Source organism: Rhyacophila brunnea, unplaced genomic scaffold, assembly GCF_057557595.1.
Source record: "Rhyacophila brunnea isolate RB1 unplaced genomic scaffold, BYU_Rbru_1.0 scaffold_17, whole genome shotgun sequence".
NCBI classification, from domain to species: domain Eukaryota; kingdom Metazoa; phylum Arthropoda; class Insecta; order Trichoptera; family Rhyacophilidae; genus Rhyacophila; species Rhyacophila brunnea.
The window spans coordinates 13,831,957-13,904,045 of record NW_028232827.1 but is presented as its reverse complement, the minus strand read 5'-3'; the positions used below and the strand labels follow the sequence as shown (position 1 = coordinate 13,904,045).

Sequence of the window (72,089 nt, the reverse complement as noted above, 5' to 3'; positions counted from 1 at the left end):
AATTACAAGACATGAAATGTAAAAAAACACGTACATTCAATTATTGTGATATAATAATATGATTTCATTAAGATTTTGAAGGGAAGTATTAATAATTCCTATTATTATTTCCCTAAGCAGATAAAGTTAAAATCATTTCTAAATTAACCACGAGGAAGCACACGTGATTACTTAGATACTGCAACATCCACGGCCTGTCGTAAGAGTGAAAGAAAGAGAAAATACAAATCCTTGTGCTTTAAACTGAAGCGTTATTTTCTCTTACCGTCACGTAATACCTAGGTGAATAGTTTGACAATTACTGACCAAAATAAGACCAAAACAAATTTTACTATAAATGGAGCATTGACTATCTCTTTGTAAAGACGAGTGTTGTTGTTTAATTTGTGACGCTTCCTTTGAAAAGAATTGAGCTTAAGCTGATACTAAGGCTTAGAACAGGTCACACAATGGGTAAAAGATTTGATGTCTTCATGGGAAGAAGCGATTCGCAGCGCGATGAATGTGATGTTTTGGATGACATTGTACGTGTAGCAGTACAATGCCTTAAATATGAACGACACAGAATACAGCTGTGAATTGCGGATATCTTTGAGAATGTCGACGAATTGAAAGGTGCCCTGTTGGTGGCTAAGATAGAAAAGCTTGGTAAAATTGTAAAGTTTTTTTAGCAGCATTGGAGTGAGGACCTGATCGGCGGATCCTCTTCTAGAAGAGAAGAAGCGATATGACAGCGAGTCACTGTCAAAGCTTCGATAAATTTATAAAAAAATGTAACGCTACAGAGTCTTCAGTCAACTATATTACATTTCTATTACTATATAAGTTAAAGCATGATAATGGGAGAGTATAATTTAGATCACTGCCAGTTTACCTACTGGATAGTCGATCAAAGCTTTCTTTTAAGTATAGACATGCCAGCGCAGCGCTAAAGTACGCAAGGATTTCGGTCAGTCGTATTGTGCCGTTTATCTGAGAATAAAGAATAAATTCTCACCTAGTTTTGCACTCTAAAGTGAGACGTCTATTTTCGTACTAACAATGTCTGTCACTTCTCGCGCGTACGTTTGTCACATTTTTCGAGGTGCGCCTATATACAAATATATTTATTATTTTAGACTTTTCAATGAGTATTTAGCATAGTTCGAAACCTACAAAAAATATTTTACGTACTTGGCGTCTCACGAAAAAAACCATTAAATTTGTGCTCCATTAATTATTGTTATACACGAAAGAATATACTCATAACACAAGAAGTCATTTGTAAATGATAGCTAGACATTATTTTTTCAATAGTCTTCTAGTTTCCTGTCACTGATTACATGTCGCCCTAATTTCCAATTGATCTGAATGAGCTTAGGGAGTAATACCTACATTCTTTCCACTCCAGACAGACCATAATGAACCACAGACAATAATATTGTATATTATATATTATATTATACGTTTTACGAGAGATAAATTAATATGAGAGATAGAAAGAGAATATATAAGACGTGTTAATTTAAATAACGAATGCCTCTTCTTCCTGGTGTCATATTTTTATTTGAATCTTGGTCTTCTCTAGTATTTGTCTCCCTTCAGGTCTATCCAAAGACACTTTCTTCGAGTCTTAGGCCTAAAAAGGGTAAATTCAACGCTACACTTTTTTTTTATTTGACCATATTTTATTTGCGGCGTCTTATTGCGGACGTGAAGATCTCTTCACATAGTTTTGTTTGTCCGTATTGTTTTAGCTTTGTTTCTGTATCTTATATATCATTAAATTTATTTATTTTTGTTAAGTCTCCATGCCTTTCTCTTCCATGGCAATTTTTATTTAATTATGTCTTTCAGTAAACTCAGTCAAAGCTTACTTTGAAATTGACTCACTAAAATTTGGGTATTTGATCCTCAGGCGTAAACAACTGCTGATGCTTCACATCAAATGTGGGGCGTCGTGATAAGCTCGATTAAGACCGAGTGTATTATGGGGTGGGTTGGTTTGGAGGGTCCATATTTGTGTTAACCATGTATGCTCCTCAGTTAGAACACGTGGATATGACGTGAAATCCCTTTCACTCGCCAGGTCATGCCAGTATTCCGTAGCTCCACCGTATACACTAAGTTAATGGTATTTAGAGGCCTTCCAGGATGCCAGAATCCAGTTAGCAAAAAGAATATAAAAGCTGAATACGCTGCTCTACGATTTAAAAGGCATTGTGTTACGGAGAATTGAGGCTTTTGAGTTGAGGCGTACCCTCAAAATCCTTTGGACTGACTGGATGACAAATTTTTCTAAAGAAGTTCTGCGTAGTATAAAAACCAAAAAACTACAGTGCGTCGGCCATATTATGAGATGAAAAAAGAAAGATGGCGCCAAGCGGGGGTGTTAAGGGGTGCACCTAGGCGGCAGTATTTAGGGAGCGGCAAAAGTTCAACAATATTTGTGATTTGTGAAAAATAATGATTTTATTAAAAAAACTTTATTCTAAGAATTTAGTTACATAAATTGAATCATACAATAAAATATATGAATAATCTATGATTTTTGCCTAATGCAAATTATACAATTATTACGAATATTTTTCTTTAGGACTAAAATCTCTGATCCATGACTAATACATCACAGTTGTATATAAAAATACCACCGAAAAGTATTCTTTCAAAGTCACAAAAAGGAGCGACAATTTTAGAATGTCATCCAGGAGGAGGCAGCAACCATTCGCGTGACCCTGGACAAAAGCACAGTTGTTATTCGAGGAATGATGAGCGTAGTTATGCACAAAGCAGCCAAGCCACAATTTTGAAAAAAATGAGTTATTGTGATTTCCATAATCACACACGTTTGTTTTACGTTCTGCACAAATCAGCCAAGCTGCTGTCATACAAACATCTCATATAAATGCGTTTTAAAGATTTTGCATATCGCAGAATATGACATTTTCGATTTGTATAAAGCAACCAAGCTGCTGTCATACAAAAATGTCATATAAATGCGTTCTAAAAATATGCAATATTCTTTCTGCAAAAAGCAGCCAAATGATAATATTATGTACCTAATTGCGTAAATTTTTAAAATCGTGACTGTAAGGTGTGTTTTTCTACATTCAATTAATAAACATTATTTTCTCAATTACATTATATGTTTTTCATTTTATTATATATAATATAATATACAGATTTTTCATATAAGAAATAGTGCCAGGCAGCTAAATATTGATGTATAATTTACAAGTTTTTCGAATTATTTTCAGAATTTTGAAATTCCCATAATAATTTAGTAACTTAGAAGGCTATTTTTAAAGAAAATAATCAAAAATAAAGAGTTTTCTTACAAAAATAAGAGATGGCTGCATTCTGCAGAATGCACATTCTAAAAAAAATCATTTTACTCAAAACACCTGGACTGCTAAAACACTAAAATTTCGTAGATTATATGCTTTTTTCTCTTCAAAATTTATACAAAATCATATATAAATAATATCTATCATTCAAAAAATATACACAGTATACAGAGGCTTTGCTGATTTAAAGAAACACAATTTACATAAAAGTGCTTCTATCTCTGTTTGAGGTTTGTGTGGCTCGGCTGCACGTAGCAGAGGACGATGTCGCATTTTGTGGCTTAAAAACCTCCGTGATGGCCACGAGTGCGGTTATTCTGGGTAGCAGATGATAAATCACCCTGATGGTGGACGACCTCCATTATGAAGAAGAAAGGGGTATCTCTTGTCTTGGTGAAACGTACGTCTATTATTAATTATAAACCGTGTACCTGTTAGGTATAAAGTCAAGGTACCAAAAAACTATTATATTAGTAAGATTATTTCGAGGGCTTAGTGTCAAACAACACTATCTACAAAAGTGCAACATTGCAGGAGAGCCAAAAATCGTTATTTTAGATTCTTGTTACTCAACAAGGGACATGTTTATTTAAAATCTAATGTTAATATTTTATAATTTATTGTGTATTGTACATTTATCTTGCTTATGATGATGTTAAAATTTATAGGGATAGTTTTAAAAAAATATGAAAACAAGGGTTACTTATGTAGTTAGCGTTAACATTTACTGACGATTTAATAAGAAATTAGAAAAAAATTACATAACGTTGTTTGACTATCATGTAGCCGTAAATGTAAAATAACGTTATCTCAAAAAAAAAAAAACACTTTTTTGTAGATAACGTTGTCTGACTTTAAGCACTCGATTTATAGTAGCCAGTAGGTATATTAGTCCAACTTTTTGGATCCCGTGGGTTATATCGAGTGCAGAGGAATTTTATTGAGCCGCTCATGAATTATATAAGAATATATTTAATAGTGTACATACATAATAATATTTATAAGTAATGAAACTTTTAAATATATTGACGATTTTTCAGGAAATTTTGAAACCCTTACCTAAATTCCAATATTAAAACGGAAAGCAAGGTTGCATCTTTTCTTTTATTTTGCTATTCACTTACTTTGTTTGTAAGCTGCTTTAGAACTTAGGTAATAGTATTTTTATACGAGTTTCATTTTTACATAAGAATAATTAATTTATTTGAGTACTATTTATAGTATACCTATTTAAAATCGCCATACCTATTTTAACGCTCACAATTTTCGAGCGGCTTAAGTATTGGTTTGTAACGTCGTGGGTCCCAGGTTCGAATCCTGGGTCTGGCAAATACACATATTGTTTTTCAATTTGTGTTTGGAGTCAGAGTATTGACCTAATAGGTTGAGTAAGTAGCTGACATCCATTTCTCGTAAAAAAAAAACAAAAATCTGTTAATACAAACCTGCACTCTGTGGAGGCCCATATGATCATATTAGACTCCGATTTCTATAAGCTAGCGTACACGTCATGGCGTCGCTAGCGTCACATTGACGATGGAGTTGGAGGGGGCTGAAGTAATGCAGTGTTAAGATGCTGGAGCGGGGTAATTCAGTAATTTAGTTCCACTAGTTCATAAAAAAATCGTGATTATGAGTACGCCAGCTTATAGAAATCGGACTCTAGGATCGGACATGGTCAAAAGAAAGAAAAGAAATTTAAAATGTTTGAATGATGCACGTTTTTGCCAGGACAGTGAATAAATGGATGAATCATTTGTATATTTTCTAAATGTGATAAGAATAAAAAATATTGACAGGTGCCGAGAAAAAGCTTTCTTCGCATATAAATGCGGAGTTGTCAATTGTTGCGACGTGCTGCGTCGCAATGGTTGAGAATCGCTGCTCTACCGAAAAAATAGTATTTCAATCTTCAAGTTATTTTATCCAACTGGAGTTTGACAATTATATAGCCGTTTGTTAAGATTATTTTAATATTTAACATGCTGCATTATTAATTATAAAAGAATTATACTTTATGCACAAAATTCGAATCAAGGTTCAATTATTATCATTGTCCGTGGAGTCGTATCGGCGAGTCTGCCGCACCAGTTAACGATATAGTATTTCAGCGTCGTCTGATATAGACGTCGGCGTCGCTTTTCCGACGCCCTGCCTGCCAACAGTAGTTGTAGGTACGTCCAGTGCTTGAAATAGAGAAGCATAATGAACGGCCCGTGTTTTTCTGCCGGCCGCCCGATCGTGGACAAATTGTTTCACCGAAGGATTCTTCTCATTAATAAATTCACTTTCATCTCTGACCAATAAAAATAAACAAATGCACCCACAATTTTATATAACCTATCAAATGTCATATAATATAATAATCATTGTATTTAAAAATAGTGTTTAAAATATTTTAATATGCCTGTTTTAGATGAATCTTGTAATGAGTTAAAGAATTATTGTGTGAAACTGAGTACACTTCTCAGAGGCGCCGTGAATGCTTTACGAATCTAATTCGGAACGAGAAAAGAATTCGAAAAATAATATAACCACTGAATATTCCGATATTGACCGTAGCGAAACAACTTGTTGAATTATTATAATACATTGAATAGATTTACAAAACAATTTGAAGCGAATATATACCTAACTTAATATAGTGATACGAGAGTTATGATTTTTATATATTACAAATCCAGATCTTTTTAGTATGATTGAATTGAGTATGTTAGAAGCAAAGTGGTTTTTTTTTCAATTCTTTAATGCACAGTAGGCTATTCTTTGTAATGTTAAAATGAACACATTTTGGTACTGTTCGGTTATACGGAATACAGCGGAAAACACATTTTGAAAATACCCGATATACTGGATTATTTGTTAGTTTGGGTTAGTTTAGGTTAGGTTGGGTTAGATTAGGTTGGGTTAGGTTAGGTTAAGTTAGGTTAAGTTAGATTAGGTTAGGTTAAACTAACAAATAATCCAGTTTATCGGCTATTTTCAAAATGCGTTTTCCGCATCAGAGAAATCCATTTGCTTCTAATCTTCTCAGTTGGTAGCCACAGATAAAATATTTTTTTATTCGTTGGCGCAATGAAAAATCGCGACTATAACGCCCTGTTTACAACCGCCATATTCGGCAGATTTTTAACGTTTCGTAGTTATTTCGTATAACATAAGCGATTTAGTTTCATTTCCTAAAGATTAAAAATAATTATGGTCGTGGGTCGACTATCTATGAGTTTGGACTTCCCATGGGGTCGTCCAATTTAGTCACCACGAAGGCCATCTTTATTACTTTCAGTAAAGTGACCTATGAGCTCCAAGATATATTGTATATGATCATCTTCAAAAGATCTATATTTAGCCACATATATTTTTTTATGATTTATCTGTAATATTGACTTCTTCCTGATAATTATTTTAAAAATAGGGAGCATCCATTGTTTGTTTTCCCAAAATGCAGAAATAACCTGCCATTAGTAATGCTAATTGGGAGGGCAATAACTGTGTTCAATCAAATCGCTCAGGTTTTAAAAATAGGGTCTACTTAGTTCACTCGCTGTGTTTCCATGTTCTTTTTATTGTTTACTCATATTATCCTGTATTTTTATTTAGATATTGTTAACACTAATTTTTTACATTATATAATTTAGAAAAACACTTTCTGAGAGAGTATATTATTATAACCAATAGAAAAAATCTTTTTTTGAAAAAAGTAAGCCACCCGGCCGGGAATCGAACCCTGCATCTCTACGGGTAAACGCCCCAATCATCGCATTTATCCAATATGCTACGGTGTGACATACTAATAGCTTTTTTAGATTTTTAGATTAAAAAGATTTTTTCTATTGGTTATAATATACTCTCTCAGAAAGTGTTTTTCTAAATTATATAATGTTCAATAATCAGAATGAAATATTATTAAATCTTGTGAATTATTCGTTTGAATAAAAGAAATAGTTAATTACTAATTTTTTATGTCATGTCATGAACGATTTAAATTTTGACATGGTCATGTAAAATAAATAAAATGAATTTTGAATAATGAAATATTGATTTCTATGAGAAAACATGACATAAGTAATAATTTTAAATTGTTCATCTGTCTTACAAAATTTACAGATTTTCTATACTTAGCTTCTAAAGATACACCAGTCTCAATTTTAGACCTTTACAAGGACACGTGAGAATGATAACTAAAAAAAAATACAAAAAACTTCACTTAAATAAGAGTTTCCACTCTAAAAAAGTAGAAACTTTGCGTTTAACTCAAGTTTCTTTCTGAATAATTACTTATATCATATTATTTGAGACTTTTATAGTTGATCGTTATTTCTATTAGGTAAGGAGGTCATTGTAATGAATGTGACCCCCTGACAATATTTAATAGGGATGATGGGAAATATTTAAAACACCATCACATGCGGGTGTTAGGGAAAAATCCTAAAACCAATCTGGTAGAGATCATATTATTATGTACGAGTAGATAGGTCATTGCAACTGATACAGTACTTTTCACCTCCTTTTTATTCGCAGCAATATTAATTGCTTTACAGACACCTAAATCGACACAATTAGACATGCGCTTGAGTTCATAACCTAACAGTACACTTCAATAATATTATAATATGGCCTTTTCAACTAGTCCAAAACTTCACGGGAAGAATGATGCAGAACACACAATGACAGTGTTGTATGACATATGAAAACATGGTTTTTCAATAGGCATTGGAATAAAAATAGTACATTCATCATAAATGTTAAAAAATAAGTCAATGCCTTAATAGGATAAGCGAGAATTTGATTATTTTAAACATGAATTTATTTTTATCCTGCCTGTTTAGTTTCACCTTGCATGTCATAATTAATAAAATATGAACTTATAAACAATGGAATACTTAATTTTATAATATACTAGCTGAAGTACCCAGCTTCGCACAGGGTCGCTTCGTGGTTATATTCATTTAAGATATTTAAAAAATAATAAGAGGTAATTATTTTTTTAATATTGAAATATCTGTGTAATATAATATGGCAATATGAAATTAATTCTAATAGGAGTAAAGGTCAAACAAAAGAACACTAAATTAAACTCGAATCCAAAATATGCAAACGTTAGTAATGTCATTAACATGCAGTAAAAAAAACAAAATTGGATGGAACAAACAAACAACAAACTGTGTATTTTATATAATACTAATTTAGAAACCATCGCAGGTGTGCGCACAACAACTGACAAAAGTTTCATCGCAATCGGATGAATGGTATAGGAACGCATAGGAATAGAAGAAGATGATGATTTTCTAATTCAGAAATCTTCGTGGACATGCGCACGACAACTCACCAAAGTTTTATTGCAAACGGATGAACGGTATAGGAATGCATACGAATAGAAGAAGAAGAAGATGGTTGTACTAGTTCAGAAACCTTCGCGGGCGTGCGCACAACAACTTGTCAAAATTTCATCGCAATCAGATAAATGGTATAAGAATGCATACGAATAGAAGAAGATAGAATAGAAGAAAAAGAAGAAGAAAATAGTTGTATCAAATCATCAATCAAATAAGTTGACAAAGTTTTATCGCAATCGGATGAACGGTATGGCAGCGCATAAAATACGAACAAACAAACAAATATTGATGTTTATATACTAGATTAAGATAATATTATTATGTATCGTACAAAATTTTATTTTAAAAATAGCCATTATAATAATATAATATTATGTAGCCTGGACTTCTTCCTGATTTTTTTAATTTCTGATGTAGTTTCATATTTTGTGTAGAAAATGAAAAAGGTCTCATTTTTAAATCTTGTGTAGTATTAAACATTGAACGGAAAATGATCTTATATTATTATAATTTATTAGAATTCCGCAATGTCGCAAAGTAAAAGTTTAAATATAAATGTCTCGAAGACAACAGTAATGATAGACTGTTTGGCAGAACCAAAAGCAATCAAATTGAGCAAGTCAACAGCTACATCTATCATAAACAACAAATAATGTCAACTAATAATGGTATTTATAACGAGATTGTTAACAGAACTAAACTGACAAAGAGTGCACTTGGGCGCCTGAATAGTATCTTCAAAAGTGACCATAGGTACGTGTTGTAAGTATAAAGTGTTCAACTAAAGTGTGTTACCCACAGAACAAATTAATAAGATAGAAATGTAAAACCTATCGCCATGGACCAAGGTTTTGAAACAGACTACTTTATGACTGTCAGGCCATAAAACCCAAGTAAAATAAAGCATGCCAATTGTCCTCAAATCATCATCATTATCAGCCTGAATCTATCCACTGCTGGATGAAGGCCTCTTCAAGCTGCTTCCACTTCTCTCGGTCCTGTGCGTTGCATTGCCACGTACTTTCGCAGAACTTTATCATTTCATCGATCCAGCGGCCTCTAGGTCTACCTTGCGGACCTTTTTTACCTCTTGGATACCACTGGATGACTCAATTTGTCCAACGATTGTCTCTTCTTTGAGCTATGTGTCCAGCCCATCTCCATTTGAGGCTTTTAATGAAATATATCACATCGCAAACCCTTGTCTGGTTCCTTATCCACTCATTCATCTTTTTGTTCTTTCGCGTTATGTCCAGCATGCACCTCTCCATACCACGTTGTGCTACTTTAAGTTTCTGGATCTCTCTTTTACTTAGGGTCCATGTTTCACACGCATATATGATTACGGGAAGCTTTATTATATTGAATGCTTACTACACTTATGTCACAAACTTTAATGCATACTATTATGATACAGACGTAGCTATTTAAAATAACACATTCTTTAACACGTGTTTAAGTTTACCCACACTTTTCCACACTCTGATGAAAAGATATACCTAGAAGGCGGGGTAAATGCGGAAGTCAGTGCCACTTACTAGATTTCCGCCCCCTTCGGACGTCTTAAAACAATAATAAATAATTATTATGACTATTTTTTTAAATGCACCCCCCATACCGTTTTTATGTATGTCCGCCTGCATACCTCCCTTTTAAAGAATGCTATAATATACTTTGTATAATGTAGACAAAGCGTTTGTACTCAGTTTTCTAAGGCGCTGACTTTTACATTCTAATAGAATTTCCACCTGTGTCAGAATGTTGCGACGTGAGTCACCCAGTAAAGATCAAGCGTCGCATCTGTGCTGTAATGAGGATACTAAATATACAGAGAGAGAGAGATAGAGAGTTGAATGTGCAGGGCAGACTCGCTATTAAGGCAAGCATATCTCCTCTGATATATAATTGTCTAACGTATTTATTTAGTATAAATATTAGATATTTTATATTCAGTTAACACTAAACCAAAATATTAACGCAATTAATCTTTTATAGTATATTTTTTAAACTAAATTTCAAGTATTTTTTTAAATTATGACTGTTTTATTAATGTAAATAAATCATTATAAAAAATATTTCTACTATGTATTAGGTACTTAAATTCATTGGCTATGGTTGATTTTAATTTATACTCTGTATATTATGACATTTTAAGGGCAAGGGTTAATTGAATTTTAAGCACTTACAAACGCAATCTATATATTGTAGTCTTAGTTCAATGAAAACAAATACGTTTGACTGACATAGTTTAGAATCCACTATTTATGTCGAATCTTAATAGCCTACCTCCACCCTTCACCACTGTCTCTACGTATATATACATATATCATTATTTAAACCATGGTTTCCCAAACCGATGTTATTAATTTATTATACCACCACCTTATTATAACACGCTTTCACATTTATATTCTCGTTTTTTGCGACCTGGCTTTCGCCTATCGGGATCTTCAAGCACTATACACACCCACCAATGGGAAGATGCGCACTGACACAAAATATAGTAAGTTTTCGTCTATATACCAAATTATTACATTAAGGGCTAAATTTCTTTGTGAAGGTCAAAAATGAAGAGTTTAGGGTATATTATTGCAAGCTTACTCTAAATATAATGTATATTTTATAGGACAGCTGTATATGATGATGATATAAAGATGATTCCCCCCTATTTTATATTACTCTTAGAAATAACATTTCTTGATCTCATGAAATATATCAATACTATAAAAGAGTATATATTATTGCAAATGTAATAGTATTCAAATTAAGAATAGAGCCATATTTGGGTACATCAGATGTCTGTGTGTAACATTTTTTTTTCTATTAATAACTATTATTTTATGACTTTAGGAGCAACGAGGAGATAAGAGAACGCACCAAGCAGCCACTAGTTACGCTGAGAGTGAAGAGGCGACGTTGGACCTGGTTGGGCCACGTACTGCGGATGCCAGAAGAGAACCTCAACCTGGCTTGCCTGTTCTATCAGGATTCCGACGTCCTGGAAGGCTATTAAATACTATCTATAGAGTGTATACTGCGGAGCTACGGGATGCTGGTTTTACCTGGAATGACGCAAGAAGACTGGTAAGCGACAGGAATTTTTGGAAAAATTATATTATAAAAGATTATATAGGCTTTCACAGATTGAAGGTTTGTATTAACAGATTTTTTGTTTTTTTTTTACGAGAAATCGATGTTAGCCACTATTTCAGCCTATTAGGTACTCATACTCTGACTCCAAACACAAATTGAAAAACAATATGTGTATTTTCCAGACCCAAGATTCGAACCTGGGACTCACTTCATTATAAGCCGACGCGTAAACCGCTCGACCATTTTTTATTGGAGTCTATAATTATTGATTCGCATTTCTAGAGAACAGTTTGCGTTCTGCAATGAAAACAAATATGTATGACTGACATTGGCAGTGTGATAAAGTTTAGTGTACACTGTCTTCACAACTGCTATAAAAGAAGATCTGTTAAACATCTTTGGCTAAAGCAGTAAAAATCTGTTGTCTTGTATTTAACTATCGACGGCTGAAGCTAATGCATCAAGTTTTATTTAGGTTCATCGCCATCAAAGTGCACCTTGCCAAGACTTCATCACATATAAGTTAACTACAAATCGGATAATATACTTTGATACCTATCCTGCTTTACTAAAATAACGAAAAGGCTGAAGAAAATAGGTGTAGGAAGAAAACTATTACTACTCGTCTATGAATAGTCTTTTGCTTGAAGAGATGTATTGGTTTATTACCTGCAATGTTTGTTGAGTCGTTTTGTTCATTGAATGCCAGACGAATTCCTTTAAGTTGTTTTGGCAGAGTGTTGCAAAGTTAATATTGAACAATGCTACGTGAACACTTTCAGATCTATTAAAATAATTTACTTATGTATAACGGGAAGGTTTCAGTATACATTAATAATATAACATAGTTGCGATAAATGTAGGTATACACCACATACAGAATAACTGCCGTTAATTAAAAATATCATTTATAATAATATACTTTAACCAAAAATAATATACTCAGCATTATTTGCTTCACTGCAAGGTGCTAAATGTAATCTATTTACGTCCGCATAGTTAATTATGTTGGGTTACGTAAAAAAAATGTAGAAATATTATAAGTTTGTTTATAAAATAGTATTCAAGGCAAAAGTTAATTAATTCAAAAGTATATTTTAATGATAAAGAAAAACTTTTTTATGTCTGCTACCGTATTATCATAATGATCATGATATTCATTTATTTATATATAACTAAAATGTTGTGGGTTAAGTCATGTAAAATATTGTAATGTGTAAAATACTCTGGTATCGATCGGGTTAGCTCTCTACTAGCAGCAAGTATATTTCAACATCTAGAAACAGAAGACATAAAGTTTGTAAATCTGGGATTAGTGGAAAATGCGATGATACGTCTTGGAAGAATTGGGGAATTTAAATTGTCATGAAAATGATGCTTGTAGAAACATTAGTGCTCTCCATATTTTTGTACGTTGCCGAGTCATGGATTCTGAGGGCAAAGGATTGTAAAGCAATTTTATTGATGCCTTCTAAATATCGTGTTGGCGCAGAATGCTTTGTATTTCTTTAACAGAGCATAGGACAAACTAGTTAATCATCCAGAAACTACGTATAAAGGACGGCTCTCCACAATATGTTTGAGACGCATTCTGCAGTTTTATGGCATTTTGCATCGTTCGGACTGGATAATCTGGAGAAACTAGTGGTTTTGCACTTTGGAGCGATCAAGCGAAGAAGCTTACTGCGGGCAGCCTTCATTCTACACTGAGAGAATCAGAGAATCGAGAAGGGTGGAAAGTCTTGGTCACTCAGAGGATAATGGAACATCAAGGTGGTCACATCCTCACTTACGAGGGAACGAGCAAGAAAATACCCTAAATTTAATTCCATCCAAATATAAATTATAAACAATTAATTGGTGAATTTATTTTGTTCCTCACTTGACAGACATACATACAATCGATTTACTGAGTACCACAAACATTTAACTAACAATAAAATTGTTTTTTTATCAAGTATACACTACCTATTTATTATATTTCCAATAATTTTACTAAATTTAAGAATTCCTTTTGACTATTAGAGACATAATAGTATTATAATATTAATAATGGAAGACAATTATATAATAAACTTACATGAAAAATGATCATGTACACAAAGTCTTATATAATTATCTGAGCTAAAGTTGTCAGAGTTTTGGATTATAATTTGGAGTAAATTAGCGAATTCAGTCAGTAAATCTTTGTGACTGTTTTAATCGTCATGTCTTTGCGAGTTATTTTTCTCAGCATTCATTAAGGGGGGTGGTGGGCCGCGTAGGTCAAAATGGAGATTTTATGCTATTTTCATGATCCTGGACATTCCTTAAACATTGTAGATAATCTATTTATATAATTTCGAAGCCTTATTATCCTATATATTTATTTTAAACATTTGATGACTGCATAAAGTATTTTTATTACATAAAATAGTATTCTTTTAAACCTCTCACTCTAATGTTTTAGAATATAGTCATATTTTGGTACATCGATGTGCAATGGTGTTAATATTTTTTAGATTAATTAATTTTTAAACGCATTTACAAAATCATTAGTAAAATTAATGTTAACATTATAAAGTGACATATTTACGATAAAAAAATATATTTTATAATCTTTGTGATCCCAAATTTGATAAGAATTAGGCATTTTATTATTCAAAAAATGGGCACGATTAACACATTTGAAGATAATGCTAAAGATATTGATTATAAGCTATGTCTTTGACCATTCAAATGTGATAAACATCCTACGAATAATTTTTGCGTTATAATAATTATTAACCTAAGAATAAGGTAGTATTTTTTTGAAATACGCCATTTCTATTGGAATTTCCCAGTGGCTAAGGTACAGCATACAAAGTTAAAATGAATTATAAATAATAATAATTGCATTGTCATGCATATATCAAACTTTTAAATCTTATTTATTTAGTTAGTAGTAATTGAGTTTTTATTGTAATTATATAATTCATATTTTTATTAACAATAATAATTAAGAGTTTCTTTTATAATGACCATTAATTGCCCTCCAATTCATCATCTATCTGCATACTTATTGAATTCCTAATTACGTTTGCTTATATTACCTTTTGCAACGTAGGTACCTAAATGCAATTATAATAATTTTCTGATAAGCAAGGAAAATTTATTTGGCTTATTTTTAAATAAAGAATTTCCTAGTTTTTTTTTGTATAAATATCTTTAGTGATGAGTATTGTATATTCCACATAATAGATTAATAAAATATAAATGTAAAAGCCATCGCCATGGACCAAAGTTGTGAAGCAGGGTAGTTTACGGCCTGGCCGCCATAAAACCCAAGTAAAAAAAGGTGTCGACTGTTCCCAAAGATTGAAAGCACGTTACATTAACGTAACAAACTGAAGTTCAAATCATTAACTATTAAAAATAACATAATATTTAACACGTGATTAAGGTTATCCTATTTTTTTCCACCCTCAAGATATTTAGTCTGTCATTCCACACCCAGTAGGGTAAGCCATTTCCCATTGATTTTGTGTTCCCTGGTATATTCTTTGCCAGTTAATAATATCTCTTTGAAGCTAACGATATCGGTCCTGAGTAATATTAAAATAAGTGGTACTATTACTATATAATATTGTATTTTATTTATACAATGCATTTCCAGCAAGAATTTACATTTGACAGCACAACACGAAATAAATTTTCCTTCCCCAGTATGCCGTCAGGTAAAAAATTTGCCAGACACTGGTCTAAAGTATGACAAATATATTATTTTTAAGTAAATTTAATGTGCACCCCTAGTGAACCAATAGTTTAAATTGGTCATGCAAAAATGTCCGCCCTGTCCCAATGCGATCGCGTTCTATTTTTAGACGCAAGTGAACTCATAATCGAGATAATACAAGCTTTGCGATTAGACAAGACGATGAAGCCACTTCTGGCAGGTTAAGATATTTAAAAAATAATTGTACTACACGTAACACAATAAATCTTAATATTACATACCTTAGGTATTCATTCATCTTTCGTCAATATATTATCAGTAGATATTTGAACATTTAATTAATTGATACGCCTTGGCTTAAGCTATATGTAATTGACTATGGCATTATGTATTTAAAGAAAAGCGTTGTGGTGTAACAGTGATGTGTCAAAGTATGTGGATAAGTTATAAAGACAAAGCACCCTTAGACAATATTTAAAAAAAATCCATTCTGCCAGCATCATGTCTGGTGCTCAGGTTTGTTAAGTCGAATCTGAGAAGAAATAAAATATTCATGTTGACAGCTGTTTTGGACTAACAATTACTATAAACCAATCTAAAAATAACGAAAGTTAAAATTTAAGCAGAAAACTTTCACGGTTTGCAATGTCAGGAAAAAAGGGAAAAAGTAAGTGTATATTATTATGTGATATAATTATTAGGTTATGTTTTCGCTGCACTTATGGAGATGCCATTACAAAATGAAAATCATATTTTGTACAACTTAAATTTAGGCTTTTCTGCATTATAATACAACCTCATTGGTTGCATAATATTTAATACCAAAACGCTGTGTACGTATACATCAAATTTGTGTGAATTGGACTAAAAATATATCTTATATATCTCGCCTCTTCATATTATTACAGAGTAGAGAAGACTATTTTGTGTTAAGATTCAGATAAAACACCTTCAGAATATGCCGACGTACCTACTTAATCAATTGTAAAAAAAAATAATAGCATATTTATATAAGTACATATATATATCGTCACTGTTCTGGCAGAAGACACTAATTCGAAAAAATTACATATTGAGTTAGTTATACCAAAATGTTCCTTATTTCAAACTTTACCGTCTGGAAACCTTCTTAATAAATAAACAGTCTTTATTTTAAAGTCATCCTTTTTACGATTACTTAATAAACTCACATAATAGACCATTTCAAACATTTTAACAACTTCAAAGTCAAATTACTCAAAACTAGTATTCTCCAGTTAGTGTGTTCTGCCAGAACAAAGACGATATTATAGTATATAGATTATATGTACACATGGTAGAAAACATAAAAATATCTAAGTGAGAGCAAGTTAGTGTGAATTGTAAACTTGAAAAATTAGAGGAATCGTTTATTTTAATCGGGGCGTGAAAGAAAACAAATTTATGTTACTATCATAATAGTTTGGTAAATGATTACATTACAGTGCGGTAATAGCGTATCAAGTAATAGGAGTAGCTTGCTTAATATTTTGTTCATATTGAAGAACTGCAATTTTATTAAATATTTTTCTTCTAAACTAGTATTTTTGTTAGTCACTGGACCTAATTAAAAAAATGTATATGTATTTATAAGCAAAGTAAAGTTCTACCCTGACTTACGCGAATTCGACTTAAGCGATTTTCGCATATCGGGTAACTTCGGGGTATAACTGCTGTATTTATAACAGTTTTAAGTTGTAATACCACCTGGTAATATTTACTAGTTTATAACATTGTATTTGACTGTGTATTTAATTTATAGGGGATGTTTTTGTAAAGTAGCTTAAATCTGTGGTGGAGACCTGCAACGTATGTAAATTTGATTGCATGAAAGTGCTATGCGATAATAACTCAGGCGTAATATATTTTTTATACTGTCGCATGTAATATCCTGGCACTCTCGCGGTATGTGATGCGTCGCACGATCATATCTGAGCCTCAGGTATTTGTACACCTTTCCAAAGTCAAGTTCTGGCTACGAATGTATTTTTAATAAGTATCGCTTGGAGTCGGGCACGTCTCACGTGGGTGGAAATTGAAAGTGAAAAGAGATTTAAGCTTGTTTTGATCGGACGCCGTTTTGCGTCAATCCCTATTGCCCGATGTCTCAATAAATGACTCAAAGCTATGGCGTTTTGTATGTTTATTTTTGGGATGCTGTTATTCTGTGGAATCAGAGCAAAAGTTGTTATGTTCGTTTTGTTCAAATTTTAAATATATTGCAGTTTTAAAAGTGGCGTGGCTTAGACATTCATAAACTAGTTTTACATTCATTAACTATAGCATCTCTATAAGTTATTCATTTAATCAAAGATGTGTCGGAGTCACTTTGCCCGTATAAATTTAATATTGTCTTCAATGGTGATCTCCCACTGTACATAAAACGAAAAAGTGTCCAACTAGTGCACACTCTCAGTATTATTTATAACATGTAAAGAGTTATCAAATTAGTATTATAGATTCTTAAAACGTCACAGCAGCCATTTTTTTGATTCCCACTGAAATTGAGATTTGTGTTCAGTAGTGTTTGGCAAATCATCATGAAATATACACAGTTGTTCAGCGTACCTATACAAATTGTTAAAATTTATTACAACAATAATGAATCTATTCGAGCTACGTTTCGGACATTACGTGAAATTTATGGTGAAAATAATCGACCTACAGAGCTTACTATTCGTAATTTAATTAGAAAAATCGAGTCAAATTATTATAATGGTTGCAACGAACCGATTCACTGCGGAGCATTTAATTACTTTTTAATTACCTACCACATTTAAATAACATGCTAATTATATCTAAGGCTCCCTAATCAGGACACAACAGCTGTGGCGTTTGCGCTGTAAAGATTTAAAGAATCCATCCTGACAAAAAGGTAAAAGTACTGCTGAAAATATCGATGTTGTGAATCAAAGTGTGGATGAAAACCTGATCTCTATGTAAATCAATAGCAAGCTTGGACTTTATTATGGCACAACATATAATATTCTTCATAAAGCTTTACATTTTACGACGTATAAAATAGAGTTAACACAATTACTTAAACCGAACGACTATTTAGTACGTCGAAATTTTGCTGATTTGGATTTACAGCAATTCGAAACAGACCTGTAATTTCATGCAAAAATCATCTTCAGCGATGAAGCCTATTTTTGGTTAAATGGCTTCGTAAATAAGCACTATTGTCGCATTTGGAGGAATAAAAACTCACATCCTATTCTTGAAACACATTTACATCTACAAACATTAGCAGTTTGGTATGTTTTATGATCTGGATGTGTAATTGTACTGTATTTTTTTAAAACAAAAATGGCAATGCAGTTACTGCCAATGGAAAACGCTACAGAAACATGATTACTGATTTTTTTCGGCATAAATTAGATGATTTTGATCTGGAAGATATGTGGTTCCAACAAGATGGTGCAACATGTCATACAGATTGTGACACAATTAACTTATTGAGAGAAAAGTTCAATATATATCTCTTATTTGATAACTCTATATATTATAAAATTTCGGTTAAGGGAGTTGTAGAAAGAATGTGTTACCGAACAGCTCATGGAAACAATTGAATAAACTTTTAAACAATAACAAACAAAGTTGTGAATTATAGTTTGGTAAACATATAATTAACACTAATATAAGAACTCATAGACCGGGAATAGATAATTGCTGGATATTACGTGTTATCCAAGATATATAAAACATCGGAAGGATAAACATAGTTACTATTGAATAGTCGAGATCTCAGAGTAATAATATAAAGAGAGTGGCTATTGTTCGTCAAAATGAAGCCATGTTTATTGCGTATATATACATATTAGAAGCTTAATTTTATTATAATTAACGTAACTATGAAACGTTATACTATGATGTTGTTTCTCAGTACGGCTACCAAAATTAAACACAACATAGTTAATCATATTTTCTACTAAATTAACTAAAAATAATTACCATTAACATTATATTTAAGACGAAAACAATAAATTTCAACGCGTGCTCGCAGTTTTTAAATGAATGTAATCATTATAATCAACGTGTATCGGTGAGGTTTACAAAAATATTTAATTCAGCCGTAGAAATTCTACCTTACTCTAACGCAATGATACTCAACCTTTTTTTTCTTCGGGCCAAATACATATATTTGTAAAGTAACGCGGGCCGCATCACTACTGGTGTGACGAAAAAAATCATGAAACCCCCCTTTTTTATAAAACATTTTTGATATTTTAAAAATTATGCGTGTTTTTTAAATTAATCGCGTGCAATAGCAACACTCTTATACAAGATTTGATGTGGACCATAATGACAATCCTCTTTGGGTGTCACTATCTGTGCGTCAAAGTCGAAACGAATCTCAAGAAATACGAAATTCCTGATAATAAATGTGTTTCGGGCCGCACATGAAAGCTTAAAGGGCCGCATGTAGCCCCGGGCTGCAGGTTGAGTATCGCTGCTCTAACGCATACTGCGGAGATATAAGCGTGCCGAATGCTTTCTCACTCGCTCTTATGGTTCGTTTTTGTTCAGGCCTTGGTCGCGACAGTTAAGTCAATGGAGTTTAGAAAGTTTTCCATCCAGCAGTGAATTAATTTAGCCTGATAATAAAGATAAACTAACGTCATTTAGATTTTTCAAAAACGTCTGTGATACGTACAATTAATTTCCTTAAAAAGAAAATATTTTAAATCAAAATAAAGGATTTTAAAATCGAATCCTTATAAAAAATTATTAAATAGGTATTATGTGTAAAATATAGATAATATATTAAACTTATTTTTTTAATTAGTGTAACTTAGTTATTAGCTGTAGTCTGTAGTATAGTGAATTTTCGAGTTAATGAGTCTCAAGAATTATTATCGAATTCAAGAATATTTGTTCGTATAATGCTTCAAAACCTTGTTAACATATCGAACTACGATATTAATTTTTAAGTGCGTATTTTCACGCACCTACGCCGAGATCAAAGGGAAACAGTTCCTCAAAGAAACTTAATCTGAATGAAAATGAGTGACGGTTTTAAATAATAATATATGAAAAACAGGCGGTATATATAATGCTATACTCTATACACGTGAATAGTGAGGTGCGAGTGATCTCCTGGAAGTTGTATACATACAAAAAATGACTGATATGATCGCCTGTGTAGCTTGATGGGGCCGGGCCGTCAATTAGGAAAATGGAAAATCGGTTGGCAACATATTTTTTTTTGTTTTTTAGTGCAGTGACTTTTTAGTTACTATTTTTTTCGTAGAAAATAAATTATCACTTTCAGCATGCATTAAAGATACATTACAGAAAGTTTATGCGCTAAAAAAACTGTTAGCTATAATTTATGTTTTGACAAATAGTATCAATTTTAAAATGGTCACATGTCGAAAGCCTCAACTCTCCGTGACATCTCTAGGTTAAGTATCCATGACTCCATACCCAATGCACACTATAGTCAGGCCGTGACACGAAACTGTAAACTTCGATGGCAGTGATAGTTATTGCTCATACATAAAATACAATAGAAAATTGTGTGAAAACTGGTGTGAAGTAACAGGCCACTGATCTCGAGTGTGTATATGGGATCAACTTAAACACGTTTTATAAAATCTTAAAATAGGGTCTGCTTAACTCATCCGGTGTACTTCCTTGTACCTATCTAATTCATCTACTGATATATCTCTTTTTTTATGTAATACTGTTATATTTATATATCTTTGTTTCTAAGTGTCATGTTGTGAACGTCTTAAACTTATAATTTGTAATGTCCACAATATGTTAAAAAATAAATGAATTGAATTGAATTGAATTGAACGTATCAAGAATACGTTTGTACTTCGTTCTGACAAGTGCTCTCGGTTTATGCACTGACGCTCATTCAATATTGGCGTATTTGAAAGTTGCAACACACATTATTGCACGTCTGTAATATGTGGTTCATTTTAGTAGAACACTCACACATTCAAAACCCTGCTTCATGCAGCATCAAATGTAGCATCCATGACTCCATACCCAATGCATACTATAGTCAGGCCGTGACACGAAACTATAAACTTCGATGGCAGTTATAGTTATTGTTCATACTTAAAATACAATAGACAATTATGATTGATGCATATTGAAATAAATGGTAATAATCTGAACGACATATGCATCCGAAAATCTTAATTTATTGCGAAATAATCAATCATCGATTTAGTGCTAAAGCCTGAATACAGTCGGCCTTGCTCCATGTCATAGAAAACGACTGAGAGAACATAACAGAGATACGTAGGTTAATAGGGCTCGATCAGGAAACACAGATTTAATGGTAACTGAAATACCTAACGGGTATGGAGTAACAGGCAATTGACCTCGGGTGTGGAAGAATATGGGATAAACTTAAACACGTGTGAATAATACGTAATTCTAAGCTTTTTATTCGTTCTGATAACTGCTCTCGGTTTATACACTGACGCTCATTCAATATTGGTGTATTTGAAGGTTACAAAACACGCTATTGCACGTATAGGTATAATATGTACCTACTTCATTTTCGTAGGACACTCACACATTCAAAACGATGCTTCAAAATGTAGTGTATTGGGGTATAGGTTATCTGAATTATATTTATTAATCTGTTCTGTGGGTTTGATTGCAAAGCAGGTATCTCAGTTTACACTGACTTTAGTATTTTTTTTAATACAATCTCGCATTAGTTAGAAGCGAAATTAGCAAAGTGGTTTGATAACTTATTTATAGATTCGTCAGTGGCTTGTTTTGCTTATCCACTTATAAAATGCTGTAAAATATATAGAATTAAAAATCATGAGATTTATTTGTGATGCACAATAATAATTTAGAATTTTATTTTTACACAATCGCTGTGTGCTTCTTGGCAAGTGATTTCATAAGCAACGGCAGCAATTTTAAACATTATGTAAATGATCTCACGAATGGGAGTAAAATTATGTTATTTGATTAAAATAATTTAAGCATACTAAAGCTATAATATATATTTTTATTGAACATATCTGAAGTGTTTTCATATTATGTAGGTATGTTCAGTATATGGAATGTCACATTCTCAAATGAAATAAAAGAAATGGTTAATTAAAAATTGTTAGCAAGTTCACTGAAATATTTGGCGAGAGTCGGGTGTCGGTTAGTAATTAAGGTGATTATTAATATTCTTTGGTTTAATACACATAAACCGAAATTCAATAATAACGCAATTTGATAAGCATTTCATGTAGGACCTACTAGTTTAAATTGTCGCAATTGGATAGGAGGCTCGTAGCTTAATTGTTTAATGCACAGTGGCGCGATACCAGTGGTTATACCGGTTCAAATCCCGTCGAGCATCGTATTTTTTTTCAAATATGATTTTTCTAGTGAGTATATATATATATATATAATATATATATATGAGGTGTTTTCAAGTTATGTATCTTCAATATATGGAATTTTACATTCTCAAAATCTTGTGAATTATTCGTTTCAAATTATTTTGGTTTATATATTTTTTATATTGATTTTTTTGTATCGGGTTCAGTATGAGAAAACTGGGAAATGTTCATCACTATCATCATATCTTTTTCATAATTATTGTGGATTGTGATAACTAAAATTACAAACGTTGACAACAATCTACTTCCAGCTGTAGCGTCCCGCCTGAACTCAGTCCGTGACAGGCCTCGGGACTATTAACAACACCGTCACAAGTTGTCTCACGTTGCTACGCGAACGATGCACGCTGTTGATAGTGTCGAGGCCTGACATGGACTGAATGGTCTTGTGGTGATTATGTTGCTTCAGTCGCTTTTTTGATGATATTACTCCATCTGTATGCAGAGCATTCTTCGCCAGCACCATATTTCGAACGCGTCAACTATCTTCCTATCGGATTCTGTGAAAGTCTAGGTATATCGTCTTTTTTAGTGGTTTTTGTGGTGCTATGATTTATCGTCTCATAGAATTCTTAGACATTGTAATTCTTTGGCTAATTTCCTTCTCGCAGCTACCGGAGTCATTGAAGCTTGAACCGAAGTATTTTAAATCGATCACTCGTTCCAAGTGGTTTAGTCTACCACCGAGGAATTGAGAATAGGAACTGTGTGAATTTATCTGCTCTTTGAATATTGCCCATGCAATTATTTTTCAAATAGTTACTGTGACTGCCAAGTGAGTTAAATATGCAAAACCAATTGATTTTACTGATTGATAAAAATCCTGATGCATGGATGTTCAAGTTCTTCAATATATTCCTGTATATTTATGACTACATCATTTTATTATTCATATTCAATCGTTAGATCCACAAAAAGGAAACACGAATGAAACACAAAAATGCAGGGTTTCTACACTATGTCATATGACAAACATCTCTTGAATAAATCTAAATATGATTATATTGAAAAATAGGTACATACGTTGATGTGTTTTTACTGTATATTTATCAAAAATTCAGAAGATATTTTAAAACCAATCGCAAACGCGACGTTAAAAGTTTGCGTAGAAATATCAGAGACATAAAAGCAAGAATCGTGTGTTTTTTATACCTATCGTAATAACATTTAATTATGTATTTAATGTTGTTTTTTTTTTATTTCAAATCAGATATAAATTATTTCAATATTACAGGACTCTACTTTGTTTTTGGGTATAGAAATGCTGTTTAGATTCTCAAAGTGTTTCCCATTTTCGGCAATGACTTATTTTTTAAGCCCAGGATTTCAATATATTTTGTTATTAACGTGGGCTAAAAATTTTAAGCTTGCATTTGAAAAATAAATAATTCCAATAGATATAATATGTTTTTGCACAAAAATAATAAAAGTGCGATTACGTTAAATTTAGTAGGTATAAATTATCGTGCTTTTGGCGACCGCACTTTCTGGTTATTGCAGAGGACTTTGGATCATTCCTCAACTTATATAATTATAAGACTTAGTAGATAGCACGATCCATTTTATTATGTATTTTTAACCACTTATATGATGTAGAAAAATAAACCAATTTTCCTTTCGTCAGAGATCTTGAAAGAAGAGCTATGCTATATTAATTTTCCTATTTTAATATGACTCAGATTTTTTTTACCGCACCGCCGAAGTCAAGGTCGGCACAGATCTTGTGATTGCCAACCTCCGTTATGAGAAAAGCGGCGTAAGTAACCTTTTATTTGTCTATTATTACCATGATTTACTTCAATGCCATATCCTTCAAAGAGTAAATAATTAGTATGTTGTGGTATTTATTTAAAAGTCCTTCTAGTAAAGAACCTTTCTACCTTAGTATTTATATTGAAAATAGGGATGGCAACTAAGTTATCAAGTAACCGATTAACCGAGAAAATAGTTATACCGACTTCCAGTTTTTATCCTAAGTAAAATTTGTATGCTGAGATTTGACAATGATATTAAAATAATATACCGTAAATGCTTGAATATGCCTTCATTACCTTATCCTTACATAATATATAGTGTAGTAGAGTAATATTTGCATTTTTTCACAACCCTATTAAAATAAACGATTCCTCCAATTTTTCAAATTTATAATTTCGAGTTTATAAGTGTATGTTTCAGATATATTCTTCCGATTTCACTCTCTCATACACATTTCCATATGTTAATTATCTGGAACGCATGAGAGATAGGGAGAATGCATCTTAAACATACACTTATAAACTCATATTTAAAATTTGAAAAATCGGAGGAATCGTTTATTTTAATCGGGTCGTCAAAGAAAGCAAATAACACTCTCGTAGTAGTTTGATAGATGTTCACAGTATTATAATAGCATATCAAGTAACTATAGTACAGAGAAATTAGTGTGTTATCCAAGAGATTTGAGGGTAATTATAATAGCGATAGTGTGCTGTAACCTACTGTAGCCGTAGAGCGGAATGCAGAAACATTTGTCATAACTAAAATTTCCTTAGCAGAAAACACTATGCAGAAACACTGTCCTTAGTTAAGATCATTTTTATTGAAAATAATACCATATTTAAAAATTCTCGTTAGGTAAATTAGGTAAATTATTTTATAATTGTTAAACGATGACAAAAATATGACAACTGCATTTTATAAATGCAATAACTATAAATACATAATAATATTTAATTATAATACTCTTATGTTTCCGTTATAAATCATTATACGTGATTCCACAGGCACCACAAGATTTTTTTTAAACATGGTAACACTAGCATCAAGTGTCATTCTTCATCTGGTATTTTGTATTTCTGTGGGCTGGCGTATAAAAATAAAATAATACTCTGCAAGTACATGCCAAACGAATTAACACTGTCAATATCCATATTGAGATACATTGTTTAATGAATTTGAGTGTATGGACTGTGTTATAGACATGCGAATTTATTTTGACAGCAGCTGTCAGTGGTAAATGGTAATACAGAAGGGGGCGTATGCATAACAAAAGTAGTCTATGGTTAAGGATTCCTTAACTCTATACTTAGGATTGTCTATAGTTAAGTCATGCTTTTCGGCGACTTATCCTTAGGAACGAAATCTTAGATTGTGCATTCCGCTCTTAGGCAACATATACAATCAATCAAAAAATAGAAACATTATGGATGAGGAAGAACTATCAGCTAAGTGTCTCTACTTGACAAATTAACGAGATCAGCGATGGCGTGCTTGGCAAAGTCATAAGACTCTACAAAGATTCCAGGCTGATGCAGCAGCTCTCAGACAAATAATTGAAACAATAGAACAAAGACAGTAACACAGAGCATAAACGTGTACTTATTAGAGAGAGGAAGATAAGGAGAAGACTTATGAGTCTTCTATAAAGTCTTGTAAGTATGACTGATAAGTATCTACCTATCAGCTTTGCCATATAACTATTTTACCGAATCGGGATTTTTACCATGTGAAATTAAAAAAAAGTCGGGATTTAGGAGCAAAAAAAGGGACAATCTATTAAACGAACAGTTCAATATTTCTAATGATGATTTCTACAATATGAATCATAAATGACACAACACAAACTGGAAAATTCGTTAACTATCATATTAAATAATATTTTTCCCGACGCTCGACTATTTGTAGTTAGCTGAAAATTTTACTTCATGAAAAGTTTTTTTGCTGCTTGCCTAGTATATTGGTAAAATTCAGCACATGAGTATATCATGTTGAATTGAACAAGTAATTCCGATTTATCAACTCAATAGAACATTTTGTTTTTGCAATTGACCATTTTAAATTCGTCTGAGAAAATACCCGTTCAGTATAGTAATTTAATGTTATGCTTAAAATAAATTATATTAGCTTGAAAATATTGTGTGCAATTATTGTGTATCCATCGTGTTCTTAAATAAAACGTATTATTTGTAGGTATTTGTTGAATAATCGTGGATCAATTTTTGTTTAAAAAGCGAACATCCTGCAAAAATCGGGCCGTCTGGCAACGTTGCTACCTATGTACTATACCCCCGTAGCCTACGTACCTAATAAGGGGCGGCAAGTTGTATGAAAGTATGGTGAGGCAGGCTGGTAATCAATTTGCGGCAAAATTTCCACGTTAATATTATATTATATGGGTACGTTATAATGACCAAAATAAATCCTCCGTGATGCCCTGCATTTTTTTTTATCGCGTAGCTATGTCTCGTAAGTTGTCGGGTATTGTTGGCCGGCTTCATTCAGTTATATGAGAAAGCCGATTTCTTGCCTCTCTTTTTATTTACTACCTCTGTGGTACCTAGATTCAAGTCAGTCTTCGCCACTGACGTTTCACGATAGTTTATGGTTGATACCTTCTAGACTAAACGGTTTTATTTAACTTTTGTAATCTTGAATTTTCAGCCTGTTTTTCTGCCTTGCAATATTTTTTTTTATAGTACTATGTAATATGAAGTACGATAACAAAATCTTATGAATGAAATTTAACCAAACATGTGTACACAGGTACTGAAAACTATCTTGAAACTTTGCAGAGATCAATGTAGACGTTTATTTGACAAGCGCAAAATCATATTTCATGACAGGCCTTGGTAAACGTCATGGAATATGAGTGTAATTGGGACAGCGACGTGAAGTATTTGCGAATCTCTGAATAAGCTCTTCCACTCATCAATAAAACTTATCCTGAATATCTTGATGAAGATACTGCCTGGCGACATGCCGGATGCATTTCTTTAGTGTTATTTATTATTATATATTCAAAGGCCGTTGGTCAGGGCATAGCTATATTGGTATATTGTATTAAGCACGCTTTTATTGTATAATGGTGTTTAAAATTGTATAGATTCAAAATATACATACCTACATACAAAAATATCAACATAATATAGAAAGGTGTTGTAGCACAGTGAAAGGTTACTGAGACTAAACTCTCTACAAAATATGTTTTATTTAATAATATACCTTACAGCACCCATATTTTGAATGCAAATGGTCGATAGCGATTATTATGTATGTTGACTGATTAATAAAACAGGAAGATAAACTAATCAATCTATATAATATGCGGACTCTAGAAACAAAAACAGCCGTATGCATTTTTGAATAATGTTGATAAGCCAATAACAAATATCTTATTCTTCACGTATGAATTTCTAAAAACAGAATTGAGTATTGAATTTTATGTATTATTTTAGTATAAAAAACAATATTTTTTTCATAAATTATACTTATAAGAAATATATAATACATTTTATCAACTAACCAATATTTTACGAACATGGAAACTGCCAATTTTGTTTCTAGACCCCTCATATATAAAATTTTAAATATGTTTGTTTGATTTCCCTTTCCTTCTTGGCCTCGACTGACATATGCAGATACAAATTAGTACGTTTGTTCCAATTACCTTTAATGCCAATTCCAATTTTGAATTTTCTTGACAGATAAATTTTGGATTCGATTTCAATTTCTTTTGTTTTCATAATTATTGTTGTTTTGACATGTTTTATGTTCATATAGAGGTATTTTAATATTGAAGAATGTAATTATCATTGTTTTGATATGTCAAATAAATGTATATCGATCAATGAAGCAACCTCGTGCAAAGTTGGATAGTTCTGCTAGTAGAATAGTAACTTAATCAAAATTTGTGTTTTTAAATAATTTTCTTCGATTCTTTGGCACTTACTGTTATATTTATTTCATGTATTGGAATGCTGAAAGATGCCCTGTGCCAAATTGAGGAAGAAACGTTACCTGAGGAATAATTAGTCGTGAGGTGAGAGTAGTTGGTCAATTAATATGACGACGTTTCGTGAAAAGATTCATCGTTTCGTTTTATCTTGATCCTGGCTGATTGAATGATGCAAAAGCAACAGCTGGTGCTGCTTCCTCCTAGCTAAGTGGCGTTTAATTGCATTATAAAAAGAGCAGTTAAAGCGAAATACATCTAAAAGAGATGTAAGCATTAAATTATTTTTGACAGGTAAGATTTAAAAAAAATCCCACATTAGATTTTACTGTTTTAGGAGCTAATAATAGACTATAACGTGCTATATTTATATTAATTAAAATAAAAAACATTATGAAGCACGTACTTCACCCAGTTTAATAATAATCTTGAATGGTTTCATCAATTTCAATGGGACAACGTCAACTGATATACCTACAAAAAAATATATTAAATATTATTTTACTATCAAAATTTTAAGACAAAATTATTTATTGAATACCTACTTATACATATCGTCACCTTAATACTACAACTAAATAACTCTGATTTGGTCATTGTTGGGAAATTTAAACTTTACTTGATTACAATAAAGATGGAAAATTGTGCTCGTCTAATTGAGAACAATTAAATAATGTTCAATTGTATGAAAGAATATTGTAGATATATTATTTTATTTATTTAAGGCATTAATGGTTTTAAAGATATCTAATATTTTCAAACACAGCATTAATATAGTTCCCATTAACTTCTGACTTACCTAGTTTTATCATATTGTAGAGAAGGAAACGTAGAATAATGGAGAAACAGTGAACATTATAATATAATTCATTTGTATCAGTTGAGTATGTCCTATTAGAGCCGACGAAACTGATCCTGATTATTATTAAACTGAGTGGAATATGTAACTACTACATAATGTGTTATATTTTAATTAATACAATGTCTTTCCACCAATAATTATTCACCGTTAACACATTTAAAGATATATATTTATATTATCAGCAATTAGGGCTTAAACCTTATTAATTACTTATAATAAATTAAACAAATTAGTTTATTAGTCCATTTCTTTTTCAGTTGTGGCGTCTTATCAACATTAGCTTGATTAATTATAATGACCAAAGACTTTACAATTATAACGAAAAATCTTCTTAAAATCTAAGAACCTTTGAACGTAATTAAATATAAACTAATATGTAGTGTATATTTCCAAAAGTCGATACCCCATACGATATTGTACAATTTAAATAAAAATAATTACATATTTTAATGTGTGTAATTTATTTTATGGCGTCAATTCATTTATTGGCAACCAGTGATAATATTCTTTTTAAGCAGACGAAAACGGACTAGATTATTATAAAACTTAGTGGAATTAGTACTATATACCTATTGTGTTTTATTTTAACATGTATGCATTTGACTAATTTTTAAGAGCGTTTAAATAAATAAATAAATTGAGGGGTGTATTTTCAAAGTGAAATTATTCCACATCAACAATTTTTTGGCAAACGCCAAAAAACTGTTTACGGTGTTAATGTTAAATATGTGTTTAGTATTGGAATAAGTTATTTTTGTAACTAACACCGATTTTGAAGTTGATTTTTCTACTGGATTGAATGCTATTAGGTTCTTTACAAAAAATACTTGTTCAAAATTTTATCCTTTATATTCTGGCATTCATAACTCATTTTTGTTAAGTAGAGAAATAAGTTTACTTTAAAAATACACTCCTATAATATAGTATGTCTGAAATATTAAAAAAAATGAGTAAATGAACGTAATATAAGAGAAATATTTACACTTGAAACGAGTTGTACCTAGATACAATCGTTTTATCAGAATACAAAACGTTTATTCCACAATAAAATATTATCATCGTCTTAGTTGTAGTATGTTGTCAATTAACTTTGAAAGATTTTCAGTAACTTTAATAGGCTAATTAATATCTACCTTAATTGATACAATATGATTAAATACCATGTGTGAATTGCTTCTTATAATAATTATTATTATTGATCTAAATAATATGTGTGACATACATCACAGTTATATTATGTGATAATGAGTTAAAGTCGTGTAATTAAGAGCTACATAACATTTTCATTTAATGATGCTTAATATTGAGTTTATATTAACTGATGAAAACTCGCTTTCAAACGACTATTAATTATAGAAAATATACAATATTTTAATTGGCAACTAACGGTAGACAGGTAAGATTTAAAAAAAATACATACTGCAAGAAGGTATGTCACCGTTCCTGAAACAAAACAAAGCATATTTTGACCATAGCATTGTGGAGAAAAGCGCAAGTCTCACTAGCGCTAGGAGTGATCGACTATTGAAAGAAAGTGGAGGACCAGAAAGAATGCTTGTGACAGCTAATGTCTACTCCGGGTTGTAGTGGCAGAACAGAAGTTTTGAGTAAATGGATCTTATAGACCATAACCTAGTTAGAAAAGTTGTTAACACTCCCGTTACTGTAATATCACTTTAGGTTACCCAGTCCATTAAACTGCAAATATTTATGCACTTCGTCATCTTCATACTTCGGCTATTCCTAGAATCATCAATATTACTGATAATTAAAATGTTATTATTTTCAAAATCGATAGCATTTTCCAGGAAATACATATAATTGATAGATATCCGTCAGATTTTATTAACCTGTTATAAATTATAAATACTTACACATCACATACAGAGCATCGCATTCCATAACTAACAAAAGAGATAATATATCTAAAAGTATATACGACAAAAAGTCATACTCAATATTATTAGATCTAGATCAATATTATGACTTGTAGGCTGTAAGAATGTATGTAAGTTTTGATGCTTTTCTGATAATTTTATAGATACAACAAATAGTAAATAATGATCACGAAACTTATTAGAATTATTTATATTGCCAACATATGCATTTTACTTTATCTACTGTAATATTGTCAATATCATATGGTAACCCCAAGTGACATCGCCGGAACGGACGGAATTTATAAGCATCGTAAAGGTGAGGTTAAACAGCAAATAAGTAGTAAGTACATTATGTTATTTTAAAATACAATAATATTGAAATATTGCCAGGAAACACATTCAGGTAGGTATCCCAGTTGAAACACCTTTCAGGCATATCTAGAAGGAAATTAATTAATTGTATGCACGAGTGCTATAATCTGGTAGAAAGCTTTGGAAACTGGATGAGATTGACGAAGGCTTTAAAAAATTTCTAGATAGTACCTAGAAAGAAGCATTATATAGAGATCTTTTTTATGAGTATTTAAGTTGTTAGCCAATCGTTCAATCCATTGGTTTCATAGGCTGAATCTAATAACATTTTGATGAAAATTATACATCGATCTGGTCGTGAAATTCGCGAATCCGTGATAGGTGGAGTAAGAGGTGACTATTCTAGACCTCTGATTCACGGTTTGTTATTAATCATTCACACAATTTAGTAAAGGTCAAGAGAACATTCGTTTGGTTTCAACACCTATTTTCACTACAATTTAAGCGCCTGTTAAATCATATAAGCTACTTATAATAACTAGGTAATAAGAAACATGACGAGAAAATATAATTCAAATACGATAATAGATATAACCTCTATAATAATATTATATAGACTTGATTTCTTGTGGGAAAAATTATATAAATCTACAGTACGAAATACACATTATGTAGTTAGATGAATATACTTATCTTTATAATAGATTAAACAATAAACACTTTAAAATAATACACAATATATACTTTTTTGTAAGTTTTCTAGCATTTTTAAAGTTGTTTGTGTATAACTCAAAAGCTACAAGAAAATATATGGGAGAATTTAGTAAATAAGTTTTGACTTTGTACCACATAATTCATTCGGTAAGATGAATATATATTAAACAAGAATCTGATAGGTGTCTCTGAACGGATATTGAAAATATATCATAATTTATTGAAACGTTTTAATTATAGACTGGAGATAATTATTACAATGTAGATATGTAGTACCTTTCTACGAAACCTTCATAATATCTCAGATATTGAAATAAAATGAGTAAATTAGATTTTAATATAATACGATTAGAGATACCGATGCATTATAATATTTAATATGTAGATTAAAAAGTATTCTGATAGATATCTTTTGAAGCAAACGCAAGCATGTTTTGATTTCGCGCAACTCGCTACAGGGCTAAGGGAAAGTCGGAAAATGAGTTCGAAATGTCTCATCGGCGGCGGCTTCCGGCGCTTCTACCAGCCTCAGCTCTCGGGTGTCGCTCCGAACAACTGATCTCCGCCTAAAAAGGGATCCCCGCACTGCCCAATCCCTCGCTTTCCATTGGTGAAAACTCACCCCACCACCGTCCCCGGATCACGTTCCCGAGTATATAAATTCGCGGCATTCGGCGCGCCGGTCAGAACGGCTTTCGATCGTAAGTAGTGGTCACGTTGCTTGTCTTCGTTAGTCTAACAAGCATTATCAATAATAATCTATAATAAAACAAATCAATACAATTATTATTAATAATAATACATGTCATAGATTCTTCCGCGAGTGCCATTTTGGATTAACCGTGTGTTTTCATTTATCAGTGCCCGAGTTTATCTACACTAAGTGCCTATTACACCTGGTGATAGCGTTATCAGTTTGACAGTTGGCGGAGGTGTGTGACGTTGACTAATTGTGCCTAACCGGTGTAATAGGCCAAGTGTAGATATTCCCGGATACAGTGTGTGTATTAACAACCCTGCTTTGGTCATATTTATCAAAAAGCTCCGATCGAGCTTTCGTTTAGTTATTTTATCAACGTGATTGATACGGTTGACGAATATTGATGAAAGTGTGCTTTTGACAGGTCGATACTTCATCGCACTGCATACAACCACGTGCTGATTCAATTTACATCTTCAAATCTTCGACTCAACTAGTGCAACGATCATAATTAAACTTAACATTACAAAGTTTTCAATTTAAAAGAAGAGCTTTTGAATAATTGTATTGAATGAATTCTACTTTAGTGAACTTTGGCATTCATCTATCAATAATTCAATACGCTATTTTGAATTACATAACAATAATGCATTAGTAAAGTTAATGCTTATTGTATTCAGTAGTGATTAAGATCACTACTGATATTTAAAAGTTTAATATTTAGAAACACACTTAACAATAAATAATATTTAAATAACAATCAAATAATATTTTAAATGTGATCTAAGTCGTGTTTATAGTAGCGTCGTTTGAATAAGTATTACGTACCTACATACTTTAAAAGGAAATAAACATCGCGTTTCATTGACGAGCTTTTTCCGGAGCGCAGCTTTTGGTCATTTAGTTTTCTTTGCAGTGAGTTGTGTGGCCAGAAAATGAGGCCCGAGATGTCCACAAATAGATCACTGGCCACCGAGCGAGCTGGAAATAAACCAAGGCGCGGCGGATTCCTCAAACCCGTTTGCGTCATTCAGGAACATCCAGACGATTACAATAATAATTATTTTCAACTATCCAAAACTCCGAGAGATTATTCACAGCGGTTGGAATATAAATTATACATCAAAAATTCAATTGAAACTTTCTCTTTCTATTTTCTTCGCTTGACTTCTGAATGATAACTTAACTTTAATTATTACTCATTTAAAATAATATTTTTTTAAGAAAAGGAACTAAGACAAGTAAGAAAGAACTTATTAAATAAATTACAATATTATTGTTCTATAAATCTTTATGATTTCGGTTAACTTTGCTCTTGTTCCGTTGGCAAAGATTTTTTTGTAAAAAATAGTTTGTCCCATAAATTCGTTTTGATGATAATAGATTTTTTTTTATTGTAATAATGCAAAATTTAATATTGTGTGGTTATGTTAGCATGTATTTACATGATAGTTATAAAAAAATACTGCTAAGAATTTTAACGTAGTTAGTTTATGTCTTAAACTCAGTTGTCCAATTTAAGAATACGCATTTACGATTGTTGGTTTTCATGTAGAATACCAAATAAGCTGCCGCGGACGCAATAATGCGACAAACTTTCGAGTAAAATCGAGAAAAAAGTCGAAAGCGCCCCCTGCCGTCCGTTTCCGAAGTTTTCAAAGAATTCGCCCGGAGTGTTGGGTTTCGTTCGGCACCGAAGCTCGTTTCTTGGCACCGTTCCCGCGCCGTACGTAAATAGGCAGCGCCGAATCGCTCGCCCAGCTTTTCTCGCGCTGTACCGCCATTGTATTTCCGAAGCGACAACCGCGCGGTGTACATCAGTTAGTACTCTCCAATATTTTCCTGATAAAATCTACAAATTATCTCCGATATCTATTTGATCTTCGTCTAAACAAAGTTCACGAAACACCTGTCGGCTTCGTCTTTTTATTTATCTTAAATTATCAATTAGTAACATTACATTATTTATTGATAACATCTCAAATTGTTCTTCGACATTTATTTAATCTTCATTCAAATAAATTTTACGGATCACCAATCGATCTGGTTCTTTTGATTTTCGCGAATTATCTTCTATATTATATTTTTTTATTTTACTTCAACTATTGTTTAAATAATTTTCACTAATCATCTGATAATTTTCTCTTAGTAAACTCGAATTATGTGCCGGTGAAAATATAAGTTTTGTTATTAGTTAAATATTTCAACAAAAGTTTTACTTTAACAATTTATTTTTATTTTATTCGTCGACAGTACCTACAGTTTTGAAAACGTTGGTTTATAATATAAAAAAATGTGCAAAAAATATTAAAAATATAAAAGTGATACTTGCTTCAATGTTAATTAAAATACAGTGATTTTTATTTCAACAGAAGCAATCAGTGCATGTATTTGCTACTAATCTATTTAATAATAATACAAAATGTGCATGATCTTTAAACAAATATTTGTAAGTGAAAGTGCTTAAGGAGGTCTCTAAGTTTGTGAAAAACAATTGTATTTGGAAAAAAAATTAAATATGCACTCAAAGAGCGATGTATATTTAATAAAAGAAATACAATATCCAGTGCTCAAACTTTCGAATCTCCAAGCAAACTTTCATATTATAGTTTCAGTATATCAAAATACAAAAAGTGACTTTATCAACGTGGCATACCAAGTTTGAATTTTACCTTCAATTAATTTGTTTCGATGTCTTAGATATCACGTTATTGTATTCTAGTATTCTGAACAGTCTGCTTACTTTTTATTTTAAAGGTAGCGGCCAAAATGTATAGTTTATGGTGTTATAATGTGATATTATTATTTGATGCAGTTTTGTCTGACTTAGTATATTTTTAATTACCTCTGATATGAACGGTAAAACTCAGTAATTAGAATCAAGTAAAATTATAAATTATTTCACCAACAATTATTATTTTGTATTCTAACCTTGTTAAATTGTTTTCTGGGATTTTATAGCATTTATAAATAACGTATTATTTGAAGTTGTATTTTAAATGGTAAATACTTACTTAATGGTTTGAATAATAGATTATTAATAATTATTTTATCTTCTAATTAAAAATGATGGTCCCAAAAAACAAAAAATTATAAAAATTATGTATTTTTTAACATCACTTTCGTGGAAATATATATTTTTATATATCATAATACGTAGTTATTTCATTATATTATAATATAAATTGGGATAAGTTATAAATCTGAATACGTGTGCTAGAAAAATTGCTATACGAGTATTTGGTGGTGGGCGACTTCCCGAAATAAACTGTGGTTTAAAATCATTCAAGGACTTTTATACTATTAAATTAGAATATTATGTTATATTTTAGAATTGAGAATTAACAAATTTGTGATAATAATATCTTATAAATATTCTCAAGTGATCGATGTTTTATAAATTTAATCTAGTAAAAAACTGAAATTACCACCAATTTTTATAATATACTTAGGTATATGTATTTTTTAATTAGAAATATAGATACCAATTGAGTACCTATTCTTTTGAATAAATAAATTGTTGAATATTGAAATAGTAAAGCTACATGTCTTCTGATTTATAAGAGTAATATATTTTGATTATTATCGTAATTCATATATTTTTTTTATTATTTTACAGGAAGGCTCCAGGGCTGTTTCTCGTGTCTCAATAGCCCCATACTTTCATCAGCTCAATCATGCCAAAGGTCGTCAAACAGGAGGGAGATGATCCCGACCCGACCCCATACCTGTTCGTGTCTCTGGAACAGAAGCGCATTGACCAGAGCAAGCCTTACGATGGCAAGAAAGCCTGCTGGGTGCCTGATGAGAAGGAGGGTTACGTACAGGGAGAGATCAAGGCCACCAAGGGAGAGCTGGTTACCGTCGGCCTTCCTGGTGGAGAGGTGAGATAATGAAACTCCAAGAGATAATGATGGTACTCGATACCATCACAATCACAAAAAATATTCTTTCATATTGGAAAGTTGTGAACCCCTTGGGGTACACTTCTAGTATCATATTATCGATGTTATGATTTTGCAGAAGATTTTTAAAATAATAAAAATAATAAAGACATTGACGATGTGTAGATATTGTACTGATACAAACTGGCCAACTTCTAACTATTATAAAGTATATGTTTACATATTTTTCTAAACGCCAGATTACTATATTCGTTTTCTATTGAACAGTAGGTATAATACTATTAAATTAAAATTTACATCAATTAGTCTCAGTTGACAACTTTAGTATCACATAAAGTTGATAATCGATTTGTCTGGTGACACAGTATAAGTTGATAGTACTTTTTTGCGAGAGAAATCGATTTGAATATAAAAATTTGTCGATAAATCAAGACAGAAGTAAACTGTATAAAGTAATAATATCGTAAATACGGCTATAACAAAACCAAATTGTTATTAAATTTAATAAATATTAATTAGAAATTGCAATCATGTAAACTTCTTACTGCTGAATTAAGCCAAATAAATTCATAAAATTGTTATAAACAGTTTAAAAAATCATGCAAAATCATAGCTACGTTTAGGATTATTAGGGTAATGGTTACTTATGGAATAAAAACAGCCTCTTTAAAATGATAAATGTATTCTAGTATACCTACTATAGAATGAGCAATCAATTTACATTGGGTTTCTCAAGTTAATTAGAATGTCATGTAAATTTAGTATTATATGATAATATACCTATTAAATGAAATAAATAAATGTATATTGAGTAAAATTTATATATTGAGATTCAAAATTGGATTTCTGGATATATTTTATTGCAAACTAAATTTTTAAATAAGTCAATGGCATTTTGACACAATGCTGGACTGGTCTTTTTTGACAGAATGCTTTTTTTTCGACCATGTCCGATGTTATTAGGTTCATATGGGCCTCCACAGAGTGGAGGTTTGTATTAACAGATTTTGTTTTTACGAGAAATGTATGTCAGCCACCTGCTCAACCTATTAGGTCCATACTCATACACAAGTTGAAAAATAGTATGTGTACTTGAAAGACTCAGGATTTAAACCTGGGACCCACGACACTATAGGCCGACGCTTAAGTCGCGCGGCCATCGTGGACACTGTCTATACCGTAGATGTATTGTCTATACTTATAAACAATAATTATTATATATATTTATAATATAGGGGGTTTGATAATTGGTATTATAGATAGGCTGTTTTTAGTACCGGAAAGTGACTTTAGAATCAATTTAAATCCTTTGGCGCTATGTATGAGCAGGAAAAGAACTTCAAGAAGGACATTGTGGGGCAAGTGAACCCGCCGAAATTCGAAAAAGTCGAGGACATGGCTGATCTGACGTACCTTAACGAAGCCGCCGTGCTCCACAATCTCAGGCAGCGATACTACCACAAATTAATCTATGTAAGTCCAACTCCAATGAGACGCCATAACTAAACCATGTTCTCTTTTGTCTCTGCGCCCACAGTCCAAGGACTACAAGAAAGACCTGGTCGGTCAAGTCAACCCCCCCAAGTACGAGAAGTGCGAGGATATGTCCAACTTGACATACTTGAACGATGCCTCTGTCTTGCACAACTTGAAGCAGAGATATTACCACAAGCTCATCTACGTAAGTCTGCGCCCACCGCAGCGCACCACAGCTTATGCAGCTTTGAAATGATTGACGCTCCCTGTTGATGTGATTGCGAATTCTGATCCAACAACCCAATTGTCGAATCGATGGCATAATCCTAAAAGTATAATTGCAAATCAAAATTCAAACTAGATTTTCAAATGCATTATAATAAAAAACAAAACAAACAACGTTTTTAATCAAATCAGATTTGACATATGTCATAGTAGTACAAATTTTCACCGCTAGGGAAACAGTACTAAAATTCAGTCGCCCCATACGTACCTACTATGGTCATACTTTATCTTACTGAACTCAGCTTTTTTTATAATATAATATATTAGGTACTATTTTAAATATTAAAATTCATGGTCTATAATTTAAAAGAAACTGTACTTAAATGTTATGCCATCGAAATAACATCCGTTCAAATATAACATCCAATTCTTTTCACCAGCATACCCTATGAACATCCACAATGCCCTTACTTATTTTCCTTCTTCTTCGTGGCGTAGCTCTTGTCTAATCTATAAAATTATCTCTATCGCCTCTAGACTATTGCTCAAAAAATCCATATTTTTATTTTTATAGTAGGTAGTTATAGCATTCTGTTTCAACAAATAAGCAATTTTAAAAAAAATGTGATGGTACGGGAACAATTGTAATGATTCTTCCTTTGTTTTTTCATGCAATGACAGTTTTCGCTATACAACTGTGATATATTTAAATATCTGTGGCAGTTGCCAAGATGTTTAGTTAGTTTGGAGCTTAAATAAAGCTATTTAAAGCTGACCCGCCATAATGAATCTCTCATCGGGCGTGTGTATAATAATAATATGTAATAGACAATCTTATCTTATAAAATGACTCAATCAATTATTCTTCGATTCAAAAATAGTAAAATTGGCACCGCGAATGCATTTGTTTATCGAAAATATTCAAATCATTATGCAGTTCATCATCGCCAATGACGTGCAAAATATGTTTCTTGGCAACTTTATGCAATTATTTTGTGAACATACAATAAATATATAGTAAAACTTATATAATATCTCGTGCTTACCATTTAAATATATATCCCCAACTGCCAGTAGTATTTTGTATACATATATATTATATATGCAATAAAAACAGCTTAGTTGAAATTTTAAATTAGAAACACGAAAATGAAACAACACGTCGATTAAATGCACTTATTTATATTACTATATTATTTCAGTATTTATCTCTGTATAGACAATTTAAAATTACGTTTATTTTATAGTTATAAGTATGCTCTGCTATTATGCGTGCATTCATATTGATTATAATGACGTATTTATCTATTTTCTTTACGGACAATACTGACGTAGATATAAATTAGCGCTATTATATATTATTTGAATTTCGAATTATTTACCTCTATGCTTCTTCCGAATTCCTTAAATTTTGAATATCCCGCTTTATTCTTATTGGCCTCTGCAAGCACCGCCACTAACGCGGATCCAGGGTCTGAATGGATTCAACAACGACGCCAAAAGACTGGCGTGTGTTCCTGTTTTGAAAGTGTTTTTTCTTTCTTTTTTCAAAAACTGTTTTCTCTATTTTTTAGGCATATCGATTTCTTTTTAGACCATCAATTCTTACATAATATGCGAAAATGCATACTTTTTCAATTAAACATTAGAATATTGTATTAATGAATTATAACGTATTATTTGAATTCACGTAAGAATTATATGTGTATTGTATTAATAAAATATACACCAAATACTGACCTTATGTTGTCAAAGCGCGATATGTATTTTTGTAAAATGCTTAACTAAAAAATACCTATACTTATTTCAATTTTATCATTGAATTTCGATTGTCCAAACCGAATTTTTATTGTTTATATTGTACGAAAAAAAACAGTTTATATTATTGAACTGATTAAAAAACTAGTAAAAGAAAATGGTGTCAAAAAGAAACAGATATGTCAATATTTTTTCCAGAGTTCCAGATTATCCGGAAAAGTATAATACAGTACCCCGGATATAAAGGAGTTTCGTTTAATCAATTTTCTGTTTTAGCTTGAATAGTTTATAGAAGTGACTGACATTTTTTATTATATTATATTTTATCTATGTCTGGGTTGAAAAGGCGTAAACCGCTGTATTCAGATCGTGATTTATTTTTATCACTGTATTTATGGTCAGAAAAATTATCACGATATCTATTGTAATATTTTTCCAGACCATTTCATTTCGGTGTATAAAATGACCAGATTAATTGTGGGTGCTTATGTTTATATTTATAAGTTTACCAACGTGATCAAGTGTAATTTTTATGTAGCAAAATATATGTTTAAATAATATTCTATAAAGTATGCATTTAAATTAATATATCAGATTAATAAGTGAACTATATTAAATATGTAAAAAACTTATATTAATATATAATACACTTTATCACGTAGTCGTAACGTAATGAAAAATATAAAAAACATGAATATTTCAGTTACAATTTTCATTACAACTAATAATTGTTGTCTCAGTAAAAAGGAAGAATACAAATTATGCGTTAAAATACACGAACAATTATATATAAAATATACGAAAATGGCTTGTTTATTTGTAATTGTAATTATATCAAATTTCATTTATTTTAAAATGTCATTTGGCATTTGTATAAAAGATAAAATTTTATTTATATCCTATATTCGATAGAGCTTTTTTCGTTGTATAAAAATATATTATAATGAATGGAAAATAATATCCTACACAAAACATAGATTGTTATGTAAAAATATGATCGAGAGAGTATCTTCCTTATTGCTAGGCATTACAAAAATGCCTTGTTTAAATTCTTTCAAACAGTATATGGAGAAAAATTGTCCAATATTAATGATGTTTGTTCTGCACCCCATCAGACTTACTCAGGTCTTTTCTGCGTCGCCATCAACCCCTACAAGAGGTACCCCGTATACACCAACCGTTGCGCCAAGCTGTACCGTGGTAAGAGGCGTTCAGAAGTGCCCCCCCACATCTTCGCCATCTCTGACGGAGCTTACGTCAACATGTTGACCAACCACGAGAACCAGTCTATGTTGATCACGTAAGTCCATTTAACAAAATAATATTAATGTTTATTTAACGGTTCTCACGGACTAGTTGTTAAAATCGACATCACTGCGAACCGGTTGATATATATATTTTTCTAACGGTACAACAATATTTAAAAAGATTGCAAAAACAGCAATACTATAAAAATATGTACATACATAATATAATCTTTTGTGTTGTGATCTCACCAGGAATCGACCAGTACATTACATATTATTGACTAAATCAATTCTAATAAAAATTTACTTTTGATCGAGTAGTTTTAAATTCATTCATTCATATGTACGGCGGCAGGGTGTAGGCATTATTATTAACTCTGACGAAACCGGAAGACATTACTAACTCCGGTTTCGTTTCCGCAGAAAACTTGAGTATCCCGCAAATCGATCCTATCGAGATACCGTCGCTCCGTAGAACAATATCTTTGTATGCGTCGCATGAAGTACTGCGTAATTACAAGCATTCTGTTCGACGGTAAATCGGACTGTTCGTAACGATAATATTATTCGTAAATTTCTCAGTTTAAAAGTAAAAACGCCATAAGTATTTTGGGTATTTCAATAAATCTTGATCCCCCAAAACAGTCGAATTTATATTTAAAGTTACAAAAATATATTACACGTAAAAAGGGAAATCAGATTATCTGTCAGTTAAATTACTAATATTAAAAATATTGAATGTAGAAAAATGTGTTTTACTAGAGAAAAACCCGAAAATTTTGCTACATAATTGTTCTATTTTTTCTATCAATACAATGTTGTTTAAAATCTTTAAAATATTGTAATACACCCGATATAACGTGTTTCATAAAGTAGTTAAAAAGAGCTTAAAAATTGAGGAAAATCTCAGTGGTTTTTCCCACCAAACTGGAAGCAAAATATTGTATAATAATTGTTCTTATCAAAGCGTCAAGTTAAAATAATAATAATAATGATCGGTAGATAATGCTGACTTTGCGATGTTGTGCGTGTGATTAATAATACTTGCTTTCTTTGTCCCCAGTGGAGAGTCCGGAGCTGGTAAGACTGAGAACACGAAGAAGGTAATTGCGTACTTCGCCACCGTCGGTGCCTCCTCCAAGGCTAAGGATGACCCCAACATCAAGAAGGGAAATCTTGAGGATCAAGTCGTACAAACCAATCCCGTCCTTGAGGCGTTCGGTAACGCTAAGACCGTGCGTAACGACAACTCTTCTCGTTTCGTAAGTATTATACCACTTATATAATATAATACCAATTTAAATAAATGATAAATCAAAACATTACTCTCATATAGTTTAAAAAAGTTTTACTATTTAAAAACTAGTTGACACATTTATGAAAATAAAGAAAGAAAAAAGAAAAAAGAACGCACAGCTGGTGCGATGGCTTAAATAGAAAGGAATAAGTAATCCAAAAAATTATTAACATGAAATTGTTATATTCAGGCAACTGGGCTAAATAGAGTTACCTTAGCATTTAAACATAAATTTTACAAATTCATTATTTTATTCCTATCAAATTTAATAGAGCATTCAAAATACAGTATGTTCTCTTTATTGATTGCAATAATATTATGTTTTATAATAAATTTAAAAAACCTAGAAACAATAAAATTTCAATGCAATAATTATATAGAGGATAAAACACCAAGAATGCTTGTATTTAAAAATACTTGGTTATTTATTATAAATTAATATAATTTTATTAAATATCCGTTTTCTTTCTTCTCCAGGGTAAATTCATCCGTATTCACTTCGGTAACTCAGGAAAACTGGCCGGAGCTGATATTGAGACTTGTAAGTTATACTTAACCTTTTTTACTAAGTAGATACTTTCTCATTTACCAGTTACTAAATAACTAGTATCTTAGTTTCAACAATCACTAGTATCACTATAATATTTTTGTTGCTTATTGATTTTTCTATAGATATTAAATTTTTATTAAATTTAATTTTAATTTACGTTTAAAAACCGTGATATAATAAATTGATGCCAAAGATTGTACGAGTTTTTTTTACTGATAGAGACAAATAATTTGGTTCATATAGTAGTTTGATGTTTGGGGAGAATTACGTAGAATTATTGGTCTTTAATACTTTGTTACTTTATCTTCCAGACCTGCTTGAGAAAGCTCGTGTCATCTCCCAGCAGTCTCTTGAGCGTTCTTACCACATCTTCTACCAGATGATGTCCAACGCTGTCGATGGATTGAAGGGTATGTATCAGTACGGATGGAGCAAATATTTGAGAGTAGAAGAGATCCCAATATTAGAGTCAAAAAGATTTTTTGTAAATGATTGAATCCGTCAAACTTTAATAATTTAAATATTGCATTATAGTCATAATTACATTAGTACTATCAAAACATTAACTTATTTATTATTTTTATATTCTTGAAAAAATATTTGCTTTGATAGAAGTTCTCATTATTTTTAAAGTTTCCTTTAAAAACCGTACCTCATTATTTATATTATAATATTGTGTAGTACTTATGTACATTTTTAATGAAAGATTATCTATTTTATTATAATATGCCCCTTGACATGAAATAATTAATGATCATTATGAAACTTATAAAAAGATCAGGGTACTTTGTTTATTCTTCTGTCTATTTTATGAAACAATGATTTAAGTACCATTTTTTTTAAATTGTGGAATAATAATCATTGATTATTTATACTTATTCAAATTAAACTATATCAAACTTTGCTCCCCTCAATATAATATTAAAAGACACATAAAACTGTATTACGAACACATGATAACATGTTTTGTGGTGACTCTAGAAATTTGCCTGTTGAGTAATGACATCCACGACTATTACTTCGTATCCCAGGGAAAGACTACAATTCCCAGCATGGATGACGGAGAGGAATGTAATTTGACAGATGTAAGTGTGGCCCTAGACGTCTCCAAGAACGGAAGATCGCTTTCAAAATTATTGGGCAACGCTACTTTACCCAATTGGCAAAAAAATAAACCGTAGTACCAAGGAAACAATCCAAAAACTATTGGAAAGTGTTTTTTTGTGTGTTCCTAGATGAAGATATAAACCTCATATTCTGAGGCAGGAGAGAATAGCTGAATGCAGTTTTATGAGGTCCTTGCAATTCAATACTGACGAATTGCAAGGCGGTGGCTTTAGTCTATAGTGCATTTTTATTACAGATATATTGTGAAAATTGACTTTCATTCAATATTCTGTAAAATACCCATAGGACTTTTGCAGATTTTTTTTATCCTTTGCCCAATGAACCAAACTACACGCATGTAGTCGAATGCTTTCGAAATTGTCAAAAAGTAACCAAGAACGTAACATATTAAAGTATTTTCCAATTACTAATTGTAACATAGATCACTGTTATTTTGTAAAGATTGATTCAATACATACATTTGTTTGAAGTTGTTACACATTTTGACAATTTTGTTACATTCAAAATATTCCCAGTATCTATCAATGTGAATACTCATTGCAAACAAGTAGTACATGACTTGCATGCACACATTGATTGATACACACCCTAATCCAGCTCAAAATCCGTATGATTTAAGGACAATAGAAAAATACAAAGCATTATATGTGACTTTTGCTTTAACCCTTCTGTAGAAAAAGCGTTGTTGTCCAACGATATCCATGACTACTACATCGTAGCTCAGGGAAAGACCACAATCCCCAGTGTAGATGATCATGAGGAAATGCTGATCACTGACGTAAGTGCGGAATTTGTAGACCAACCGCACCTGCTGATATTTTCTGCTTCTGTAACTAACACTAGTAAATCCAATACTTACTAACTTTTAATTCATTGAAGTATATCTTCAAGGTTTTCCTAATTAAACCGTAACTTTCTGACGTTGCCGGTACTTTAGTATTTAAGAAACAAAAACAAAAAAAAAACCGTATTTATATAAATACACAAACGATGTTATTAAACTTGAAAATAATAAGAATACAAGAGAATCGGTAACGTCAGTCTGTACTCACAGGAAGCAACGAAAAACTAATTGGGAACACATATAATATTAATCATATGTTGTCCATAAGTATTTTTTTCAGTTTGCATCACTAACTTCTACCACGCAAGGGAGGTGAGCGGATAGCTTCCAGAGGCGACTGCGTTTGCGACGTATCACATACAAAATAAGATTAATTACTTACATGACATATTTTTGCAGCGACAGTTATGTTTACACACATGTTTCTTACGACGTACATTATTTCTAGTATAATGTGACAGAGCAGAATTACATGAATTATTTAAGTGATTCTATTTTCATGAACGATATTTTAATTATTAAACTAATAATACATATTAAACTAATTACGTTAAAAGATTCATTAATAAACTGTGAATATTTTTTTCGTATATATCAACTTAGTTAAATATGTTACTTTAATCAAGACGTGTCTAATAAAATAGGATCACTTATAACCAGGATTCAGTGGAGTACAGTTTGTGGGGGTAGAACGGTGTGTGGACATAATATTTGTTTGTTGCTGGTTCACAGAGACCACTTTACTTAGCAACCGTATCGGCGACTATCCATTCATATGCAACGGCAAGACTCGAATACCCGGCATCAATGACGGGCTGGAGTTCGACGTGACGGACGTAAGTGGCGCTGCGCCTTGGCGGTGAGAGCGCGCTGGCCCGCCTCCTGGAGCCTCACATCGTCTCATATAAACTTTGCCATTGTTCCAACCTTTAGTTTTTAACGAACCAATATACATAGCTATTTGTCAATATGAGTTTTATCAGTTCATACGTATCGTAAAAAGTTTTCCAAATGAAATGTTTGGTAATTGCTGGTGGTTTGGTAATTATTTTTCCTGTATAATGGAGGGGGGTATGTAATGGATACAAATCTATTTGGGTCACGAAGAATTACTTGTTTTAAAGTATAGAAAATTTTATGGTATTATTTATCACATTTTTCTAGTCGGGAGTTCTATTTTTATTTCTGTTGATAGATTATTTTGACGTTGTTAAATGAGTAAATTTCGATATCATTCGTTAATTGAATAAAGCTGTTGTTACGTGGTATTATTGTGATATAAGGATAGTAGTCGATGCGTTGGTTTATTGGATAAAGAAAATAGATAGCTAAATCGTGAAGACAAACGCTCGCCACTGGAGGCGTCCCGCTCGCTCCCCGCCCGCCGCTTGGCTTGACCACAAAACCCGCCACTGCACCAGCGCAGCAGTGTGTGTTCCAGCCACAACCACCCACCAAAGCACAGTGCCTTATAAACACTTTGCACCAACTAATGACCAACCACCACGAGACATTAAATTTACACCCACCAAAATAGGAACGCCCGTAAGAGTGCCAGAGCAGAACGCGAAAAAAAACAAATACAATGTCACAGTATTTGCTTAGTACCTACCTATTTAAGACTTCGTTCCGGAAAAAAGCTGTTTTTGGGCAACTGTTTTATTCATTTGATTAAGATAAAATACCGCCATTTTACATAAAATGGGAAATACAAAAAGACATTGTATTTCTTTCGAGAAACCACAGTAATAATAATAATATCTTTATTCTGTTTGTCTGAAATGTATTGCATTGTAAAATAGTGTTCAAATGCGGTTTTTCTTGAAGAATGTCGTCGATTTATTGTTCCTTTACGCATTGTCTCAAATTCGACGTGGTGATTAATTGATTATTCTCATTATTTCTTTATAGCCAAGTGCTTATTGTCAGACAATATCTATGACTACTACAATGTATCCCAGGGTAAGATCACCATCCCTAGTATGGATGACAACGAAGAATCTGGCTTGACAGATGTAAGTTCACTCGTAATATAGTGGCACGTGAGGCATCCCTTGACTGGACATCCATGAGGAATGGAGTGGTTCAAGATCATACCGTTATTTTGTGACTAGTGGAATGCCCGAAATGTATTTTGTTTAAAATATTCTCTCTCATACACTGATCGAGATGAGTATATTATATGACAACCTCCAAAGTTACAGAAATTAGATTTTTCGAACTGACACCCATATGGAATGGTGCAGTTTAAGATTTTGCAATTATTTTCTTCAGAATATTCCAGGTTTTAAAAGGACTTCTGTATTTTTCCTGTCTCATACGCTGATCGAGATAAGGACTTTTTTATATATAAAATTTAATTTAAAAAATTGAATATAGAATTGCACGAAACGTCGAAACAATACCCTCAACATGAATTTGAGAATTAGTTTCCAGTATTTTTTTTTGTAGTATATTTTCGTATGAAAAGATAATTATTTAAGTATATAAACTTTAAGCAATATCTTTTGGATATTGTAACAATAAAATGTGACGTTGTTACAATCCCATAAAGATATCGAATTTAGAAAAAATACATAAATCAATCTGCTTGATCTTGTATGTATCCCAAAAAATCCATAAACGGATATTTTTTTTTGTTAAAATCAAAAATATTTATTCCTAAAAATGTCTAAGATACCAATTTTTTTTTGGTGAAAAATACCCACCCCATCAACGGCATTAATTGCTTAATAAATGCACAGTAATTTTGTTGTTTTTCTCTTTATTTTTACTAACATAAAATTTAATATTACTGATTATCAGGTGAGTTAAAATATATTTTCGCAATTTATTTGAATTTTAAACAGATTTTTTTCTTTAATTACAGTGCAAAATTTATGATTTATAATAAATTCATAAATGTACATATTTTTGCTTTAAATTTTAATATCGCAATAATATATTATTATATTTAAAATATCTAAAACGTAATAATTATACTTATATTAATTAAAAATTAAATTAACAGCTGTTTTCAAAAACTAAAAAGTAATTTTGAATATCTAATAACGTATATAGAATCATTTTTTATGTTGTTTTATTATGGATATAGTTAAAGTCAGTAATTTTGTAAGTGTGTGTATTTTTGATGATATAAAAATATGAATTTTTCTCACCGTACTTGATTGTCCAACGCAGCAAGCCTTCGACGTCTTGGGTTTCACTCAGGAAGAAAAGGATGATATCTACAAGATCACAGCCTCTGTCATGCACATGGGAGGTATGAAGTTCAAGCAGAGGGGTCGTGAGGAGCAGGCTGAGGCTGATGGCACAGAGGTAAATAATACACCATCTCTCTAAACCTAAGAAAATAGTCCGTCATATTAACATCTTTCTTAAGTATATAAAAACTGTTATTTAACTCAAAGAAGGTGAATGATCTTGTGAAATGCTTTCACAGAATATATTAATTTGTCAATACCAATCAAATTCAGTTTATTTCCATAGTAAAATTGGGTGATTATAAATTGCAAAGTTGGTAACATCTATCGGCCTATATAGAGTTCTAATAATAATTAAAATATTATATTTTCGCATTTTGTAATAATTATGGTAGTCAAAGTAAATATTCCATTTTGTTTGTATGAAAAGCAGTTAAATATTATATCAAAATACACGTTTCTTGAGTTTACCAACTGTACAGCTTAATATCACACCAAAATATTATCTTAGTGTATTTTTTTCTGTAAATTCGCGATATCTTTATTCGAAGATAAAAAACGCTTGCGATCAGAGTTCATTCTGTTCTCATCCAAAATCATATATTACTAATTACTGTTGTCGTTTCGTTCCACAGGAGGGAGAGCGAGTCGCCAAGTTGTTGGGTGTTGACTGCCAGGATCTGTACAAGAACTTGTTGAAGCCCCGCATCAAGGTCGGTAACGAGTTCGTCACCCAGGGTCGTAACAAGGACCAGGTATCCAACTCCGTCGGTGCCCTCTGCAAGGGTATCTTCGACAGGCTGTTCAAGTGGCTCGTGAAGAAGTGTAACGAGACCCTAGACACCAAGCAGAAGAGGCAGCACTTCATCGGTGTGCTGGATATTGCTGGTTTCGAAATTTTCGACGTGAGTATTTGAACCACTCTCATAATATAAAAATTATATTTTAGTAATTTTTTATCGATTCAATGAAAAGATTAAATTTAGAAAATAAAGCTATTATTAACAAAGTTTACTTGGGTACTTAAAAGACTTCAAAAATTATCAAAGATGCTACTTACCTTATAAAAAGGGGTAGATCAAAACTGCAGGTTTATTAAAAAAATAATATATACTTAGTAAAAAAATATCATTAAAAGTACATTATCTGCTTACTTTTTTTTGTTTTAATAAGCAGAATTATTTTAATATAAGAAAATATTTTCTTCAATATTTTTTAAACTTATTATATATTTATATATGTATATTTATTTTAGAGATACTTACTTAATTATTTAATATAGTTTATATATTGAGCATTTTTTTTAAATTATTCTATATCCATGTTTCCTTACCAAAACAGATACAGGCATCCAAAACATACACCAAATAATTGGTTGCAGCATCTTCAAATTAATTTTACAGCGTTTTACAGTATTTAAAATTTTGTGGTTAATTATTGGTCAACTCTAATGTTGATAAAAGCTGGAAGTTTCTTATTGATAATGAATTAGCATTAAGAATTGTTCACAAGTGTATCTTTTAAATGGAACGGTGCACTAGGAGTACCTACATCTACTAAATTCATACCAATAAAAACTTAAATATTTTAAACAAATAATATTTAGTACAACTGCCTTTGAGAAGCTTTGTATTAATAATTTCACTAAAGAAAATACGCATTGAAAACGTACCACGGGTCAACTCCCGAATTCTAGCTTGAATTATTCTATCCACACGTCATGTTATAACTAACTTTCATTCACAGCCAGCATTTTTTTGAGGATTTTGTCGAGCTAACGAACGGTAAATAAATTTTAAAAATGATCTAAAGAATAAGCAGTAACGTCAGTAGCCCAATACCATAATATTTGTCACATCTAAGATGTCACAAAATTCCAATATCAATAACCCCATCCACAAAAGATTTTTTCAAAGACCCACGAAATATATAAACGAGAATTCCAATATTATATTAGCAGTAATCATAATAAAGTTTACCTTCCAAATTCAATCACAATCGCCCACGGTCCATAGAGCTTTTGCAATGGCAAGGTGGCGTACTGTCATTTTCTATTCCCTTGATATAAATATAAATAGAACCCGTATTGTCCCGATAAATATTGAACTTATTTTCGTTACATATTTCGTTTCTTCACGGTGGACTAAAAGGTTCCCATCGAAACACCTTACCGATATCAAACGTGTGAAGAAAATACCAAATAAACGTAATCTAATAACGAATTCTTTTAAAAATTAATATAGGTTCCTTTAATAAATAAATTATATTTTCCTTCATAAATACATCGTTTATATGAATTCTAATGTATTTTATTAGATATCTACTTGAAAGTGAAGATGTTCAGCTGTATTCTATCTGCACAGTTTTCTCAATGAAAATCTAATGCTGTGTGTAAAAACGTTCGAAAGAAACATGAATTAACCGTGTTTGCCTCGCTTATTATATTCCTACAGTACAACGGTTTCGAGCAGCTCTGCATTAATTTCACCAACGAGAAGTTGCAGCAGTTCTTCAACCATCACATGTTCGTTCTAGAACAGGAAGAATACACTAGGGAAGGAATTGTGTGGGCCTTCATTGATTTCGGAATGGACTTGCTCGCTTGCATTGACTTGATTGAGAAGGTAATTAGGTGAAAGAGAAAACAATCAGTCAAAATTTACCAAGAGGTGCCAGAGAATCTTCAGGTTTGGCAAGCGGCGAGCAATCGTTCTGTGATTTCCTTCATTTTCTGTTTTGTATCGACATTGGGATTGTTTCATTTACTGATATGAAAACAATCTTGTATTATGTTTTGTTGTATTCGTCTAGTATATAACACCGTTTTATTTACGGTAGACTTTGTGTGTTTTCATCGATATATTATGTGTATCAATATGTAATGTGTTTACATATCATGTTTATTATTGTATTATCCCTTGTGATTTTGTTTGATTCCTCAGAGTGAAAATGTCCTCTTTTTATGTTTAACCCCCTTTTGCCGAGCGAAACATCGTTATCAGCAAACACTTTCCCAATAAAACAATTTAATATAAGTCACAACCGAAAGACTGTTGAAACAGTAACTAACTTTGAGTGCATTGTTCGTTATCCCGTAGTACAACGGATTCGAGCAGCTCTGCATTAACTTCACCAACGAGAAGTTGCAGCAGTTTTTCAACCATCACATGTTCGTTCTTGAACAAGAAGAGTACCACCGCGAGGGCATCGAATGGACTTTCATTGATTTCGGAATGGATCTACAAAATTGCATTGACCTTATTGAAAAGGTAGACGGCGGCCGAAACTTGACAAGGCAACGCCTTCTGGAAACCAGCTGACAGATTTCACAAGGAACTCAAATTAAAATCTCATCTCCCAATTAAAAACAATTATTACTATTAGTATTTAAAAAAAAAGAACCTTATGAAATCTTAATGCAAAAAGAAATTATTGAAGTCTTTGGTTTGCTTTTGTGTGTTTATTGTTCATCCCGTGTCGAGTGATGTCTCCTTTACCCCACACCGTTAAATGTTTTAATAATTGTCTCTGGCCCCTACGTTTTCTAACTAATTACATTTTTTTTTTCATTATTCTATGTGATATCTTCTATGTTACGATTGTGTTTTGTTTCTTGTTCGGCTGGCCAGTCGAACGGTTTTAATCAGCTTTGCGTCAATTTTACGAACGAAAAACTGCAACAGTATTTCAATCACTACATGTTCGTGCTAGAGCAAGAGGAGTACGAAAGAGAGGGAATCGTCTGGAAGTTCATCGATTTCGGGATGGACCTTCAGCCGACGATAGATTTAATAGAAAAGGTACTCTTTGAACACCCTGCGTCGTAATTTCATTTAACTCATAACAATATTAGTATACATCTTTACGGAGCAAGAATTACACAAAAATAACATAAAAATCGTAGATTTTTTCTTCAATATTGTACAATACTCGCACCGTTTGAATGAAAGTAGTATACATCGCGATTTATTATTGAATATTGTAATCTTGCCATGCATTTAATTTATTTATTGTATCTGACAGAATCATAGAATTATTAACGTGTTGATATAACCCGAGCATCGTTTCTAGGGTTTGGCAAGTAAGCCTACGCTTTAACATACAAGATTAAAATAAAACATTTTGTAAATAATAAAAACGCATGCCAGTTTTGAGCAGTAAATGCGTAAGTATTTTCTGTAAAAATGGCAAGTAAATATTTGTTATTTATTTACAAGACCGTTTGTGTTATATTCGATGAATCTAATAATTGAATGAAGTAAGTTGCTGTAGTTTTGAAATATAATGTAACGCTGATTCCAATCGACTGAGCCAAATTTAAATGTTTTGTGACCCGATCAGTACAGGCGGATTTGAATGAACTCCGATTTGCCTATGCATATGACATTTTATATTTTCCAATATAATAATATCAAAATGCCTGGCTTTTTATTTAAAAGAATAACTCCTTTTTACACCGATGGCTTTAATGCCTGTTATGTAGGGTACTCACGTGGAAAGTATTTCAATCCGTCTGTATATTTTAGCATTTTTTTAATGTGATGTTATGGAAAATGCATGGTGTAAATATTATGTTTGCCTAAACAGCTACCGCCCAACCGAATGCCAAAAGTCTGCCACAAATATATCTTCAACCGAACTGGTTGAGTTATCAAGGTAAGATGAGCTTTGTTCATGTTAAGAACAGCTTATAAAACTGTACTTTTTCTGCACAAATAAATATTGCACAAAAGTAACAAATTTTCATGAAATTGTATGTTGAAATGTATTAAAAATTCACTTATGCACATTCTTACAATATTTATTAAACGTAATGGAATGCCAGTAGTGCAAATTAGATTAGTTTTAAAATTTTATCACATTTTCATAAGTATATTAAAAATGCTTGGATACAATATATTGTTATTTATTTGAAATATGAATATTAAAAAATATCTAAAATAAGGTAGACATTCTATTTGTGCACTTTTTAAATTCTTATATTGAATATTACATTATTTTACATCAATCTTCAATATCAATTCTTTTAGAATCACATATTAAATTGAAATTTCTCATGTATTAATTACTCAATGGGATTGATGTCTTGACTAGATTATACCATGAAATACCTAATAAAAATTACATTATAACAATTATTGATATATATGACCATATTAATTTTTTTTTGTTTGGTAAATGCTTTTATTGTAATAAGTATATAATTAGTACAATAAATAAAAGCAAATATTTGTCTTTATTCACTTATCCTATTATCTGTGATGGAATATTCCAGGCATAAAAAATCAATCTCGTTGAAAATTGTTGTGTTAAAAAATCGTCTCTATATCGATTTGTTTGTATTTCTTCAAAACTAGCCCATGGGTATCTTATCCATCCTTGAGGAAGAGTCTATGTTCCCCAAAGCCACCGACAAGACCTTCGAGGAAAAGTTGAACAACAACCACTTGGGCAAGTCTCCTCCATTCTTGAAGCCCAAACCACCAAAGCCAGGTTGCCAGGCCGCTAACTTCGCCATTGGCCATTATGCCGGAAACGTAAGACTAGATTCATATACTTAATAATTTGTAATATTTAGATGAATTGGGTTACCTCTTTATAAAATATTTTTATTATTTAAAATTTTAAAAATACTATTGACTGTAACATTACGTAACAAATTAAAGTCTAATTAAAATCAGTAATTGTAAAAATATACTGCTCGTTAATTATTAAATAAATAATAAAGGGTATCATGCACGGTTCATTACTTGAACCCTAAGTTATTTCATTATTTTAAAATCCATTTCTTGAGCATCTAATATTACTGAAAAGTTTATTGAAAAATTGTCCATATTAACGTCTAATTGACAATACTAAAAACTTAACCCGAGATTTTTGACGGAGGATTTGACTTATGATTTCACTTGGAACAGGTCGGTTACAACATTGCCGGATGGCTTGAGAAGAACAAGGATCCCTTGAACGACACCGTAGTCGACCAGTTCAAGAAGGGAGTTAACAAGCTCGTCGTTGAGATCTTCGCTGATCACCCTGGACAGTCCGGTGGTGGTGCCGCTGAGAAGGGTATAAAAACGAAGCTCTTAAATACTTGATGCTAATTGAATATTTTTTGACAATCTACTTAAAAAAATATTTATTTTATTATTTTTTACTTTTAGTAAAACTAAATTTAAATATAAAGTTTATACAATTCTTTATTTTTGAGTGATATCTTATTTTTTTTTAAATTTTGTAAACATTTTTTTTATATTTTCTTTTTAATTTACAGCGGTATCTATCATAGCAGACTTTCAGTATATTTGATAATTTTTCTTTTACTTGACATATTTTTAAAATTTAATTTTAATCAAAAAATTAAATCATTATTTTGCTCCCGGTTTTACCATGACAGAAATGCGGATTTTTTCAGTATTCTCGAATGGTAAATCCCATAAACATTAAAAAAAATACACTTTAAAGATTTCAAGCCACAACTGAGACAATACTGGCTGAATGAATTCATATTAATTATTATCCCCCAACAAATAAAACATCATTAAATTATATCCCCTATCGTTAATTCCCCTTAAAACAGAACACATAAACAGTACGAAAGTGTTCATTAATTTGTAATATTATTATTCATTGATTCATTTGTTTCTTTAACATCTCTCGCGGTCAAAGGATTTTTTTATAATGGAACTAACTGAAATTATCAAATGATGACACAGGTGCAGGGGCCAAGCGCGCCAAAGGATCTGCCTTCCAGACCGTATCCTCCTTGTACAAGGTTATTGTTATCTTATTTACTGGCCATAAGTCGAGTTCGGTCAGTCGTGAGCCGTTTCCGAACCAGCGCTGGAACTCTGATCGGAACACCTTCTCCGCTTGGCTTATCCAATACTTCTCTCAAAATATCTTCATCTATACCATGTTTACTGAATATAAATAAGTGGTTACTTTAAAACTTGCCAGTGTATACTTAAAATCATTTACTCAAAAATGACAAAGTATTTACATTCATTTGAAAAATTTCCAGCAAAACGCTTGCTATGAAAGCCACAAGCGTTTACTTAAAAACAACAAAAAAAGTATTCGCTTAGACTGGATTTTTTCATTAAATGCTAAGCAACTAAAGAAATTATATAAATTTACTTAAAACTACTTGCTAAAAGTAAACACTTGTTTTTCTTTCACTGAGCCAACTTTGTATGAAATACTTCTAATAACCAAAGCCTCGGCCGCTGCAGAAAACAAAGTGTATACTAGCTTTCGTGTACGTCTCGCCTCATGTTCGCATACCTTATTATATTCCTAATATATTTAAATAATACATCTATATTAAAAAATAAACCTAATTAAAATTGATGCCATTTCCAGCACTGCATAATTCAAGTAATTTGAATAGTTTTTTTTTTTGAATATCGAACATTGAAAAGAGAAAAAAAAACATAATATATTCTTAAATGTTCCGATGTTTGAATTTAGAACTAATATCATCACTTACATAGTAAATGATGAGCCAATGTTAGTATGTAGCGTCCTCCTTATATTGGTGGGCGCACAATGTACTTGATTTATGGCGAAAGGAAATTGCATCGAATTTACCAAACCTTTAATTAATAAATGTTATTCCTTCAACGTTAAAAAAAAAACAATACTAATTTTCATTATCGCAATCTAATACCTGGTCGCACTGTAATGTCCAACCAATCATCATCCGATCCACCAACATTCGCCAATGGTAATGTAGCCACTTCGCCAATCTACACGAGGAGCTTTTTTACGTTCGAATGTTGTTATGCTTTATGAAATATCTCTGTTTAGGTGGACGTGGTAAGAAGGGTGGCGGTTTTGCCACTGTGTCTTCCGCCTACAAGGTCAGTATTTGAATAACAGAAACAAAAAAAAAATAGATCAAGTCGTGTAACTGCATCCAGTTTGAAGACCCTTTTCATCTACTCATGGTTAGGCATGTACGAAAATTCCTGGAAAAGGGAGACATGAATACCTACAACAATATAAACATAACGTTCACATTGTAATGACTAAATCTGGTGCTAATATTCATTCGCGAGAAGTTATTTTATAGTCTCTGGTTTTAAACATACTATCACTAACTATATAATGTCATAACATACAATGCAAGTAATTGAGACTTTGGTTTTTAAACCATCGCATTGTATATAATACAATTACCACATATATAGATATATTTTACTTTATAAAGTGTGTTTAATGTGTGCAAAAGTAATTATTTGATTTTCTTTTTCTTCTTACGATTATTATAGATAATGTTCATTAATTAATAAACAAATTATATGTCTCAGTAGGTATACTACAAACGAATATTTTATGTTAATACTACATAATATACCTATACTTTACTTGGGACGTTTCATTTGTTAATTAATGTGTGCAGTAAAAGTAGTATATTATAAAGATTAAAAGAAAATTAAGTTCACCTGCCAACACTGAGAGCTATTATTTTTTTTTTTAAAGAAATATTTTTCTATTAGAATATAAATAAATATCCAATTAAATTAATAGATCAATAATACGGATATTTAAATTTATATCGGTCAATAATTAATAATGGTATCAAAATGATACTAATTATTTCAAAGAATTAATAATATATATATGTACTAATAGTTTTGATTTTTATTATATTGTGTCATAACAATGAAAAATCCACGTGAAAAGTGGAGAAAATATAATTTTAAAACAACATTACTGAGAAACATTTTTTTGATAGAATAAACGTTGTCAAAATTTATTAAATACAATGAAAAAAAATTCATAACTATTCTAAATTATTTATACATATAATAATTATACTTTTATAATTTATAAAATAGATTGTTAAAAAAAATTTGGATATTAAAAGTTAATTCCTATCAAATCAATTGAAAATTTTCATATATAAATAACGGTTAATATTATTAATTACACAAAAATTATTAACCCTCTCACCAATCAACAAAAGGACAATGGATTGTCATTCGTTAGATGTTGTGTGTTCACCCCCTACATACCGTAGAAATAGTAAGTAAACTATATGGTACAAAAACAGGTGTGGAAGTTTCGATGGGAAATAAGAAAGAAAACCTCAGTGATATTTGGGAAGCCCAAATACCTACATATCATTCTCTCCCATGTAAGGAGTAAATTGCACATCGAAATTTTCACACTTGTTTGGGAATCTCGCACACTATCAATACTTAGTGTGGAGGTAAATAACATAAAATAATGTGTTTGCATCTTTCGTAACTAATGTAGAATAATTAAGAAAACACAGTTTAATAATAAATCGTCATTTTAAATTGTATTATTAATATATTATGTAAATTCTTCTCAAACGTATAGGTAGTAATATTAACAAATTAATGGCGGATTAGTATCAACTTATTACGAATGCATTTATTATTAAATACAGGTAAAATAGATTGACTGCAAAATAATGAATAAATCTTTCTAATTTTTTTTTTATGATAATATGATTCGTTTCACTACGTGTTAAATTTAACATGATTCAATACACTTAAACTCAGTAAAATAATTAATCTAAAATGTGTTTTTATCTTAAAATGACGTTTTAAATTATGCTGCTGTTAAATTTTGATATATTCAATTGAGGAAAATCGTTGATTTTGGAATAATATATCCGTATGAAAAATTGTTGTTATAAAACTATAGTAAATTAATAGTTTAATACTGTATTTACATACAAGAAAACTATGGATCTTTTTGCTAAAACTAAACTATCACATTAAGACTAAACTTGTTGGCGAATTTCCTTAATCGAAAGCAGATTTCAACCACTTAGCAGAATGCTTATACTCTTTGTCCATCCACAGGAACAATTGAACAACTTGATGGCTACTTTGAGGTCTACCCAGCCTCATTTCGTCCGTTGCATCATCCCCAACGAGTTGAAACAGGCCGGTAAGTAATCACCCACTTATACCAATTATTACAAAAGTCTCAACTATCAATGAACAAGCCTTATTACAAATAAGTACCCACTTCTACTAGAATGTATAATATTTGATGCAACTACAATAAAATTAACTTAGAATAAAATTTTATTATATTTCAGTACGTAAAAACAAAACGTTAAACATACCCTATAGTATTCATCATAATATATAATTTGAAATATAATAATAACACATGTTTTGTTTTTATAATACATGTTGCAAAAATGACCTGGGATAACGTAGTGACTGACATATTGATAAAGAGCTTATCGTGATAAAGAAAATGTTCAATGATAGGTTAGACTAGAAACCTCACGAAAACTTGCGTCTGACGATGTCCGTTTTTGCTCCCGCCAGGTCTTATTGACTCCCATCTTGTGATGCATCAGCTCACCTGTAACGGTGTGCTTGAAGGTATCCGTATTTGCCGTAAAGGTTTCCCAACAGGATGGTGTACCCCGACTTCAAGCTCCGGTAAGACTCTTCGGATGCTATGCCATCCACTAATCAATTATAGTAAATGATTTACTTAGCATTTTTTTTTCATTGACTCTATTTTTTTCATAAATTACAGTTATATAAGAGGTTGTTTATAAACCCTTATTTCTCTCGAAAACTGCGATATCTTCAAATTCGTTTAATTAAAAAAAAATGTTGCCAATTAGTAGAAGATATTTAAATATAATTTTAACTGTCATTTTTTTTTAATTGTTTTCATTTAAAGAGGGTTCAATTAAAATATATTTGTTAGAATATTTTTAGTTAAATTAGTTATTAATTCAAATGACAGTATCTAGTCGAAATATTGATTTATATTTTAATTATTATTAGTTGGGATTATAGGAGGTAAACTGACACATGCATATTTGTGAGTTAATACTCTGTTAATGCATTATTAATGCAAGTACTCAACTCTTGTAACAACCAAAAGATTACCTATTTTTTATCTCAATTCACCTCTCATATATTTTATTTAAAGTTTAGTAATCGCAATATATATAAATGGATTTAAGATACACATACCTACAACACTATACACACATACTGTTTCTATAGTAGTTTTTTTGGGTATCATTGAAATTAAATAATGTTGTCTTCAATAGCTACATGATTCTTGCTCCGGGCAATCATGACTCAAGAGAAAGACCTAAACCGCAGCAGCCAAGTGCTTAGAGGCGGTCGCTTTGGACCCCGAGAGCTACCGCGTTGGTCACACAAAGGCAAGGCTACCATCAGTAGAATGTTACCACCATTCCTGGGTGCAGTCCATAGAGACTAGAAGCGTTACTGCCATGATAGTGTTTACTCCGCTGTTGTTTTCCATAGACAACTCCACAGATCGCAACTGTCAATGAAAGGCAATGTTGGATCACCTGTAGACCCACGAGTGACCCTACCAAATTTTATCACACACATACAATTCAATAATTGATAAGAATCGATATGAATTAAGCACGCTCCCTAGACCTTATAGATAAAATCACGTCCATAGATATTATGTAGCCAAATAAGTTTCACAATACTACATGGAACTATTTTCTACATTAACCTACATACGTGATTTTATATCGTTGTTCATTGAATTCTTTACTTTTTTTCATTCTTGAAATTCTATAAATTTTATATTATCTTGTAATTGTATTCCATTTTTAAATATTGACTTTTAATTTTGCGACAGTCAATGTCAGTATTACTTACTACGCTTATGGATAACATAAGGTAGAAATAAACAGCGAGGACATCGCATACCTAGTTGAAAAATATGTATGTTTGATTGTACCTGGAAAACTTTGTTAATTCTGTTGATATCATATTATTATGTTCATTATAATGCTCTGTTTAGGAGGGAAAATTAAAAATTTTCTTTACTATTTGTATAGTTATGTTTAAAGAATCAATGAAAGTTGAAACCATGTTTTACCCTTACCGGTTGAATTAGTAGAGAGTTGTATACTTAGGTACCTACATACATAGACACATCACTCATTGCTGTTCCCTACATTACACCTACCCACAGTTTGAAAAAATTAGATACCCACACGTAGAAGTCGTCACCAACAAATGCGAAAAAAACATTTGAACAAGACGAAATTTCATTTGCCCCGTTTGCTCGTTACCCTCCATATAGATACCAAATCTTGGCTCCCCAAGCCGTTGCCAAGGAAGCCGATCCAAGAAGTGCGCCGCCATCATCTTGGATGCCACCTCTCTGGATGCCGAGTCTTACCGTCTCGGTCACACCAAGGCATGTTACCCGACCACCAGAGTGTATTCAGACAACCAAACGTGGAGTTGTTCCATCTAATATCCTCCACTAGACGTTATTTTGTTTCTTTCATCAGCGCTTCTAATGCATCACAGATATCTTGGCAGTGGAGGCCCAGTCCAGAGATCGAGCATCAATTAACCCATCAACTTTGTCCCAAATACTTGCAAAGTTTCTCATACCCCCACTATCGATAGCTGGTCAAATCGTTCAGATCAAAAATTACACCCAGAAAAGACATACGTTACTGTTTGCAGAAACTACAACTTTTCTATAAAACGTGATAATATTATTCTAATCTTTTTTGACCAGCATTGATGTATTATATTTCACGAGTAGACTAAATATTATAATTTCCTTACTTTAACAAATCATATGTTTGTATTCGACATTCTCACCTGACTAGAAGAAAGTGTCGTTTTGATTGCTTTTCATTTATAAAAAATAGACCATACTCCTATTTTTGAAACCCTAAAATGTGTGCCGTTTGATGTATAAAAAAATGTATTTATAGCCTACCCAAAAACAGTAGAGAAATACTGCGTGGTAAATCTATATTTATGTTAATTTTGGTAGTATAAACACATAACTAATTCTTGCATTCTTACTCGGTAAACGCAGATACAAAATTCTGTGCACAAACCTTGTGAAGAACCTATTACACCTGAGAAGGCAACTGAGATAATTCTGGACCACACTGGCCTTGACTCCGAATCCTTCAGAATGGGAAAGACTAAGGTAGAAGATACAGACTGTCTCCTTTCTCTTTTACATTTAATTTTATTCCACCAAAATGCCATTATTTACATTCGCAAGTGTAACTGAAATAATGCATGTTTATTTCTCTCACACTTCTGCTACTGTAAACGTATTATAATATATACGTTAACGCCTCAACTCAGCTACTTACTAACTTAACGAAAAAATGCACGTTCACCAAAAAAGGTTTGTAGATATTTTCATACCCAGCGATTCGCTGTTGAGATATGCATGCAATGTGATATATTAAAACATCAAAGAAGACAGGTGCAAATTGCTGACGTGTTCTAATATGACAAACAGGTGTTCTTCCGCGCTGGTGTTCTGGGTCAGATGGAGGAGTTGCGTGACGACGTCTTTCCAAGATTGTCTCATGGCTCCAATCCTTCATCCGAGGTTACCTGTCCGTAAGGAGTACAAGAAGTTGCAAGACCAAAGGTTCGTACATTTTGATACCAGAAATACTTTTTTATTACACCAATTAAAAAAATGAAAACATTCAAAAGAAATACATCTGATATTATTCACCGCTGTGAATCATGAGCAATTACGGTCGTGCAAAAATGCAACATCTATTTAAAAGAACATCATAAAAATATTTTGAGTTTAGAATGTGACTGGATGTAATAAACAGTTGTATTTAATTTCAACTTTTCCGTAAAGTAAGATCAAGATTATAGTTGACTTTGATTCATGAAATTTTTTGAGAAAGACTTTGAGAATTCTGACTTTTTTGTTTTACTTCAGGTTGGCCCTCCAAGTCGTCCAGCGCAACTTGCGCAAGTACCTTCAGCTCCGCACCTGGCCCTGGTGGAAGTTGTGGCAGAGGGTCAAGCCCCTCCTCAACGTCTCCCGTATCGAGGATGAGATCGCCGTACGTATAATATTCCACTTAGCCATTAATCTTTAAAGTGGACAACTGGCGCGACACGCATTCCGACAGTTACATTTTCACGACGATTAATCAGAATGATCTCGTTTCCGGGAGTAGGCGATTAAAATCGCATGTTACTCGGTCCATCTAAATGTGGTACAACACCTGCGCGATACGATCTGCAACACCCGCGTCCGCATTTAGCAGCGCCGCGACGCTCTTTACCTGTCGGGCTATTTCCGAAGACGCCCTTCTGGAAATTTTCTGCCGGCCAATTTGATCGGAGAGACTTCACTCGTCACTCTGCGGATTAATTCCGTATTTTTAACACGGGGCGGATCGGGGGGCGCGAGAAGAAGCGGCGGGGGCGTGGACGGAATGCGAGGACGCCCTGCGAGATAGACTCCAGCGGGTGCACGTGGGTGGATGCGAGCGGGCGACGTCGCCGGAGTCGGAACACCTTCAGTGCTCGCCCCGCGGTCTTCGCGAAATCACCATCCTACTTCGACGGCCTTCTGCCTTAGCCTCGTCGAACCAACGACCGACCCAACGAATCGCATTTGATGCTGAACATCTTTGATTTTCAATTAAAGATCAAATCGTCGCGATTTTATATACGAATAATAATAAAACACGAGAATAATATTTAATACGACGCGCTATATTTATTTAAGCGGTTATTAAATATGAGTGAAATGGAGATCGATCCTGTGATGGATTTAAACCAATAAAACGGAAATTTTGCAGAAACTTGAAGAGAAGGCAGCCAAGGCCCAGGAGGCCTTCGAGCGTGAGGAGAAGCTCCGCAAGGAGTTGGAAGTCCTCAACAGCAAGCTGCTCCAGGAGAAGACAGATCTGCTCAACTCTCTGGAAGGAGAGAAGGGATCTCTGTCTGAGTTCCAGGAGAGGTCTGCTAAGCTGCAGGCACAGAAGAGCGATCTTGACTCCCAATTGCGCGTAAGTACACTACAAAATAAAAACGTTCCCAAGATAGCCATTAGTTAAACCGTGACAGTTTGTAATAGAATGCGAAATAAATTAGCTGGAATACTTTGTATTAATTAGAATGTAAGTAAATTATCTTGATATCAAGATATTGGGAGTGAAATAATTTTGGATTAATATTACAGTATAAAATATGTGATTCATTGGAAAGTATTTTGCGGGATTTTATCAGTATTCCAGTAATATTTCAAAATGTTGGTCAAATAATTTCGGATGAGTTTTACAATATAAAATATAATATTCGGGATTCTAACAGCAATATAATTTTTATCCAATATATATTATTACTATAATAATTATTGTGCCACTCTGCGGCAAATGTGAGAAGAACATTTTAATGAAGAGCTTATAATTGATTATGTTAAACTTGTAGTGTGTAAATTTTATCAGTGAAACAGTTGATACAAATTACATATATTTAGATAATATCTAATAACGAGTATTTTGATTTTGAATTAAGCTTTATTATATTGTATTAAGTAGATAATTTAGTTAGATTAAATAAGTAATTATTCATTGCGGTAAATAATATTTATTAAAGTTGAATCGCTAGTAAGTGTAGTAAACGTGAAAAACATTTTACGTGCATAGTTGTAATCTAATCCCATTTTCTCCAGCAATCTATTTAGATTTGATTATATAAGTGTCTCGGCCACAAAATGGTTGCCCGTAATATTCATGCGATCGTTTTTTCCAGCAGTAAAACGGCCAATAAAATTCACGAATTACTGGAAATACCAAATTAAAAAGAGCTAAGTGTTGAAAATAGGGCTGACGCAACGCAAGGCGCTTGTGATATCTCTCGCATTTATTATACACCGTGGCTATTTTTGTGATCCTCTTGCCTTTAACATTTCGGCTTGGGCCCATCACTCTCCACCTAGCGCGTGTCATAATTTTAATGCAAATATTTATAAACAACGTTTATTTTACACCCCCATCTTGTGCCGAGTTTCGGCCCACTTGCTACAAAATTATCGCGAATATAAATCTATGTGTCATGCAAAATATGAAGAGTTGGCGCCAGGCCAAAAGATATATTTTTTGATACGATTTATAGCGCCGGAAAAATGCACAGATCTGCTGGAAAGGTGAACGCAATGTTGAAGTGTTTATAGATTGCGAGGCGCTCAAACGATTCGTTAAAAGACAGCTGGTACATCTCGAAGCGTAGGCACCTGTGAAAATAAATTACAAGATTAATTGACAACAACTATTTGTATCTGAAATGGATCAAATAAAATTTAATAGTGAATTCAATTTGAAAATAGAAACGATTAGGTAAAAATAAATATAATCAATAGTGAGGTTTATAGAATACAAAATTAAGGAACAATTTTAAAAGGATCGTTTTTATTAAATGAATTTTAATAAATTATTTGACAGATTAGTTATTTGACGGATATATATTCGCTTACAGGACACCCAGGAGCGTCTTACCCAGGAGGAAGATGCCCGCAACCAGCTGTTCCAGGGAAAGAAGAAGCTCGAACAAGAGATCGCCGGCATGAAGAAGGATGCCGAAGATCTCGAGCTTTCCATCCAGAAGTCCGAACAGGATAAGGCCACCAAGGACCACCAGATCCGCAACTTGAACGACGAGATCGCCCACCAGGATGAGCTCATCAACAAGTTGAACAAGGAGAAGAAGAACCAGGGTGAATCCAACCAGAAGCAGTCTGAGGAGCTCCAGGCTTCCGAAGATAAGGTCAACCACCTCAACAAAGTCAAGGCTAAGCTCGAGCAGACCCTCGATGAGCTCGAAGATTCCCTCGAGCGCGAGAAGAAGCTCCGCGGAGACGTTGAGAAGTCCAAGAGGAAGGTTGAAGGTGACTTGAAACTCACCCAGGAAGCCGTCTCTGACCTCGAGCGCAACAAAAAGGAACTCGAGCAGACCATCCAGCGCAAGGACAAGGAGATCTCCTCCCTGACCGCCAAGCTGGAGGACGAACAGTCCCTGGTTTCCAAGAGCCAGAAGCAGATCAAGGAATTGCAGGCCCGCATCGAGGAGCTCGAAGAGGAAGTCGAGTCCGAACGTCAAGCCCGCGCCAAGGCTGAGAAGCAGCGAGCTGACCTCGCCCGCGAACTCGAGGAGCTCGGTGAGCGTCTCGAGGAAGCCGGCGGTGCCACTTCTGCCCAAATTGAGCTCAACAAAAAGCGTGAGGCTGAACTCAGCAAACTCCGCCGTGACTTGGAAGAGTCCAACATCCAGCATGAGGGAACCCTCGCCAACTTGCGCAAGAAGCACAACGATGCTGTTGCCGAGATGGGCGAACAGGTCGACCAACTCAACAAACTCAAGGCCAAGTAAGTAACGCATCTCGACTTCAACACGATATACATAAACATAAAAGATTTGAATAATATATTGCATCGAATCTGTGATTGAATTTATATTGTTATCTAGGGCTGAACATGACCGTGCTACTTGCCACAATGAATTGAACAACACCCGTGCAGCTGTCGATCAGTTGGCTCGCGAGAAGGTAAAATGATTGTAGCCCTCGTGGGGCATGCGACACAATATCCTTTGAGTGTTGCACGTTTGAGGTTCAATTGAGACTGACCTCATAAATGTTATATCGAACAACATTTAATCCTTCCTTGGTCATCCCGCATTCGCGCAACAGCACAATTCTAGCACAACACAAAAACATACGGAACACTTTTATTTAAAATTCATTTATCCTCAGGGCTGAAAAGGAACGCGCGCAATACTTTGGAGAACTTAATGACGTCCGTGCTGGAATCGATCATCTGTCCAACGAGAAGGTACACTTCAACAAAATAGCAGGCTTATCATGCGCGGCGTTTTACTCTTCAGCTTTCTAGGCGACTTACAACTGACAACATCTTGTACATAAACTGCCAAATATGCCACCAATTATCGTCTCATCGAAATTTTAACAACACCATTTTATACAAAATCCCAAATAAAAAAATTAATTTATAACAGTCGTCATCAAACTAATACAATGTAGATAATGAAATAGTATGTAACAATTAAGTTTTGTGTGAAAGCACGACTAACCCAAGAAACCCTGAAACCAGCATACCTATTCAGATAAAAAAATACTATATAATTAATTATTATAAATAACGAAAATCATCTTTATATTATTAGTTAAATGTTTTCCCAAATACAATAACCAACCACCTGTAGTTGTATAACAAAATAAATAATAATATTAACATTTCGAGTGAATGAGTGATGATTAAATAAATAATAACACAATGAAAAATAGAGTGTGATATATTAGGCGAAACAAAAAAATAACTGTGCTAATGATACGTTATTGTAAATGTGCAGGCTGCCCAAGAAAAGATCGCCAAGCAATTGCAACACCAGTTCAATGAAGCTCAAGGCAAGCTTGATGAGACCAACCGCACCCTCAATGACTTCGATGCCGCCAAGAAGAAGCTGTCGATCGAGAACTCTGATCTTCTCCGCCAGTTGGAGGAGGCCGAGTCACAGGTGTCACAGCTCTCCAAGATCAAGATCTCCCTCACCACACAGCTCGAGGATACCAAGAGGCTCGCCGACGAGGAAGGCAGGGTACGTAGAATTAACGAATCTTTATGCTTATTATCATTTTTTTAGCAATTCTGAAAAAATAAATATATAAATTAAAAATTATTCTTGAGATATAATAATTATTATTTTTGTTGTTGTATTACAGGAACGTGCCACCCTTCTTGGAAAGTTCCGCAACTTGGAACACGACTTGGACAACATCCGCGAACAAGTGGAAGAGGAAGCCGAAGGCAAGGCTGACATCCAGCGCCAGCTCAGCAAGGCCAACGCCGAATCCCAATTGTGGCGTTCCAAGTACGAATCCGAAGGAGTTGCCCGCTCCGAGGAACTCGAGGAAGCCAAGCGCAAGCTCCAGGCCCGCCTCGCCGAAGCAGAAGAGACCATCGAATCACTCAACGTCAAGTGCCTGGCTCTCGAAAAGACCAAGCAGCGCCTCGCTACCGAGGTTGAGGATCTCCAACTTGAAGTCGACCGTGCCACCGCCATCGCCAACGCCGCCGAAAAGAAACAGAAGGCCTTCGACAAGATCATCGGAGAATGGAAGCTCAAGGTTGATGACCTCGCCGCCGAGCTTGATGCCAGCCAGAAGGAATGCCGCAACTACTCTACTGAGCTCTTCCGTCTTAAGGGAGCATACGAAGAAGGACAGGAACAGCTTGAGTCTGTCCGCCGCGAAAACAAGAACCTCGCCGATGAAGTCAAGGACTTGCTTGACCAGATCGGAGAAGGTGGCCGCAACATTCACGAGATCGAGAAGGCAAGGAAGCGTCTTGAAGCCGAGAAGGATGAGCTCCAGGCTGCCCTTGAGGAAGCCGAATCTGCCCTTGAACAGGAAGAGAACAAGGTCCTCCGCTCTCAGCTTGAGCTGTCCCAGGTCCGCCAAGAAATCGACCGCAGAATCCAGGAGAAGGAAGAGGAATTCGAAAACACCCGCAAGAACCACCAGCGTGCCCTCGACTCCATGCAAGCTTCCCTCGAAGCTGAAGCCAAGGGTAAGGCTGAGGCGCTGCGCATGAAGAAGAAGTTGGAGGCTGACATCAACGAGCTTGAGATTGCCCTGGACCATGCTAACAAGGTAAATATCACATCTGAATTGCAGCTTAATAATGGCAATACCTATTTAAATATTTACCAGTACACTAATAAAAAATGATTATCTTATAGGCTAACGCCGAGGCCCAGAAGAACATCAAACGCTACCAGCAACAGCTCAAGGATGTCCAGACCGCTTTGGAAGAAGAACAGCGCGCTCGCGATGATGCCAGGGAACAACTTGGAATCTCAGAACGTCGTGCCAACGCCCTCCAGAACGAGCTCGAAGAATCCCGCAGCCTTTTGGAACAGGCCGACCGTGGTCGTCGCCAGGCCGAACAGGAATTGGGAGATGCTCACGAACAGCTCAACGAACTCGCCGCCCAGAACGCTTCAGTATCCGCTGCCAAGAGGAAACTCGAAGCCGAACTCCAGACCCTGCATTCCGATCTGGACGAGCTTCTGAACGAAGCCAAGAACTCAGAAGAGAAGGCAAAGAAGGCTATGGTAGATGCCGCGCGATTGGCTGATGAACTCCGAGCGGAACAGGACCATGCCCAGACCCAGGAGAAGCTCCGCAAGGCCCTCGAGACCCAGATCAAGGAACTCCAGGTCAGACTCGACGAAGCCGAGGCTAACGCACTCAAGGGAGGAAAGAAGGCTATCCAGAAATTGGAACAGCGCGTCAGGGAACTCGAAAACGAGCTTGACGGAGAACAGAGGAGACACGCCGATGCCCAGAAGAACCTGCGCAAATCTGAACGTCGCATTAAGGAATTGAGCTTCCAGGCCGAGGAGGACCGCAAGAACCACGAACGCATGCAAGACCTCGTCGACAAACTTCAACAGAAGATTAAGACTTACAAGAGGCAGATCGAGGAAGCAGAAGAAATCGCCGCTCTCAATCTCGCCAAATTCCGCAAAGCACAACAGGAGCTCGAAGAAGCCGAAGAGAGGGCTGACCTCGCCGAACAGGCAATCAACAAATTCCGCGCGAAGGGACGTGCAGGATCCGCAGCCAGGGGAGCCAGCCCAGCGGTAAGTTCAATCCCTCCACCAATCAATATGTGAAGTATCTTAAACATTTTCAAATATTTCAAGTTGTAATTTTTTCGTTACATAGCCCTCCAAGCGTGGTCTTCTATCGTTGGATTAACCGAGTCAAATTTGTAAGTTGTTTGAGTTAGGAGTTGTGCCTGCAGGTTTTAAGATTATACATAGGTACGCGAGGCAGAAAGCACTATAAACAGTGCATCAATGAAAGCTGTTAAGCCTCGAATACTAGTTGTTTTGTCAAAACTGTTCGACGTCTGTTCACGTCCTGTCAATAATATCATCAAGTATATTTTAGCCAGTGTGATATCGTTATAGATTTCTTTTCAGTAATAATATTTTTTCATCGTTCCCAAAGTCATATTTTGTGTACCTACCATTATGATACCCAAATATCCGAGCATGTATGATGAGAATGGAATCTTGTTTGCGTGTTTTTTCTTGTTTTCGTATTTGAATCGAATCTGTGATATTGATTACTAATTATGTTTTCTTTTCTCCGATTTTCAGCCCCCCCGACCAGGTGCACGCCCACAATTGGACGGCATGGCATTTCCACCCAGGTTCGACCTCAACCCCGAGTTCGACTTCTAAGACATCATGACTCAAATTACCATTTAATATTTATTAAAACAATAACCGAAGGCTTTGTACAGAATAAGAAAAAAAAATACAATAAAAACGAAAAAAATGAGCCTACGACATCAAATCGACAAAAACAAAACATTCATGTTTAGTATTTAAAAGATGTCTGCGATACGGAATTTGTCGAACGGTTAAAATATCATAACATCTTTATTATTATAATTATTATTATTATTATTTATACACAATTTATTATTTTATAAATATTTTTTTTCTGTTGAAACTTTTAAATGTATTTATCATACACGAGTAAAAACGTGACAGGTGACAGGCGTAATTTAGGTTTAGAGACTCTGGCGGAAACATGGAGGAATCGGTTGAGCAGAATCGGAGGACTACAGAGACACACCAGAGAACTTACTTACTCCAGCATTCCACTTGCACCTCCGTGTTTCCGCCAGTGCTTCGCCAACATTACCACTTAAGTATGTGTGACTTACATTGTAAACATGGCTTCTTTCACGCATCAATAAACAAGTTGATATCGTTATCATAAATAAACCAAAATGAATTTTATTTTACCCCAACCGATCCTAAAACTGAATTAAACATTTTTACACATTTAGAATTCAAAAAATCTCATTCTTCCTACTTATGGATTCTTTCAGTCCCTCTCTTAATGACGCTGGAGATTGGAAGATCTTTTATAAAGAATTTCCGAGGGTCTTATTAATTCCATGAAATCTTATAGTTGATGGACAACATACTACCTACATGGAGAAAAGTGTACATAGAGAAGAAGGAAGCTGTACTTTGTTAAATCAAAATTAATAATAAAATTAATTGAGGAATACAGCTGAAGTAGGTAGGTATCTGAAGGCAAATTGTTCAACCTATACCTAGACCTAGAGCATCACATAATATACTTACATTACCTTACACTTTACAATATAATTAAGACCAATATACTGGGTTTCTTACCGGCCATAATGACTTCACAACCTACATGGTTTTAGTTTGATAGAGCATGAGCCAGACTGCATATACGGGCTCGACCATCAAGACGCTGAACGCGTCTTCTGAGACTGCCTGCTGATGGAATCCGAACAAGCGAAGCCATTTTCCAGGGTACATCCACACACAGGCCACACTGACATTTGACATTTGAAAAGTTTGCTGCGTCGTATGGAAGACGGTAGTTCCGATACATCACTCGTCTGTCTCAGCAGAGTTTCAGTACACAGTTTCACGGATACAGATGACACTAAAGATAAATGACGACAGAGCAAGTCAAGATTATTTTTTTTATTTTCTAAACTCTTTCTGCACTTTGGTGCATGGTTACTACATCAGTCCCGTGCAGCTTCGTTTCGGGTAAAGGAAGCGTGGTACTAAATTATTTCATTTTGACACGTTTATTGCGTCATGGAAGGCGGTCGTGCTGCATATACACAACGGGTGGAGAGATGGGGTAACTCAAATCATTTTCATCCAAGATGAAGGTCGTGGTCTCCCAGAATTATTGTTCCTTCCACTGATTATACTGGAGCAGAGAGATGACAGTCTCCGATGCTTTCATTTCATTTTTATTATTCATTCTAAATATACCCAAATTTGCAAAGCAGTAGGTACTATACGCAGACGCGTACACAAGGGCGGTTTCTAGTTCGGACCCTCCCCCCCAGGAACGAAAAAATATAAATTATTTAGTTGAGTAGAATAATACTTTTCTCCCTCTTCGTCAGGTCCTCACGACTAAGATCGTGACCCGGATGATTTGGCTGTCAGCCTTCTCAACTGGTTGTACCTACTCCTCTAAGCATTATATGACACGTAAACACCACTAGAAAACCCGATGCATTAAACTTATGAATTGATGCAACCATACAATGTTTGCTTTAATATTATAATGCGACATGTATAAAAGACGACACAGACGAATACATAACGATCCTAATATTGATAACCGTAAGGCCACGCGCAATCGATAACCACTTGTGGCTGCGACAGATCGAAATAACTTGTAGGTGATCATCCTTAGTTATACCTGCGGGCCAGGTGTTTATCGACTCAAAGAGTGGAGTGTCTGGGTATGGGGAATGCATTCGGCAAAAAAGTGTTCACTGTCAAAGCGACGAGACACTATAAGTAGTATGCAAGGTTAATGACGTGGAAGTCAATTGACACCTGTTCGATTTTGTTAACCCCACCCCCTCCCGCGCCTTAACAACTTATAGTAAAATGTTTTGGATATTTTTTTAAATTGGACTTCTCCCCCCAACCATTTTTTTTTGTGCGCGCTTGACCATAAATCATAATAATAAACACACGTGTATAAACATAACAGATATTCAACAA

At 33.2% G+C, this 72,089-nt stretch overlaps 2 protein-coding genes across 3 annotated transcripts; both read left to right on the top strand.

Moving 5' to 3' along the window:
- The first annotated feature begins 36,643 nt into the window (after positions 1-36,643).
- On the top strand, positions 36,644-65,170 carry LOC147073717 (myosin heavy chain, muscle-like). The gene is given in 22 exon segments (XM_085944675.1): positions 36,644-36,908; positions 38,467-38,610; positions 41,504-41,688; positions 42,699-42,897; positions 43,410-43,473; positions 43,794-43,892; positions 45,285-45,388; positions 48,635-48,772; positions 49,293-49,562; positions 51,111-51,281; positions 54,015-54,194; positions 54,573-54,723; positions 55,371-55,429; positions 58,500-58,587; positions 58,980-59,096; positions 60,751-60,890; positions 61,510-61,626; positions 61,951-61,996; positions 61,999-62,085; positions 62,395-62,521; positions 63,269-63,478; positions 64,947-65,170. Coding segments are annotated over 22 exon segments (2,994 nt in total). The 5' UTR covers positions 36,644-36,701; the 3' UTR covers positions 65,038-65,170.
- Positions 65,166-69,947, top strand: LOC147073716 (myosin heavy chain, muscle). Of its 2 annotated transcripts, none has more exons than XR_015070391.1 (6): positions 65,166-65,833; positions 66,220-66,298; positions 66,837-67,082; positions 67,207-68,136; positions 68,226-69,262; positions 69,657-69,802. XR_015070391.1 is itself a non-coding variant. In XM_085944739.1 (6 exons), the coding sequence occupies exons 1-6, from the start codon at positions 65,793-65,795 to the stop codon at positions 69,738-69,740; spliced, it is 2,286 nt and encodes a 761-aa protein (XP_085800865.1). In that variant the 5' UTR covers positions 65,166-65,792; the 3' UTR covers positions 69,741-69,947. The 2 variants fall into 2 exon arrangements, 1 of the variants encoding a protein (XP_085800865.1); XM_085944739.1 differs by having other exon boundaries at positions 68,226-69,131; positions 69,657-69,947.
- The last annotated feature ends 2,142 nt before the right edge of the window (positions 69,948-72,089 follow it).

Excerpts from the sequence above, each read along its gene's own strand:
- LOC147073716 (XM_085944739.1), top strand. The coding sequence starts at position 65,793 with ATGGGCGAACAGGTCGACCAACTCAACAAACTCAAGGCCAA. Across the intron at positions 68,137-68,225 it reads CCCTGGACCATGCTAACAAG|GCTAACGCCGAGGCCCAGAA; the intron begins GTAAATATCACA and ends ATTATCTTATAG. Across the intron at positions 69,132-69,656 it reads CCAGGGGAGCCAGCCCAGCG|CCCCCCCGACCAGGTGCACG; the intron begins GTAAGTTCAATC and ends TCCGATTTTCAG.